Raw genomic sequence first — 72,089 nt, forward strand, 5'->3', positions numbered from 1 at the left:
TGGGGAATATCTAAAGTGTGTAGAGTGGGATGTGCTAGGAGATGTGGCTCTATAAGGACAACTGTGGGGGAACCATCATCCATAAGGGTAGAACTTTCAATGTAATTGCATTGTGGTAACTCACACCTTAGCATATAATGTCTAATTTTTGCTTCATAATCTTGAGGGGTGAACTGTACTGTAATGAAACATTAGTTTGTTACTAAAACCATAGGATTTAGAAGAAAGTGCTATGAAGAAGAAAATTCTTGAGTCAGAATGAAAAACTAGACCTAGCAACATTACAATAAGATTCTTGTTGACCTCCCAAACTTAAAAGGAAATGTTGAAAGTGATGACAGAAAAGGAGTGTTGGTGTGATCCTGCTTATTTCTCTCCACTACATTCCAGTGTTGGGTACCATGTTAAAGAGGCTGAATAAGAGAGATGAATGGAGCTGCCTTCTGCACACTTAGAAGCAGAGAAATATTTTATTTATTGTTTATGAATTTCCAGGTTATTCCACAGGAAAAGACAGACATTCATCACATTATTTTAATTACTAAAGCAAAAGAATTATTATTTACAGTGACAGTTAAAATAGCTGTCTCTGAGGATGTGTAGTCATAGATCAAAATTAATTAAGCTAGATGTTAAAACCACAGTGCTCAAATGAATATTAAGCTCTGCTATTTCATGCCTGCTTTTAACCTACAGGAACAAAATTGAAAGTAAATTTATTAACAAAACCACAAATATACAAAGCAAAAATTTATGAAAATATAAGGAAACATAGTCATAGAAAATTGGAGGGAATTTTTAAACAACATAATTATAAAACAAATATATATATGGGCAGACACGTTTGTGTTTTTCACAATATATACAACTTAAATAAAAGTGTCCTAGGAGGACTAACATGGCCTCTGGAATAAGAACCCAATGTGAACTAAACATATGGTGCAATACACCCACATATTATATGTGTTGCCATAAAGAAGGGATGCTTTCTAACCACTGAGTATATACAGACCATAAAGTTAAATTCCAAAAATACTCTCGGTGTGGAAATAATAAAAATTATTTCATTGCAAGTTTAGTTTATCAAAATAATAAATTGTTATATTTTAAAACTACAATTAAACAATTGTACAAAATAATAAAAATTATTCAATCTAATCAAGTAATGAAAACCTTATATATCAAAACATAAGAAATTGCTGGAGAGATGGCCCAGCAGTTAAGAGCACTGACTGCTCCTCCAGAGGTCTTGAGTTCAATTCCCAGTAACCACATGGTGGCGCACAAACATCTGTAATGGGAACTGATGCCCTCTTCTGGTGTGTCTGAAGCAACAGCAGTGTACTCATACATAAAAAGATAAATAAATCTCTGCCAGGCATTGGTGGGACACGCTTTTAATCCCAGCACTTGTGAGGCAGAGGCAGGCAGATTTCTGAGTTCGAGGCTAGTCTACAGAGTACATTCCAGGACAAACCCTGTCTAAAAAAAGATTATTCATATATATATATATATCAAATATATGGCATGGCATCTGAACACCACTCTAGAGAAAATGCAATGCAATGGATTTCTATAGCTGACCACAGTAAATGCCTTAGCTATACTCATTCATAAATCAGCACTCAGTGGCCATAGGATTGTATATCAAGCATTCCCTACCTAAAAACAGAATATTAATTAGGGAATTAAGTGACAATGTCAGGAGGGATACTTGTACTAACATTTTCCATTCACAATCCTTAAATTCAGTTAAAGGATTTACTTTTAGCTTTTGGTTTGACAAAAGACTGTGGAGTGCTCCCCGTGGTCATGCTAAATCAACATCCTTACTAATATTTTATTTTAAACAGAATTACCATTTCATAATTCAAAGAAACGGGCCAAAGGGGAAAAAAAAACGCTTAATTCCAAAATTAAGTAGAAAAAAAAAAGATTCCCATAACTTAAATAAAATTCTATAATTTATTTAACTGTTTTATAAATAGAGCTCTATTTAAGCTTCTTCCCATTTCATCTGACATATATCTTTTTTTATTAGACGTTTTCTTCATTTACATTTCAAATTCTATCCCCTTTCCTAGATTCCTCTCCAAAAGTCCCCTATACCCTCCCCACACTCCCCTGCTCCCCAACCCACCCACTCCCACTCTCTGGCCCTGGTATTCCACTGTACTAGGGCATAGAATCTTCACAAGACCAAGGGCCTCTCCTCACATTGACAGCCAACTGGGCCATCTTCTGCTACATATGTAGCTAGAGACATGAGCTCTTGGAGTAAAGTTTAGTTCATATTGTTGTTCCTCCTATAGGACTGCAGATCTCTTCAGCTCCTTGAGTACTTTCTCTAGCTCCTTCATTGGGGATCCTGCGTTCCATCCAATAGATGAGTGTGAACATCCACCTCTGTATTTGCTAGGCACTGTCATAGCCTCACAAGAGACAGCTATATCAGGGTCCTGTCAGCAAAATCTTGTTGGTATATGCAATAGTGTCTGGGTTGGTACTAGTACAGCAACAGACAGGTAGATTAATGGAATAGAACTAAAGACCCAGAAATAAAACCACATACCTATGGTCACTTGATCTTTGACAAAGGAGCTAAAACCACCCAGTGGAAAAAAACAGCATTTTCAACAAATGCTGCTGGGTCAACTGGCAGCTATCATGTAGAAGAATGTGAATTGATTCATTATTATCTCCTTGTACAAAGCTCAAGTCTAAGTGCATCGAGGAACTCCACAGAAAACCAGAGACTCTGAAATTTATAGAGGAGAAAGTAGGGAAGAGCCTCAAAGATATGGGCACAGGGGAAATATTCCTGAACAGAACAGCAATGGCTTGTGCTGCAAGATCAAGAATTGACAAATGGGACTTAATAAAACTGCAAAGCTTCTGTAAGGCAAAGGACACTATCAATAAGACAAAAAAAGCCACCAACGGATTGGAAAAAGATATTTACCAATCCTAAATCCAATAGGGGACAATATCCAATATATATAAAGAACTCAAGAAATTGGATTCCAGAAAAAAAAAAGATTAAAAAATAGGGTACAGAGCTAAGCAAAGAATTCTCAACTGAGAATACCAAATGGCTGAGCAGCACCTGAAAAAATGTTCAACATCCTAATCATCAGAAAATCAAAACAACCCAAAGATTCCACCTCACACCAGTCAGAATGGCTGAGATCAAACACACAGGTGACAGCAGATGCTGGCAAGGATGTGGAGAAATAGGAACACTACTCAATTGCTGGTGGAATTGCAAGCTGGTACAACCACTCTGGAAATAAGTATGGCAGTCCTCAGAAAATTGGACATAGTATTACCGTAAGATCAAGCAATACCACTCCTGGGCATATACCCAGAAGATGTTCCAACTTGTAATAAGGACACATGCTCCACTATGTTCATAGCAGCCTTGTTTATAATAGCCAGAAGATGAAAAGAACCCAGATGTCCCTCGACAGATGAATGGATACAGAAAATGTGGTAAATTTACACAATGGAGTACTACTCAGCTATTAAAAACAATGAATTTATGAAATTCTTAGGCAAATGGATGGACCTGGAGGATATCATCCTCAGTGAGGTAACCCAATCACAAAAGAACACACATGGTATGTACTCACTGATAAGTGGATTTTAGCCCAGAATCTTAGAATACCCAAGATACAATTTTCAAAACTCATGAAACTCAAGAAGAAGGCTGACATGTATCTTAAATTTAAAAAAAAAAGTAGATGTATTTTACTGGATGTAAAAGGAACATTTTTTAAAAACTTTTGTTATCAACTGAATCACTCCTCAATCAGTAAGAAGTGTGTCTGAAGTGTCATTTTTTTTTAAATAAAGAATTTCTACTTTTGTTTAGGATCTCATGAAACCTTGCTTTGGCGATGTTTTAAATTTTCTTTCTATGTTTTATTTTATTTTAAATTTATTTTTTACACTCCCTATTCCATTCCCCAGCACACACCCCCATCTACCCTCTGACTACCTTACATCCCACATCTCCTCCCTACCCCACCCTGTATTTGCGCTGATGCCCCCATCCCCCAACCCACCTAACTTCTAAACTCCCTGGGGCCACAAGTCTATTGAGAGTTAGGTGTATCATCTCTAAATGAACACAGACCAGGAAGACCTCTACTGTATGTGTGATGGGGGTTCATATCAGTTGGGGCATATTCTGTATGTTTGGTGGTCCAGTGTTTGAGAGATCTCAGGGGTCCAGATTAATTGAGACTTCTAGTCCTCCTACAGGATCACCCTTCTCCTCAGCTTCTTTCAGCTTTCTCTAATTCAACAACAGGGGTCAGCTGTTCCTGTCCATTGGTTGGGTGTAAATATCTCCATCTGACTCTTTCACCTGCTTGTTGGACCTTTCAGAGGGCAGTCATGATAGATCCCTTTTTGTGAGGGCTCCATAGCCTCAGTAATAGTGTCAGGCCTTGGGACCTCCCCTTGAGCTGGATCCCATTTTGGGCCCTTTGCTGGACCTTCTTTTCCTCAGGCTCCTCTCCATTTCTATCACAGGAACAATTATGGGACAGAGATGTGACTGTGGAATGGCAACCCCATCCCTCACTTGATGTCTTGTTTTCCTGCTGGAGATGGGCACTATATAAATTCCCTCTCTCTACTGTTCTGCATTTCATCTAAGGTCCCTCCCTTTCAGACCTGGGAGTCTCTCACCTCCTAGGTCTATGGTGCATTCTGATAAACTATATAAACAGGCCCATATCACACAAGGAAATAGAAGAAGTCATTAAAAACCTCATAAACCAAAAAAAAAAAAAAAAAAAAAAAGCCCAGGGCCAGATGGATTTAGTGCAGAATTCTACCAGAACCTCAAAGAAGACCTGATACCAATTTCCCTCAAAATATTACATAAAATAGAAACAGAAAGAACACTACCTAACTCGTTCTATGAAGCCATAAATATTCTGATACCTAAGGACCCAATCAAAAAGAGAGAACTTCAGACCAATCTCACTTATGAATATCATGCAAAAATTCTAAATAAAATTCTTGCAAATCCAAGAACACATCAAAACCGTCATTCATGACAGTGAGGTAGGCTTCATCCCAAGGATGCAAGGTTGGTTTAATATGTGAAAATCCATTAATGTAATCCACTATATAAACAAACTCAGAGGAAAAAAATCTGAGCATTTCCTTAGATGCAGAAAAAGCATTTGACAAAATACAACAACCCTTCATGTTAAAGAAGCAAGAATTCAAGACCCATGTCTAAACATAACAAAAGCAATTTACTACAAACCAACAACCAATATCAAATTAAATGGAGACATACTTGAAGCAATCCCACTGAAATTGGGGACAAGACATGGATGTTCAACCTCCCGATATCTATTTAATATACTACTCAAAATGTTAGCTAGAACAGTAAGACAACAAAAAGACATCAAAGGGATACAATCGGTAAAGAAGAAATAAAGTTATCACTATTTGCTGATGATATGTTAATATATGTAAGTGAGCCAAAAAGCTACCAGAGAACTTCTCCAGCTGATAAACAACTTCAGCAAAGTGGCTGGATATAAAATGAACTCAAATAAATCAGTAGCCTTCTTTTATACAAAGGATATCAAGCTGAGAAAGAAATTAGGGAAACAATTTACTTCGCAATAGCCATAAATAGCATAAAATATCTTGGGGGTAACTCTAACCAAACAAGTGAAAACCTGCATGACAATAACGTCAAGTCTTCAAGAAAGAAAGCAAAGATGATCTCAGAAAAAGGAGAAAAGCACCCACCTATGCTCATGGATTTGAAGAATTAACATAGAAAACATGGCCATCCTACAAAAGGCAATCTATAGATTCAATGAAATCCCCATCAAAATACCAACACAATTCTTCAAAACATGGAAAGAACAATTCCCAAATTCATCTGGAAAGGCAAAAAGCCCAGAATAGCAAAAACAATCCTTAACAATGAAAGAATAGTTGGTGAAATCACCATCCCTGACCTCAAGCTTTACTACAGAATAATAGTGATTAAAAAACAAAACAAAACTGCATGTTATTGGTACAGAGACAATGTTGATTAATAGAATAGAACTGAAGGACCAGAGATAAAACCACACACTTGAGGTCACTTGCTCTTTGACAAATACACCAAATACATACAATGGAAAAAAGAAAGCACCATCAATAAATGGTGCTGATCTAACTGGTTGTCTGCATGTAGAAGAATGAAAATAGACCCATATTTGTCATGTTGCACAAAGCTCAAATCCAAGTGGATCAAGGACATTAACATAAAAACAGATATACTCAATATAATAGAAGACAAAGTGGGAAAGAGCCTTGTTGGCACAGGGGTAAATTTCCTAAACAGAACTCTAATGGCTCATGCCCTAAGATCAAAAATGGTTAAATGGGACCTCATGAAACTGGAAATCTTCTGTAACACAAGGGACATAGTTGATAAGACAAATTGGCAACCTACAGATTGGGAAAAAAAATTCACTAACCCCACATCTGATAGACAACTAATATCTAAAATATATAAAGAACTCAAGAAATTAATCACTTAGTAACAACAAAAACAAAAACAAAAACAAAAAACAAAAAAAAAAAAAAAACAACCCAATCAAAAAATGAGGTACCCAATCAAAAAATGAGGTATAGAACTAAACCAAGTTCACATATGAGGAATTCGAATGGCTGAGAAGCACCTAAAGAAATGTTCAAAGTACTTAGTGATCAGAGAAATGCAGAACAAAATGACCCTGAGATTCCTCCTTACACCAACCAGAATGACTAACATCAAAACATCAGGTGGAAAGACATGTTGGAGAGGATGTGGAGAAAGGGGAACACTCCTCCATTAGTGGTGGGATTGCAAACTGGTACAACTACTCTGGAAATCAATCTGGAGGTTCCTCAGAAAATTGGAAATAGATCTACCGGAAGACCCAGAAATACCACTCTTGGCAATATACCCAAAAGATGTCCCACCATGCCACAGCAGCATGTGTTCCACTATTTTCATATTGGCCTTATTTGTGATAGCCAGAACCTGGAAACAACCCAGATGTCTAAGGGCAGAAGAATGGATACTGAAAATTTGGTTCATTTACACAGTGGAATACTACTTAGCTATTAAGAATGAGGACATCCTGAGTTTTGCAGGCAAATGGATGGAACTAGAAAATATCATCCTGAGTGAGGTAACTCAGACCCAAAAGTACAGGCATGGTATGCACTCACTAATATGGGAGAGGGTAGAAAGCAAACACAAGTGGGAGGAAGTGAGGGACCTGGAGCAAAAGTGGAATGGGGAAATGAAAGGACAATTACCTGAAATTCTAAGCTATAGAAACTCCTTAACATAAGATACTTTCACTCTTTGTCTGGGTATTTCTTTATCACAACATTACAAAATAAACTAGAATGGTAGACTAATTTTTTAAAAAGAATGCTAAATTGTATACAGTGTTATGAAAACTAATTAATCAGGAGGTAGGAAAACTGTTTAGGGTATAGTGATAGAAGGATGAAAGAAAATACTTTGGGGATCAGGGAGGGAAAGTAGACAGGGAGAGGGAAAGTTGGGGCGGGGGATGAGGGGAACCTGATCTGGTATTGGGTGAGGTAAAAGGACTGAAGCCCTGAAGGTCATCAGAAAAAAATGGAAACAAACAACCTCAGGAAATAGGAGGTTAGGGGGACCCTCAAGAATGAAATCTTATTTTAAATAATTTTTAGATTAAATCATTATTGCCTAGTAGCCATTCTGTTTTCTAAATTTTATACTTAATCTTTTAAGAATGTAACACAGGGATGCTTTGAATTCCAAACTTTTACTACATCTCTTAGACATTTTTCCTAATAAAAGAAACTGCAAATGTGAAATTTCAATTTTTAGAAATTATTGCTGTTGATACTTGACATGTACCTCCAAAATATGAATGTGTGTGAATGTGTTTGCTTATGCATAAAACATCAGGGTATGTATGTAGCATATGTACATATGAATACGAACATTAGGTTGATTACCTTTAAATTACTAATTGATGTAATTACACTCATTTAATATAATTCAAAATAACAGGTACTCATTTTTTACAAATAAAATAGTATTTATAATAAATTCATAAAAATTATACTAAAAATGTTTTTATCCCTAGAAGTTTTATGAGCTTTGATGTTTAAATGAGGCTATTATATCTTTTTAAATGGCTTTCAGCGTTTTTTCATGTGGACTATGATCCTTTAAATAGAAATTCTGTGCCCAAAGTAGGCATTGATGTTAGTAGAGAGGAAGTGTAAAATAACAGTCATCAATGAAACACACTTACCTTTCAGAAGAAAAATATGATTTGCTTTTTGCTATATTCATAAAAAGTGGTTTTTGTTATCAGAGGTCACCTTAATTTAATTTAATGTAATACACTTATAGTGTTTATATTTATCTGGACTATGGCATACTTAAAAAAAATAATGCTCTTATTTCTTTGAACATTTTCTACAATGCATTTTGGTCATATTCAGGCTTTTAATTCTTCCAGATTCTTTCTCACCCCCCATAGAACAATTTTTACAACTGATGTAGTCCTAAAAGGTGAGAGCTTTTGATTGAGTCACATAATATTAATTTGTCCTTCATGTCTCTTGCTATTACTAATTTTACCTGGTGATTTCTAAGTGGGAACAATCTAAAGGAGAAATAATTTGCAGTTTAAAATGTTGTTTTAAACGAGTCCAGTGATTCCTAAGTCCATTAGGTTTAATTGTCCTTTATCTCTAGATCATGTGTCATTATGTTGCCCTGAGTAGACTGGAATTGAATATGTAGACCAGAATGATCTGCAAGGCAGACATCCTACTGCCCCTGCTATCTGAATGGTCATTGTAGTTATTGCTACCTTTTATATTAATCATGAATTCAGCTTCTACTTTTACCTTCTTCTAATTTATTCAGATAACCTAACTATCTATGCCCCACTTCCCTATTGAGATAATTTAGAGAGGAATCATACCTTCTAAATTCCTATCACTGTACACTTGATCTTAGCCAAAAGGCCGAGAAGCGATCCTACCACTGTAAAAACAGTGATTCCTCTAATATTCTGATGAAGGAAAATGATAAAAAGGCTGAGCCATACATTAAACTAGGAAAGATATGAAACACAATAGTAATGTATAAAACTCAAAAAAAGTATGACCAAAATATGTAAAATATACAGTAAAAAAAATCAAATACATAAATAGAAGGCAAGGCTAAATTTAATTATTTGATGACATGTAACACATATATTCTCACTGAAAATAAGGTCTAGATAGTCAATACTAAAGAGACTTTTAAAAAAGTAGGCTTTAAGATGAAGTGAGAAGCAAAAAAGTGCTTTGAGCAAATTTAGGCACACAAACTTGAAAAATTAAGAGAATAGATTCTTAAAAAAATATTTCCCAAATTCCTCAAATATATGAGATAAATAAGAAATGTATGATGTAAATAAACCCACAAGCATGAATAAAAATTATAAAGTTCTATATCCATATATAAAAACATAATGGCCATATAATTTTATACATGAGTCTTAACTTAATAATAATAATAAATTGTTTCAATAATAATAAATTGTTTCAATTTATATGCTTCTAGAAAGCATACATATAGACAATGCCCAACTTATATGATATACATTATTGATTTGAAAAGTATACAATCCAATTACTATTATAAATATATGTGCAAATATATTAATATCTAACAATACAATTCAAGAAAAATATAATCCATCATCAGGCTCATTTTATCATGGAAACTAAATTGGGTAAATTTGATATATATATATATATATATATATATATATATATATATATATGTATGTATATGTATGTATATATATGTATATATATGTATATGTATGTATATATGTATATATATGTATATATATATACTTATATATATACATGTATATATATATATATAGTTTTTCAAATAACACAAGAAAATTAACAGATATACAACAAAAATTAAAACTATCTCAGAAGGACAGGCAAAATATTCAATAAATATTATCTTTCTCTCATGTGAAAAAGTCAAATGTCAAATAGAATATCACATCCTAGTAAAGAACAGCTGTGGAGTACTCTGAAACTGCACTATAATCAATTGTGAAATGCAAGAAGTCTTTTATTATCTATTGTCACAAAATCCACTTAGTGTTTTACAAGAAGTCATAAAGAGTATTCAAGAACCAGCTACACCACTTCTGGGCATATACCCAAAATATGCTCCAAAATCTCACCAACACACTTGCTCAACTATGTTCCTAGCAGCCTTATTAGTAATAACCAGAAACTGGAAACAACCTAGATGTCCATCAACTGAAGAATGGATTCAGAAAATGTGGTATATCTGCACAATGACATTCAGCTATTAAAAACCAAGGTATCATGAATTTTGCAGGCAAATGATAGAACTTGAAAATGTCATCCTGAGTAAGGTAACCCAGTCCCAAAAGGACATGCATGGTATATACTCACTAATAAGTGGATATTAGCCATAATGTACAGGATACCCATATCTAATCCACAGATCCAAATAAGCTAAACAAGAAGGAAGATCCAGGTAAGGAAGCTTGAGTCTCACTTAGAAGCAGGAATAGAATAGTCATAAGAGGCAGATGGAGAGGGGAAACTGGGGTGGAGGGGATGGAGAGGGGAATGGTGGATTCAGAATCAGGTGTGGGGAAGGACAGGAGAGATGGCTAGATGGCCATGAAGATGAATGGAAATATACAAATGACAGGGGTGAGGAGATGGGGGGCATATCTAGGATACGGCACATCTAGGATATAGGAAGCACCCAAAAGTCAATGGCCACCCTGCTCATATGTAGCTGATGTGCAATTGGGCCTTCATGCGGGTCCTGAACAACTGGAACAGGGCTATCCCAAAAGCTGTTGCCTGTTCCTGAGATATGCTCAACTACCTCGGCTTCCTTGTCTGGCCTCAGTGGGAGAGACTTGAAGTGCTGAGGTCAGGTACATACCCAGGCCCTGCCCCCGACCTGCTCAGAGGAGACGGGAATGGGGGAGTTGGTACGGCAACAGACTGGTAGAATGATGTAAAGTGAATACGTAAAAAATAAATTAATTAAAAAGAAATGAAGAGTATTCAAGTGTTGTAAAACTCAACAAAATGTAATTCTCATTAAGTATAGTATGCAAACGATTCTTGTTTCAAAAGAACCTAGGATTATCTAATTACTAAGAATATTTCATAATATCCCTGACACAATATAAACAAAACAATCAATAATTTTGTAAATATACACTGTACTTGAATTCAGAAAGTTATGCAGTTGATATATCACAAAAATAAATAGAAAATGTCATGGAAAATCTTAGAAGTCAAATGACAGATATTGAAGAGAAAGTTTGAACAAGCTATAACTTGACATATGAGTATATAAAACATGCGTAAAAGGCAATATATCAAAATAAACATATTAACCATGCAATTGTGATTTTGTATGTTCTTGCACATCTATAATATATTAAATATAATCTGAAAATCTTTAAGTATTTTATCAATAGAAAAAGTTATTATATATATTATATGGGTATATTATATATATATATGGGTTTGGCTTTTTGAACATAGCATCAGTTATAAACAGGACTTTCCTTTCTTTAGAGATTGTTGGTGATTACAAAGAGGATATATTTTTCTATTAACTTTCACACTTTCAATTATATTCCCATTGATTTTAAGGAACTTAAGAGCTGGAAAACTTTGACCAGATTACTTGTTTAAGTAAATTGTGTGAATGATGTTTAATGAAAATTTCCTTCTTCAAATTAAAAAGGACAAAATAAATAATAAAACAAGGCTAGTGAAAATTTACTCTGCCAGTAATCTAGAAAAAAATCTTACACCTCTAATTTAATGAAGTTTGGTGAAGTTTGTAATCTGTACACAAACATATTTGTTTCTATGGTGTTCAACAGTGAGACATTTTAAATTGCCATACATCTGTTTTGAATAGCAAAAGAAAGAACTGCAAATGTGTGCACATTTCAAAGTGATTTGGTAATGCACTTACGCAAATATCTGTTGCACTCTAGATACCAATAAATTTGGCAGGATACTCAAGTTCATGACTAAAATTTAACAGCAAAAATAACTTTCTTATGTGAAACTTTATTATCTATACATTTTATATATTTTAATGAAAATATTATAAATGCAATTTCACAGTTTTTGGCTGAATTCATTTTTTCTTATATATAAATAAATCATCCATGCAAGTTTTGTGATGTAGTATGTCAAAGAATCAAATCAAAATAGTTCAACTAAGTCAATAACAGCAGTACTTTATAAAATTCCACAAAACTTCAAAAGTTTTACAACAAAATCTATCTCTTGAATCAAAATGGAGTAATGAGAGAATATATAATTAAGAAAAAACATAAAAAATATCACAGTAATCTTTCAATATAGTGAAATAAGGATTAAAGGATTCTTTGTACTATGTCATGCTTAGTGCAGCATCTCTTACATAGGGATTACAGACTTTAATACAAATAATAGAATGTGTATGGGTCTTTTGATAGAGTAGAAAGTCACAGTTTTGTAAGCTGAACTGGCTTTCCACTGTGGGAAAAGTATTAAGGCATATCAAGTGTGCATGAGTATTTTTTTCTCCTCAAAAAATGAAATAAAAGGTATAAAGCCTAAGTATTAAAAAGGGAGAAATAAAACATTTACATTTACTGCATATCTAGAAAATATAAAATCTTGAGACAATAGTCGAAATTTAACATCACAATTAACATTCTTGAATTAAGACACACATCAGAATAGTCAGAAATACAGTAATAGTTTAAGCATTAAATAGGAAAGGAACTACAATGTAACAGCAAGTACTATGATTATAGCTTTTGTTTTTAATCAAATTTTATCTACTCTAATATTCCAGGATCTTTCAAAATACTTTAGACAATACTATGAGCATGGTAAGAATAAATGCTGCCATACTCCTCCCTGCCATTTTCCTTCCCTGTCACTTCACAAATTCCTTCCTCCCATCATTCTCGCATTGTGCACAAAGAATACAAAATTTAAGACTTTTTTTCCATATTAGAAATTATTTGTATGTATTCAACTGTTAGTCACAACACAGAAAGGACAATATACTTCAATATAGTATAGGGTTTTTGGTGTTTTGTTTTTGTTGTTGTTGTTTTTTAAGGTAGGAACTTTGAAAATTTTGATCAGATGGTCAGTTCCATGGATGCAAGGTATATGGCAGAGTTTCTATATTACATTCTCTAGATTGAGCGTTACAGTGGGCGTTGTCGTTATCTGGACACACTTGTGGTTTTAAGTATATTATGGAAAGGATAGGAAAATGAATTAAGATATCCTTTGCACTGTTATCTCCCCCAATTCCCACATCTCTCGGTATTTTTCCTAAGAATTCCCTCGATATGAAATGTTTGAACCAATTTCATTGTTACATGTAATATTAGTTAGGTAGCAGTGTTAAATAATTACCAACAGTTTCACTCATTTGAGGGAATGAAATCTAAATTATAGCACTGAATATCCTGCCTGTGTCAGTATTTGAACAAAACACTTATTAGCAGGTTTAATTTAGGCAAACCATTTGATATGGATATCAAGGTTATGCATAATATATAACTGCCATATATAATAGAGATATATATACATATAATATATGAAACCCATTTCTTATATTTATATGACAAGACATAATTCTTAAGTTACAATGTTTGCATCATGACAGTTCTTTGATGGATTAATTAGACTCATGTAAGTTGCAAGGTTTCTTCTTAGTTATTATTCCTAAATGAAATCTTACTGTGGTGGTTGGTGGTAGGACATTGAGCACACATGAGCATTACAGATCTATCTTTTACTATTTAAGGTCACAGAGCCAGATCTTAGAACAAAGTTTCCAGTGCAGAAGGAGGATTGCCCTTCGCTGAAGTTGGAGGATCTTCTCTTAGATGAACTTGTAGAAATGAGCACTAATATTAAATATAACTGCATTCTCCAACTTGGATTTATTTAGTAGCACACAAATTGACAGTGCTATAACCCAAAGACCTAAAGAGGTGCTTGACAAAATTATTCCAACCATAGCCAAACTGACTTTATTAAGCAGGGAATCTTCTGTTTATGATCATTGTTTTCTTTCCTAAGCACACCAAGAAGGGGCAGGGGGCAGATTTACAGACCTCAATGAGTGTGCTTTGATAATGAAATAAATTAAACACATAACATTACTTATGTTAAAAACATTAACCCACATAATTGATTTTATAGCACAAACATCAAGATTTATAATGTTAAGAATCTACAAAATTACCTGTCATCTCTGTTCAACCTTTAAGTCATTTAGATCTTGCCAATTATTTCAATGTTTTTCTTTGCTAAAATGAAGTAAAATTCATGGGAACGAGAAAATTTAGCCAACCCATATCAGCAAGAAATGGCTCAATATTCAATGTTTTAATGTATTTTAGAATGTTAAGTATCCTTAGATCTGGGTGTTATTTTCTTCTACATCTTTCTTAATCATTGAAAACACTCTGTTATGATCATAGACTAAAAAATTGTAGTATTTGATTGCTCAAAATTAAGTGATAGGCTACATACGAAAAGAATGGCTAAAATTTGTCATAATGAACAAAATCTTCTGATCAATGATACCAAATCAAAGTCCAGTCAGTAAGATTGTAAAATGACATGATGTGAGATATTCAAGGTATGCTGTATGTGAGAAGGCAGATGGTTTTTGAAGATATTTGCGATGGATAACTTGACAGGTCCTCACATCTCTTAAAACTTGAAAAAGACAACTTTAACTCATAGGAGACAGTTAATTATTCTGCTTTTCTAACGAAACCAAATGTGTTGCTTTCTGGAATCTAAGCTTAATGTGTACATGTCATTGTATCATCCAATAAAAATCATAAATTACATTTAAGCATAAACATAAATTTAATATCCAGGCTTTTCAAAAAACAAAACTCTAAGGGAATTTTAGCTTTAGGATGGGTTGTTTTCTAATCATCTAGAATAAATCTGTACTGGTTGTGAATTTTTAAAAACTTCATTACCAATATTTCTCTCCTTTCCACCTAATAGCATAATTTTCCAAAATTCCTATGTTATTTTAAATGAGTATTTGTGCCAATTAGTCTTAAGTATGAAGATACTGATAAAGAAATGGCTTTTACAGATACAATATTTTAAATTCTCCATAAGCAATAAAAAATAATCTTATTTGTATTTTGGTAATAAGTTTAGACACTATTCAGAATTAAGATGTGCCAAAAGTGTCACTCACCTTAAGTAGTCAAATTGTAAGGCAGCAGGGCTCAGGCATATGCAGGCAAATTAATTTGATCCCTTTCCGCATACAATACCTCTCGAGGGGATTTGCAGTCTTCTTCAGATGTTCATTATGGAAAAAACTAAGAAAAGGGCTCATGTCTCACTTTTACTTTAGAGTAGGAAAGTTTAGATCTGTATTGCTCTGTGAAGCTGAAAGCTAGGATTTCCTGTTATTTTTCAGTAAAAGATTTCCATATTCGATCTCAAAAATTACACTTTATTTTCTAAATCTCTTCTTTCCTTTTTCCTCCATATAACCCATTAACCACCTATAACTCATAGATACATTTCTGTACAATTTTCAAAGAAAGACAGAAGCAGCTTTCACTGTCCCCCCTGTACCTATACCCGTTTCTAATTAGTACCTTAGTATGAAGTACTACTCTTTCACCCCATCACTTTTCTGTTTGATCTGACTTAAGATCATAATTCTGGGAAGTGAAAACAAACAGTGAGACTCCAACTAATAATGGAAATAGCGTTATCATCCAAGTAGCAATTGTAAATGTTTGTTTCCAAACCTTTTATAGAGTAATCTTGAAACTAAAAATGTAGATTTGTGTTTTCACTCTATATTAATTTCTATTTATTTTAACATGAAGGCAAATTTCTGAATCCTGTGTGATAAGCACAAATATAGGGGACATGGAGTGGTCTTTATTTATGCCATTATAGAAGAAAAGAAATGACAGCTAAGTTAAGATTCTGCTGGAATGTAACAATCCTCAGCTTTATCACTCTGGAGGCATATTTAGACAAAATAACAAACTACAGAGACAAAACCTCTTTTATCCAGGTCAGTGTGACAGACTCCAAATGTTAGAGATTGAGGAAACTATAGTTCGAAGCATCAGGAAGAAGACTGCAATCTGCATAGATTACCATGAAATCTTGATGCTGCCTGATAATATTACACAAACACATTGTAATTACTACATTGGCTCATAATAGCAGAGCATTTCTGATTTCAGAAACTACCAAGTAAAATGAACCACATTTTATGTTGACTAATTTATAATGAGATGCAGATGTTAAAGAGAACAGATGCTTCTGACATCATCTCTCAATTGCCTTTAACTTTTGCAGACACTAGCAGCCTGTAAATTCACTCACTGGGCTACAGGATAAAGCAGGAAAGCTTTTTAATTCTGTTTCCAGTCACTACCACCACCCACCTTAACTCAACCCTCCCCCACCCCACAACACACACTTAAAAACACTACAACAGACAGAAGTCTGCTTTTGCTTTGAGTCATATTGTGGTAATGCCACACAACTAAATGTGATTATAAATCTGTGTAAGTCTTTAACACAAAGTAAATCATCCAGAGAAGGGCTTGTTGGATAGTTTTGTAGCTAGTAATTACTGACTTTTTTTTTTTGGTGACAATGACAGAATGGATAGACAGGGTAAGGGTAGTGTGATGATGAACAGCTGTAGCTTCAGAAAGACAAATGAGAGAATCACTTCCAAAATAATTCACCAAATTTCAGTATCCACTGTTCAATCTTATTTCTTAGTACAAAAAAAAAAAAAAAAAAGGAAGAAAGAAACAAAAAAACCTTAATTCTATGTTTTCATCTTTATTTTCTAGTTTCTTAAGGGAACTTTATCATAAGCTCCTCCCCCCAGCCTCACCAAGTGATTTCAATAAACACTATACAACGTAAAATAATTTTTGTTTTTTTATTTCTCGTTTTTGTGTGCAAGGTAAATGTTAGACGTTTTCAAAACATAAAGTTTTGTAGTCCATATTAAGAGCGAGAGATGACTAGATACAGCAGCAATTGCAAGGCCGTTTGTAGTGTTTGAGGTCCTAAGATAGATAAATAGTTTCCAAAGAAGTTGAGTTAAAGTCCATTAAAACCCCATATTTCAGAACCCCAGAATATATACCTCTGTAGCAGAAACATTTTAGCAGAAAAAAATTCAGAAACAAAGGCAAGAAAAGTGGTAACATAAAAATAAATCCTGCTAGGCCAAATATGGTGCCTATTTTGAAAATATCTCTGTGCAAATAACATACTGGACACACGCACTCACTCTACACACATACATACATGTACAAGAATAAACAAAGTTTTCTAGTTCATATCCACAAAGTAGGTTGGGACACATTAGTGCAAATTTTGCCGACCTGCAGCATTTAGTCCATAAACTTTGGATATCCTAGATGATCCATCAGTGTCCAGCAAATGTTTTCAATTAGTTTAATTTCATCTCTAGGCAAGTTTGTTTTCCAAATATTAGTATTAGATGGTGATATTTCCCCCTCATATGGAAGATAAAAAAGGTTTGTGGAAGTGGCAAATAGCATTTGGTTTAAACTAGCAGGAGACAAAGGAATGCCAAGGAAAGCAAAAATCCTTTCAGTAGTCTTCTGAGGAAAATGAACAATATCTTCAAACTTGACCAGATGGTAATTGGTAGGCAGCAAATCTGTATTTATTCTCAAGGCTGCTGCAGTGTTTGCTACCCACAAATGAGATAATAAGGAGATAGCATTTGATTGGGATATTTCTAATTCTTTCTTCAGTGATTCATACTCAAAAGCATAGCCAGAATTCGAATTACATTTGCTTTTACCTTCCTCTATTTTAAACAATTTTGCTAAGTGCTCTGGTACATTCTTCAAAGAATAAAGACTTGGTTTACTACCATATAGCACTGAATAGATCCAAGCTCGAGGGTCTCTTACTATGTACAATGCCCGCATTGAAGTTCCTAAAACTTCCTGAAAAAAATGAAGCTTCAATGTCCAGCTACCACTACTTAAGCTGAGCACAGGACGTGCACTTGGGTAATAAACAAGGTGTCTTCTTAAAGCCCTAATATATTCAGCATCTCTATCAAATGGTCCTTTTATTCTACTTCTTTGATCTTGCAAAGACTCCCTTCTTTTTAATTTTCGCTTTTTGTCCTTATTAGTTGTAAAATATTGGGCCAGTTTACTCCTACTGGTTTCATGTAGATGGATGTTTTGCAAGTGAAGTTTTGTATCCTGGACCAAAGACTGCAGCCACCCTCGAAGAAGATGAAAGTGCCCACTGCGGATATCTGATACTTTCCACTCACAAGCATCTACAAATGAGTCAATTTCAAATTCAGTTTCAGGGATATCCATGTAGGCTGTAGGAATTCTGATGTAGAGAAAATCACTGCTGTTGAAAAAAAGCTGTTTGAGAATTTCAGCTCCTGAACCAGGGAGTGAGGTAATAATAACATTAGGAAGATCCACATGATGCCCTTCAGAAATCATGACCTTCTCATTTGCCTTAGCTTCAGTCCTTGTCCATTTTGCACAGATGGGCTGAGTGCATGTACTCCATACATCCAGAAGCTCAATAAACCACAAGGCAATAACAAGTATTAATACACAGCGCATTAGCTTTCTAAAGGAAAGGTAAAACCGCCATTGAAAAGTTAAAATAACCAAACTAATACACAAAATGAATCCAACTGCTATATTAAATTTAAACCCAAAGGGGAAATTAACTTTATCATGTCTTACAGGGTTTACTATTTCTTGAGTACCCAAACCAAATCTGGTTATCTGTCCTTGATTAGCCACACTGGCAAAACCACCAAATCCCAGGTAACTGAATCTGCTTTTAAGGTTTTGATAGTCAGTTACAACAGACACACTATGTTCAGTACTGTTGACATGTAAAGAAATCTGAAGTCCAGAACTGGAACTATCAATAAATCTGCAGCTGGAAACATTGACATATGGCCCATAAAATACATAAGCAATTCTTGTGATTGTGGATTCCATATGAAATGTAACATTAACAAACTGTGTCCACCGTTTCTTAAATTCAGCAGCCTGTTCTGCTTCCTGTATATTAGCCACAGGACTGTTGCCATGGTGATCAAACCAAAACATTTTATAGTGTGCATCCCACACATCCATCATGGCACCATTATATCTATTCATAAACTTGTATGGGATGTATTTAAAATCAATATCCAAATTATGAAAGAAGGCACTGACAGAATTTATTGGGGAAGTTTCTTGCCTTTCAATATGATCGACAACAAGCAGAGTTTGTGAATTTAAAAGAAGTAAAGCACGATAGACACTTTTCAGTCTCATGGCAGAAGAATAAGCAGACACTGCTTCCCCACTCACAAACATCCTATCACCATGTTGAGCAGCAGTAATAACTTCCCCAGCTGCATCACCAACCTCTTCCCCAGTCCACTTGAGCCACTGTGCACATTCTCCCAGTTGACCTTCCCAGGGCTGATTACATTGACTTGATGGTGATGGGGCAAACACCAATACGTTGTTAAGGTGGCTCAATTTTGGTCCATAAAGAGCCTCAGAAACGAATACCTGCCCATTAGGAGCGAAAGTAAATGAATTTTGATCTGGATGTTCATGTCCTGGGTTAAAGCTTCTCCATCCATCAATCCAGGAATATGGCTGAAAGTGAACTATGTCATACACAGCTCGTCCTCCCAGTTTCCCAGATTTAAAAGACACAAAGGTATTGGTCTGGGTGTTTGGCAGCCCACCCCCATAAGTCACGACACCCCAGTTAGGAAATGTGTGCATTTTTGCAGTGCCAAAATCAACAGGAGGCTGTGGGGTGAGTGTTGGATCATACCAGATGTATTCAGTATGAAGAGTACTCCACCGCTGAGCAGTGGAAGGAACCATTGGTCCATCCTTAGGTCGATGCTTTCTAATTTGCTGAGCTAACCAATTTCCAGCTCCATTCTGTAAAATGAACTTATCCAAGAAAACTAGCTGGCTCTCTGGACCATAAAACCAATTATAATTGGAATCTGCTATGCCTACAGTTCTTTGATAGCCTGGCAAAAGTGTAGCATAATAAAACCAAAAATGCATTTTTAGCCAGTTATTATCAAAGTTGTTGATGTTAAAATGGCGTTGTGCCAAAAAAACATACTGTGTAACTGATTTTGAGGTATAGCTTCCATAGGCCACACCTTCATCCAATGAGCCATCTACAATATGCTTCAAGAGAAACATAGTCTTTTCCATCACATCAACAACAACTTGTTTCCATATGTTTGCTTTAGATCCTTTATCTACTCCAGTAACCAAGGCCCCTATGAGTAAAGCTATCATATTTGTAGCTTGATGGTTATGAAGAAGTTGTTTGCCCCATGATCGAATCTTGGAATATTCATACATTTCCTCAGTAACAATCCAAATTTTTTCTAGGTATTTTTGTTTACGCTGATTACCTAATAGATTATATAAAAAGTCAAAGGCAGTGGCAAAACCTGTTAAAGAATGGCCAACTGGAACCTCATCCCCTGGTGCATTCTCAACTAGCCAGTCTTTGTAGCTAACCATCCGATCCATGTATTCCATAACAAATTCAAAGGCAACCTTGTCTTCTGGGCATAATAAACAATACAATGCTAAAGGAGGAAGATTATTACCATAAATTTCATTCCACTTGGCAGCAAACTCAGCATGCTTGGGTGGAGGTAGGTAGTATGATGGATTGGACAGCATAATTGTCACTGCACTTTTGATAGCTCTAAAAATATGCAAATGGCTTGTACGAGACTTTTGTTTCAATGTTTGTATATCTCCAGCATCAAAATATAAATTTGGATGAAGTCTTCGGTTGAGTTTGAAATCTTGTATTTTCTGTGACTTAAGCCATTGTATATCGTCTGTGAAAACTGCCCATTCAGAATAATTGCTCACAGATTCTTCACAAGTAGAAAAACTACACATCATCAATGTTAAAAATAGTAAATGTTCTGTAAACATAAACGCCATGATCCATGGGGAAGATCTTTTCCTTAGGCATATGTGTTAAGCACAGTGTTTCCTATCTGGTTATTGTAAATTATATATTAAAGATGTAGCAAAAAAACAAAAACAAAAAACAGACTATACCTCATAGGCTGTGAAATCCAGGTGACATTCAGCTTATTCAAAGCAAGAAAAGTTAGGAAATTATATAGCATGTCTGTGTCCCTGGCACAGGTTTGCTTCCAATAAAATAAAATTTCAAGGAATATTAATGCCTCCAATGTCTCCAATGCACAGAAAACAGTGGTCTAGTCAGAAAATACAACAAATCCAACATTTACTCCCTGTGTGTAAATCTAATTAACATGTGAAAAAGAAAAAATTTTTTAAAATTCCAAAATTCAAATGAAGCCATTTGACCACGTAGCACAAGAAACCATCTGTAGTGATTAACTTACCACACATAAATGGTATGTTTCTGTATGTTCCCCAAAAGAAGATGATAAAGTACTGTCATTCTCAGAGTGTGCAGACTTCATTATTTTTTTCTCAGAGTCTGAAGCATAATGATTTCTCAATTGTTTTTTCTTCCATTTTGGGGAGGAAAATATTCTGAACAAATGTTCAAAGTCCTACATGGTTGATAAGGGACACTGAAATTTCTGCCTTCATTTCAAACGTCTTTTTAAAGCGTTTCCAAATATCCTTTTATCAAGTTTATCTGTACCTGTAAAAGAATGTAATTTCTTCAATGTCTAGATGCTCTTCTTCCAATCATGCCCACATCCACCAAGTGGGTAAGAAAATTCCACTTTCACAACACTGAAGTCTGTTTTTTGTTCATTTTCGTGTCACTCCTCTCTGGGAGAAAAACAAAACAAAGCAAATTTCTAAGACTGAAAGTGGAGATAAAGGGATGATTTATGTAGTTTTGTCATTTGACAGAAATGTGAGAATCAAAGTAACATATTTCCAGTCTAACTTTTTTCTAATGTTTTTTCCTTATATTTGCAAACATATTTAGATTCTAGTTAATATTGGCAGAGAAGAAACAACACAAGTTATATTTCAGTGTTTTGTTTTAGCTATTTAAACATGTTTCTATCCACAAGTAATCACCATAAAGATGAATACAATATTCTTGCTACTTTGGTTATAAAGGTAAAAGTCAAAATGACCCTTTTAAATTATGGCCCAAAGTTTAGCTTTTAAGGAATGAAAAAGTAGCTTCACAAGACAAGTCACTTTTTTTTTGGACAAATCACAAATGGCAGTTGGAAGGCAGAAAAAAGGCACTGTTGACTCAGATGCTCACCTGTGGCTGTCGTCAACATCCTCCCCACGAGCCGCCAGAGGGCGTTCACACCCAGGTTTAAGGAGCAGGCCTATCCTTTGCCCATCTTGGATTTGGAAGAAACTCACCAAGTTTCGATCTTAGACAAGTCTCCTCCTCTGTAGGAAACAAACACTTCTAGTAGTTCCTGACTTGACCCGCCTGTTGCATATTTTAATTCCTTTCTTCAGAACGCATCGTCCTTCTGCTCCAGTCCCCACTGTCTGACCTGTGGCTGCAACGTGGGGACTAGAGAGACCTCTAAATGGCCAAGTCGGCTTACCTCAGGCCGCCTGCAACAGGATCTTCAAGCGGAGCTGGGCCCCAACACAGGCGAAGGCTGCCAGTTCAAGCAATTGAGGATTTTTTGGAGGCGGGCCTACGGAAGCCAAGAGCTCCGCACGCCTCCGCCCGTGTGCTGCCAGGGACTGCACAGGCAGCGGCCGGGCTGGGTCTCCTCAGCTCGGGCGTCGTCTCCTCAGCGCCCCGACTCTTGGGGGGTGGCGGGGTGGGGGGCTTCCCTAGAGCGCGTGCTTTCCTCAGCGCCACAGTCTCCGCTGCTCCTCTGGGTGCGGAGTCTCCTCAGGGCCGGATCTCGGGGATGGAGACTCAGACACACCCGCCCTGGAGGAACGCCAGGCGCTGGCCGGCGCGGCTCTCTTGGCGGGAGGCCACCCGCGGGCGGCGGGTGATCTCCAGGCGCTGTCTTCAGCGCAGCGACGGTGACCTAAGGCCTGATGCTGCCTAGACCGGCGCTCCGCCGAGCTAGCTGGAGCCGCCTAGCCCACGGAGGGCGGAAAAAAGGCGACACGTACTGGAGGGCGGGGCGGGGTCTGATCCAGGGAGGCGTGTCCAGAGGCGGGGTCTTAGGAGCAAAACGCCCGCCTAGCGGCCGGCGGGCCTGGGCGGGGCGCCCCGCAGAAAGGCTGAGGCCAGGGAAAGGCCTGAGCCGCCCGCGCACTGCCAGTGGGCGGGGCCAGGCTTTAACTCTATGCAGCAGTGTTTCAGTCAGCTTGGCAACTGCTACTAAGACAACCCAGTTGGATTTCAGGGAAGTTTGGAAGTCCCTTTGTCTTTGCATCTGTCTAGGCTGGTGTTCTAACTTTTTGGATATTGAGAGAAAACATATGTTAAACATCTAAACGTGACAAGGAGTTGTGATTACAAATGATGAGAGAAACTCTTGGGGGATGGGATGAGTAATGACTGTGGCAGGAGAATATTCAGTTACCCTTAAGAGCTGAAAAAGGACTCTATAAGCACTTCTTTGAAATTCTGAGGCACACTTGCTGACATTGCTATCATAGACAAACAAACCCAAAATATCCAGATTAATATAGTAGGAACAACTTCAATAGCCAAATGTACTAGTCATCTCTACGGATTGAAAGTTTCTGCTAGATTGAAGCAAATATGGGACAAGCAATCAGTAGAAAACTGTTTACTGTGTTTACTTTCAAACCTGCACCACATAGGCATGTGAAATTTGAAGCTTGGAAATTCAGTCGCAGAATAGACTGAGATTTTGTTCACATTGTACTCACTCAGAGCACTTTCCACAGTCTTAGGTTACACTTGGACATAGGCCAACCTATAGTCTGCTCAATAACTTGGAGGTAGTAATACAAGGAGCTGTCATGGTTCACTGGTTTAAACTTCATCCCTAGATGTGGATTAGTTAAACTTCAGTTTTCTTCTAACCCCTATTATTTGCTAAAATGCACAGCTGTATTCTTAGGTGGGAAAAGCAGTTGTTTGAATGACAAGAATAATAAGAAAAGATAACTGATAAAGTTAACTTGAGAGCATGTAATTATAGACAAACTACTCTTATATTTGCCCTGGTTGGAACTGTGTCCCGGTCTAATAGCTAAAGTAAGTTTTCCTTTGGCCCCTCAATAATTGAAATATTCTATACCTTCCTCCCAGTGTCTGTCCAGTCATCCTACCGCCAAAACCCTTCCCAAGTAGCAACTGCAGTTTTCTCTGAATGGAATTTTCTTATCTTAGTCTCCATTCGTATCATTAAATTCCTCATCACTTTCCCAAAACAGTTTCAACAAAAGGATGTTTTTCTCTGCATGAGTCTCTAAGGTTTTCTATGGATTACTGTCTCACCTGGTTCACTACTTAACTCAACATGAAATCTATCTGCCTGTGGATAGTAAGTACCTTTGCATGAGCTGTGGCTGGGTTTGAAACTAGTTGATCTTTTGACAGTTTGGCTTTAGGGAACTTAATCACCTTTACTTAAAAGTCATTGGAAAGAAAATGTTTTCTTTGCAAACTTCTCATAAACATCTGAAGTGTTTTTCTCCCTGGCCCCAGATTGGAGAACACTCAGGACACCATTTCTCTTCTGGGTGAGTAAGGAATCCTGACCTCACTGAGATTAGGCTCCATTTTATACAGAGAAGACCCAAGAAATCAGTGTTCATAAAACAGGTGGTAGAAACATAGACTGTTTCTTAAAAGAAAATATGTGGAGAAGATAAATTCATCTTGTGTTTGCATGGTGCCCAGTAATGTGAGGAACACCAGTGTCAGGAATAATTAGCGCAAGAAGAACAGGTGTCAGAAAAGTTTTATAAATTTCATCCAATTATTGTACTTTCTAATTTATTGTTATTAGTATGACCATTTTTACTTGACTGTTAACAGAATCCTCAGGAGAGGGACTGAGGTCTTTTTATTTCTCACCAATATACATACCTGAAAATAAGCTGTGGGGATGCAAATAAGTCCTCCTCATGGTAGGATGAGGTATCTGGATAACTCATTTTGAACAGGAATCTTCTCAATGTTCTTACATATGAGTGTTTTGAAATAAAACAGATGAATGATCCAAATCACTGGCATAAAAGATGATAGGTAAATGGCACTATTAAAAATTAAGAGTCTTGTTTCCTGTGAATTAAAAATGGATAACTCCAATTATTCCTTCCACACATGAAGATGCTATAAAGTTAGTTAATTATAAATAATGCATTCAACCATAGAAGAGATGAGCTTTAGTCTATTTTATTGTATTTAAAAGCCTTTATGAGTGTGGCAAGAGACACATATACCAACAGCTGTTCAATTCAGAATGCTAGAACAGTATCTTATTTTAATGAAAATAAAGAACAGTATATATTTTTGCTCTGTGGATTCCTTTCTATATAAAAGGATCTTAAATCTGCATGAGATTTTATGCTGTGATAAGGAAATACTTATGAAAATCCATTTTCTTTATTTGTGTATCTTTCAACCAACTGTCACGTACTCTACTTAAAATAATAGAGACAGTATTTTCTAGACTGATGCCCTGCCATCATCCTGTTCTGAATTTGTTCTTTTTCATTTTGTTCTCCCTATGACTCTTCTTCTATTTGTTCCTTCATTCTTCCCTTCTTTTCATTGGTTTCCCTGTCTCCATCCCTCTTTCTAACCTTCCATTTTGTCTTTCCTCCTTCACTCTGTCCCTTCCTCCTTTCTTTCATCCATATCCTTATCTCTGTTCCTCTTTTCTATTTTCTTTCTTCCCTTCCTTGATGTATTTCCCAGAACCACTTTGGAATGAACAAGGTGACAATTGAGCACATATCACTACACCATTTCATGGTAGAAGAGAGAACAGTGTAAAAGTCTACTGTGAGTAGCTAAATTCAGAAACTCTTTTTTCATAGGTGTTGTGACATTTGTTTCTGCATAACCTATCGTTGGGTATTTATCTTGAAGGTAACTCAATGTGGTGATATGTAAGATTGACTAAGTGAGAGAGCACTCAGACAGCACAAGCTCTCTCAAAGGATCTGAATTCAGTCTCCAATGCCCACGTGAATGTGCTCACAACCATTCATCTTCAGGGAATGCAACACATTCTTCTACTCTTCCTCCCTGAACTAAGACACACATACACACTCACACACAAGCAGAACTTGTTTTAAAAGTGTAAGGTATACCTGTAGTCAAGACTGTCAATAAACAAATACCTACCAAATAACAGTGAGAGTGGTGTGACATTTCGGGTTTTAGAAATACTCTTCAACTCTTTTTTTTTTTTTAAATAGATTTACTTTATTCCTAATATTCTTTAAATTTTATTTATTTATTTATTTATTTATTTATTTATCACTCCCTATTTTATCACCCCCACTTCCACCCTCTGACAGTTTCACATCCCATACCTCTTCCCCATCCTCCTGTCTCCATGTGGATGTGTCCACCACCCACACCACCTGACCTCTAAACTCCCTGAGGCCTTCAGTTTCTTGAGGACTAGCTGCATTATCTCTGCATGAACACAAACCCAGCAGTCCTCTGCTGTATGTGTGTTGGTGGCCTCATATCAGATGGCGTATGCTGCCTGTTTGGTGGTCCAGTATTGGAGAGATCTCAGGAGTCCTGGTTAATTAAGACTTCTGGTCCTCCTACAGTGTCACCCTCCTCCTCAGCTTCTTTCAGTCTTTCCCTATTTCAACAACAGGGGTCAGCTGCTTCTATCCATTGGTTGGGTGCAACTATCTGCATCTGACTCTTTTAGCTGCTTGTTGGGTTTTCCGGAGTGCAGTCATGCTAGGTGCCTTTTTGTGAGTGCTCCATAGCTTCAGTAATACTGTCAGGTCTTGGGTCCTCCCCTTAAGCTGAATCCCTCTTTGGGCCTATCTCTAGACCTTCTTTTCCTCAGGCTCCTCTCCATTTCCATCCCTGTAATTCTTTCAGACAGAAAAGTCAGAGTTGTGACTGTGGGGTGGCAACCCCGCCCCTCACTTCATATCCTGTCTTCCTGCTGAAGGTGGGCTCTATAAGTTTCTTCTCCCTACTGCCAGACATTTCATCTAAGGTCCCTTCCTTTGAGTTCTGAGAGTCTCTTACCTCCCAGGTCTCTGGTGCATTCTGTAGGGTTCCCCAACCTCTTAGTTTCTGAAGTTGCCTGTTTCCATTCTTTCTGCTGGCCCTCGGGGTTTCAGTCTTTTCCCTCACCCAATACCAGATCAGGTTCCCCTCTTCCCCCCAATGCCCCTCTCCCTGTCCACTTCCCCTCCCAGGTCCCCAAAGTATTTTCTTTCATCCTTCTATCACTATACCCTAAACAGTTTTCCTACCTCCTGATTAATTAGTTTTCATAACACTGTATACAATTCAGCATTCTTTTTAAAAATTAGTCTACCATTCTAGTTTATTTTGTAATGTTGTGATAAAGAAATACCCAGACAAAGAGTGAAAGTATCTTATGTTAAAGAGTTTCTATAGCTTAGAATTTCAGGTTATTGTTCTTTCATTTCAGGCAGGTTGCAGGGCAAGGGTTTGTCGCAGCTAGTCATATCAGATCCACAGACAGAAACAAAAATTATGAATGTGTTGTATGTATGTTTTCTTGCTTATACTCAGATCAATTTCTCTATCTTATTCAGTTCAGGATTTTTTACCCGGTGAATGGTTCTGTCTAAAGTAGATTGAGTCCTCCCACACTAATTAAAATATTCCCCTAGAGAAAAATTCGTAGGTCAAGCCAGTGTAGACAATTTCTCATCAAGACACTGTTCTCAGACAATTATTAATTATATTAGGTTGAAAATGAAAGTTAATCACCACAATTAGAATAAAAATTTTCTATATAAGGTTTCAGTCACACTTTACTTTAGCTCCCCTCTTTATTCCCAGCTTCCCCGAACCACACTGAACATACATTCCCTCTTAGTTTCTTCCCATGTGTTCCGTTCAAGCTTGCCCTCTTTTAGCCTTGAGTGCTCGACTTCCCCCTTAGGGAAATTACCTGCTTCATAAATTCCATGATATTTTTCAAAATATCAGTTATACAAACTAATCTTATAGTATGAATGAGGAATTTGATCTTTTAAATGCTCCTAAAATTTAATGTATTAGTTACTTTTTTTTTCTGTGATACAATACTATAACCCAAAGCAATTTACAGTTGAAAATGTTTATTTTGGCTTGTGATTCAAGATTGCTGAATCTATCATTGCAGGAAAGCAGGACATCAAGCTATATGTATGGCAGCAGAAGCAAAAAGCAATGAGATCACATCTCAACCTAGCAAAGCAAGCAGAGAAGTTACTGGAAGTAAAATGGGGCTATAAACTATTATAACTTTCTCCCAGTGTGATATTTTCCTTCATTTTTTCAGCGATGCTGCACTTCTGAAAGGTTTCAAAACTTTCCCAAGCAGTACCACCAAGTTAGGACCAAGTATTCAAGAACCAGAATCTGGGGAGGACCTTTTCATGCAAATCATCATAATTAATAAACCTGAGTCACTGAGTTATGATAATTTGCATTCATTTCTCTTTCCATATGCATATGGGTACTATTTGTCTATGGATACATTTGGCCTGGTAACATCAACATCCTCATCACCAGAAGAGTAATTAGTTCTGACAAATTATTCAGGACACTTAAGAAGTTGGGTTGCAACTAGTTTATCTTACATGTAAATTGTTCATGTAAAGAAATCTGTTGGTGAGTAGCAAAATATAAATGGTACCTGATATTTTGAAAATAATAAAATTAAGACAATATAGGAATAATGAAACTTTACTGACATATATTCTGGTAAAATTGATTAACTGGCAATTAGCAGAGAAGTCTATTCCCAAAACTTTTAGATACTAGATAGGGAGCAAGTCTGATAGGCTTTCATGGTATACAAGCAGAATCTTCATATCAACACCTACATCTCCTGAGCTATCTCTCACAGTGCCTTCTACAAGGCTTATATTGTAGGAAACTATATTCATTTGTCCAACCCAACCAGAGATTAAACATCATTTTGCTTAAAAACCTTTGTTCTTTTTAGCTCATTTTCTAAAGACTGGTTTTCTATTCCATAGTAAGTCACCGTTTTATTATGACTGTCATTCAACATGAGATTATATTAACTTGATTCTGCAATCAAGGAGAAATAAATTATAGTTTTAGAACACCATATCTAAGTACTTACAAAAAGGTGGTTGCTTTTCAGTGTCTGGATTCCATTATGGCTCAAACAGCAATAGAAAGTAATTCAGTATCATACAATCAACCTTCACATTTACAGAAGACATGCATGGGTTGTAGAATATCAATTATCTTAGGAGAAAAATATAGCATGTACCTTTAAACTATTTATTAAAAACAATACAAAGTGCACATAAGAAGAAAAGGACTTGAATCTGCATACGATGTAGAAGTTGCAGTAGAATAGGGTGAGAGTTAAAGTGCTCACAAGCCAAATAAGGAAATTCTGACTTGTCTGACTCCTTGAAAGGTATACATTTTATAAAGTTTAGTAAACATATGTAATTATATGAAGATGCTAGCGCTGCAGGAAAATAATCATTAATTAGTATTGATCTAAAGAGAAATTCTGCTGCAGAATGTAGCAAAAAAAATGCATGTTAAAAATAGAAAAATTGAAATCTTTTATATAATTATGCGATAGGCAAGGAAATAAAAGATGAAATCCATATTTTAAAATATTACAATTATGTGAAATTAAATTACCCTGAAATGGCCTAAAAAAGAACTTGGCTTCTCTAGGTAGCTCAGGGTGGCCCACACCTCCTTGTTCTCCTGTCTTAGCATCGAAAGAACTATAATTTCAGGTCTGAACCATCATGCCTGGTCATGATAATTTATTATAACATTTTCTGTGACAAATAACTTCAAAAGAATTTGTCCTTAAGCAACTCCAGTCTTTAGGATCCATTCTCTTTTCTATAAATCTACTTTTTAAAGATCATACATACAAATTTGCTTGTCTGTACAATGTCACCCATTTCCATCCATATTGCTGCATATGATAGTCTTATTAATATCAGCTGAATAATGTCCTTTTGTCTAATTATGCCACATACTTATATACATTTATCTACTGATAGAAACATAGATTGTCACATATTTTGAACATTATATGTGGCGAAATGAGCATGGAAGTTTAGGCACAGTCATTTCAGTAAAAAATGATTCCACTGGGAGGTAATGTACTTGATAATTAGCTTAGTTTAGTTGATCCATTATGTACATATACACCTTATATTTTACCTGACAAAATAAAAATTTGTCACAAAAAATTATTGCAAGTTACAATAGGACATGAAGTTTTTCATATCCCGAGGGGAGAATTTGTTAACAGTTCTCAGAAAGAAAATTCATGAACAAATGCAGCTATAGTGATATGCTATCCATAAGTGAAATAAAATTAAATTTTTCTTTTGATTTGGTATTTACATTCACAGTATTCAGTGATCCCTTATGGTTAGTAGCTATAGTATTAAAAATCACATTATAAGGTATGTTTTCATGGAAAATATTGGCACAGAGGAAAACAAACAAGAAATGAGAAGCATTATTTCAGAGGTCCTCAGTTACAGGCCTCTGCAGATTTGTAAAACATTTATAGCAGGGATAAAGATGCTGGTGTTCTAAACTAATGGCTGACACTGAGTTTTCATGCACAACATAAGGCCATGTTTGGCATGATAATCTGATTTTGCAAGGAAAGACAAAACTCTGGGCAGTTTTTTTTCTTTAAGTATTTCATTTTAAAAAAATTGTTGAAATTTTATGAAAACCCTCTGAAGGACACACAATATATACCTGTGAGATAGATTCAAATGCCAAGCTACTGGGTTTTGATTCTTCCTGAGAAGTTGCAGGCACAAAATTAGGTGTCCTGTTTCTTATTTGACAAAGTCACCAGAAATTATTCTATTTAATGCCAAGGAGCAAACTATCATCTTATTTTTGAAGATATTACTCCAAGAAATTCTTCTGTGTTTGGAAAAGTTAATGGCTGGTGATGTATTCAAATTATCACATCAGCAAAGAAAGCTTTGCATGTATTTTCCTAAATTTAGTCAATAAATAGGCTGAACTATCATAAATTACTATTTTTTATATTTATTTATCAATAACTGAACTGAGAGTTTAGATATTGAGTGGAGAGCTTAGTTATTCATTGTACCAGATATTGGGAATGTTATGGGGAAAAAAGTTGTAGCCCAATGAATAACACTTCACTGAGAGGCATGAATTATTACTTTAATTTTTCTGTATTTTAATCATTGGCTCATCAAATTTAAATGACTTTGAATGATCATTATGAATCTTGTTTCTCATTATTTTTCAAACATATAAACTGGTGAAAATTGAAAATTTGTAGTGATTTAGGAACTACATAAATAGACATAGATAGAAACATCAATGGAATCTCTAAGATATCTTCTAAGCTGCATCCATTCTGTTCTAACACCTGGAGTGAAGCCAGACAGCATGCAAGCTGGCTGAGGCTTGCAGAAAGGAATCCTGGAAATGTGGCTGAACTGCTTCCAGAATTTCCAAAATATCTACTTAGAATCTTCATTTATACAGGAGAGAACTAATAAATAATAACATATAGGTAGATAGGTAGAAAAATAGATAGATGATTGATAGATAGATGATAGATAGATAGATAGAAAATAGATAAGCAGAAAGACAAACAAATACATAGAAAATAACTCATGATAGATCAGCTTTTTATTTAGCAACAATTGGTGATGAGACAAAGCATTCTCCCTTGAACCTGGCTTCTAAACTGATCACTGAGAAGACTTAAAAGGACAGAGCATAATGTTGTTCCACCTATAGGGTTGCAGATCCCTTTAGCTCCTTGGGTACTTTCTCTAGCTCCTCCATTGGAAATGTAAATGAGCTAAATACCTAATAAAAAATGGAAAAGGAAAAAAAAAAAGGACAGAGCACTTTATTGGCATGAATCCAATGCACATGGTAGACATTTTCATTGATGAATCCAGTCAAATCTGCAATGCAAACTCAAAACTCATCTCTTGTGCCTGTTTTAATCATAACGAATACAAAAAGAAATAGTGTATTCAATCACATTTTACAAAACCCTTTAATGATGAGAATTATCAAAGACACCTAATAATTTTCTGTTTCAAATATTATTTCTAGAATCTGGCCTGAGTTCTAGAATGTTTTGCTCCTACAGGATGCTGCAAATGGTAATTATCAGCAGAGAAGCATAGCAAGTACTGAGGGAGGAGAACACATCCTCTTCCTCTTACTGTTAAGGCCGCACTTCCAGTTACTTGTCATCCGTCAGTTTGGGGTGTTGCTGTGTCCACTCATAGAAAGATGGTTGTACACTGGATTTGAATAAAGTCTTGAATTTAAATGAAAATTATGAAACTTGACGTATGTCACTTTAAAAGTTGTACCAGTTATATACCATGTCTGTCTAGAGAAGTCCACTTATGAAACGATGAGGAGCTAATCTCTCTAATGTACATAAGAAAGTTTATTTCTATAGTTTGAACGCTCCATAGATGAACAGCTATGTATATATTTTGTCTCATTTATCCTTTTAATAATGGGTAAAGGATATATGATTAAATCAACACTCTATGCTGAAATATCAATTAAGAAAAACTAGGAAATGTCACATTTTTGATAGTATGACAAATGTTGTCTATTGACTATCTTTGTAAATTCATAAATTCTACAAATGAGGATTGTGCTAAAGAAAGATCTACACCTTTTCCTTCATGTTATCCATGACAGGGCTCAGGTCCAGTGAAGCAAAGTAATCTCTCCACTCTGGGAGACCTCAGATGGCAGCATTCACACTGACCACCCACAGCCCTGGTGACATTATTATTATTATTCTTTACGTAATACTGTGATTCAAGTTTTTGATTTGTATGTTAGCTGCATATTTTAGTTTTGATTCTTCTGACAATTAAAACCCCAACTTTTAAAAAGCTATTCTCTATGCTGATTAAAATAGAGAAGTTTTCTAAAACTTTATTTCAGGACTAGATATGTCAAACTTATTTGATGATATTTTTAGCAATTTACAAGTATGTGTTTGTCACACAATTTAATTGAATAAAATTCTGACTAGGTGTGAAAATGTATATCTTTAGCAAATTTACAGATGAAAGTTTTTGAGTAAAGTAACTAATATGATTTTCCTTAATGTCATTTTATTGAAACCACTACTTTTAAAAAACAATGTTAAACATTATTAACTTTGTACAGTGTCGAGTTTATTTATATCTTTACATGATTACTTATAGTAGACGTCTGTAACATGTCAAGTTTTATAATGAGGGCGTTCAGAAATAGAAACATGTAAATGAAGATATTTCTCAGTAAATTTAAGTTTTATTGCAAAAAAGTTCTATTAACATATTAATGTTGATACTGATAGAAACAAACACTGATTGCATGATATTATAAAAAGTAATAGAGAATGTAGAATATTCATCAAAATCTTCTTGGAAAATTGGAAATTTATTCCTAAACTATGGCTTATATAAAGAAATCTGACCTTCCCTAATTAATTAAGCTTTAGATCATGTATTCTAAAATTCAAAGTACTTTACCCTTAATATTGACAACCTGAATTAATCTTCTTTTATATATATTTAAATTTTTAGTCCTCTGATTAATTTCATTAATTAATATGAATGAATTTAACATTTATTAAATAACAATTTAAGCCATTAGCTCATAACAATAAGGTACATGTTCTCTGTGTTCTGAGTGTTTTAGTACCTTACTTTTGTTTGACAATGCTCAGTAGAATGCTATGTTCCCTATTGGCCAAAATATAGGAAAATATAGGGGAGAGCATTGCTTAAATTAACATGTAAATAAAATCTATTGTTTGAAATAGTCTAAGCCTTGATTATCTTTACTTCAGTGCAGCTATTATATGTGAGAAAGGTCATCAGGATTTTTATCTATCTCCCTTGACTCATGAGTCCCTGTGTTCTTCAATGGAAGAATTCAAATGAGGCACATAGAGAGCAATATAAAAGACAAACAGACTTTATTGCAGACTATAACAGAGCTCAAGGGCTGACAGTGGTTATTAGCCAATGGGACTTTTATGGTAGTCTCTGAATAGAACAACCAGGTTTACCTGGGGGGGGGGGGAGTCCTGTACAGTTGATAGATTGGGCTTTTTGTTTGACTTTTAGAGTACAGGATTATGATATAACTCTTCTTCATGTGGAAGCCTGATGTTATACAGTCATCTTGTCAGGTTTATCAGTGCTTGAATGAGGTTTATAAAGTTAGATATTAATGACTTTTCTGTATGCCACATCTCTTTCCAGGACTAGAGATATAACAGTTTCCATCCTACTGACCAATGAATGATTGGAGGAATACTGTAGTCTGTTCTAGAGGCCATTAATAATGAAAGAGTAAGCCAGCTCATGTTCTCAACTCAGCTAATGTCTAATTGATTATCAAAGAACTGCCCCTTAAGTGTTTAGACTTTAAAAAATCAGTCAAATCAATCTGAATATTCTTTGCTAAAATAAGTCATGAAGATATTTAGTGTCTATTGAAATAGATATTATGGAATCCTGACAGCAAGCAACAGGCTCACTACCTGTCTTTATCTCCCCAAAGAAAGATACACACAGCATTTATATTTTAAAATGCCTTAAACAGCACAATAGTTGGGCCACTGCCTAACCTCCATGCCATTTATCCTGAGTTATCACTTACTCCTATGTTCTACCTTGGCACTCTGGACTTAGAGGGCTGTCCAGCTGGGCCACATTCTAGGCCGCACTCTATGAGCTCCTTCACATGGCGACCAGGCCTCTCTGTCCTGCACTATTCTCAGGCATGGTGTCTCTCCGCTCTCCCTGCATGGCAGATCTCTTCTGCCTTCCCTCTCTCTGCCCAGTCCCAAGCCCTGAAATCCTCCAATTCCTCTTCTGTATGCCCTGCTGGCTATATGCTGTTGACATCTTTATTTACTAATAAGAACCAGTTGAGGGCAGGTTCCCAGAAGCTACATGCAGACACTCTCATACAGTTTTTTTTTTTTGGGGGGGGGACATAATTAGCATTAGAATACATGCAACTACAGGTGCTTAAGTTTTTGGCTGAATTTCAGTCCTCAGCAAGTGATCCAAAGTTGCTATATAGAAGGAGGTTGACTTTTACAATACCATCTGAGGGTGAATTGATTGTAAATTAGAGGGGAAAAATGAAGGCTGTTGTTAAGCATTCAAGTTCTAAAGACTAATGGAATCATGGAATAACTACTAAGATTTTAATGGATATGATCAATATACACAGATCCAATTTCAAAGCTGTTTATCAGAAGGATGACAGTGTCTGTCATGGCTTAAATCTAATTTTGCAGATCCTGTGGAAGAGACAAGACATTAACACATGTATAAGGAACATACTTGCAGCCTTACCTTAACAGTAGTATGTGAATTCCTCTGCATATCTATAAAGATATATAAAGACATAGCATTTTGTGTATTTTTTTTAAAGTTTCTTGGGTGAAGTGAACGTAGAAGCTTTATACCAATCCTTAATAGTGTAACTGTTAAGACACTAACAGATAGACACTCAAAAGTTTATATAATTGTTGTCCATGACAACCTAGAGTACATCTCTGCCAATCCATCCTGGGATATCCAGAATGACAATTTAGTGCTGCAGAGCCACTTGGTAACATTGGAAGCTGCCCATAATCTTCCTGTCTTCATGACCCACTTGGTAGCAAAGCACTCTAATGGACTACCACAAATAATAACCTGAGATAACAAAGGAGAGGCTCATCATAGATTTTGGACATTTATTCAAAATGAATGAGTATAATTTTTATTCTTCACAGCATAAGGGGATTACCTGGCTTCAATACACATTTTCTGGAATTACTGCATATTCATCCAATATTTGAAAGAACCTACTATCAAATTTTATATTTTCATTATATTTTATAGTTCTTGAGAGAGGGGTTGAAGAATAAAAAGGTATAGCATCTCCATTACTGTTTCCTATTCAAAAATCCCATGGAAGTCAAGCACACTGGAAGTGGGTAGGACACCAAAGATCACAAGTTGTCCTATGTATTAACTCATGCATCATCTTGGATATGCATGATTGTTTCCATCTTATATATAGGTAAGTGGAAAGAAAGTGCTTGTCAGTTTGTTTAGAGTTAATAAAACACTGACAGGTAGTCAAATAAGATATTTGCTAGTTAGTAAAGAGGAAGAGATTTTTTTTTGCAGCATTAGTGGTAGAGAGAGTGGTAGAGAGAGAGAATTTTAAAGATGAATTTGGGTTACCAAATCTGCAGAGTGCCTGATATCTTTTAAATTGGCTGAACAAGATAATGAGACTAGAATTTTGACTTTTCATGTCTGCTAAGGATGACAGAGGTGCATCTAGAAAATGGTATAACAAGTTCCAGTAAGAAAAGGGTTGGGAGTCCAGAAAGAAGACTAAGATACACAATCATAAGTTAAATGCAGAGGACCTAATCCAGACCTATGTAAGCTCTTTCTATGGGGCTTTGTGGCTCTTGACACAGGTCACTAACCCAGTTCCTCGACAATGCCTCACTTTAAATGAAATGAACTACTGGGTTAAACAGAGGTGTCTAGACAGCAACCACTCAGGCAGAACCACAATCATTGTGGGACTGAAAATAGTAGCTAGCCAAATATAGCCAAGCTGAATTTCTGTGATGAAAACATTGTAACTTTGGGAAAGATAGTTTAAGTCCTTGCAGGACTTTTACTGTTTTGGTCCTAAAATTTCAGAATTATAAACCTTATGAGTAAATAAGCTTATTCTTTATTTTATCCTAGGAAAATTACTGTTCTTCTACTTGATAATCTTAGCCTTGTCCTGGGATGAAAAAAACCACTATTATCATTGCAAAAAGAAGTTATCAACCTTGAGAAAATTAGAATTGATAGCAGTAGACTTTTAGATAGTCAGTTACTAGGGACTTGGGAGAGACAGCATATGTTGAACGGCAAAAGCACAACACAAATTAAGAAGTAAAACAATGTTCGTGCTGCATAAACCAAAAAATATTACAGAAGGTATACAGTCAGGGAAAAAATAAAAGTTCAGTCAGTGACACTATATAAAAAAATCATCATTTATAGGAACATAATAGGATAAATTAAAATCTTATAATTTAGAAATATGTATAGCCTAGTTAGAACTTTTTATCTATCTATCTATCTATCTATCTATCTATCTATCTATCTATGGAAATAGATGACTCATACTATGACAGTGTCTTGGGTTCATTTGTTTTATTTTATTTTTTAACTAAAGCTATATAGAGCTTGTGGATTAAACTGAATACATTACTAAATTTGAAAAAAAAAGAAAAAATAGCAGTTAGCATTTTGAATATATTTATATGCATTAGATCATTAAATCAAAGCAAATAAAATCTTGAAGCTAAATGTACATTATGAACTGAGTATTCCATGAGGTTGCCTAGAAGACAAAACATTGAAAGAAAAGAGGTATACTTAGTGTATATTATGTATCTATATCCTGACAATTATTCAATAGTATGTCTAAGCGGAATGAAAATAGGGAAAGAGGGATATTGCCAAAGTCTTTTTCATCTGTTTGACTGTGTCAGCACACTGCACGTATGTCATGATTTGCCTACTAAATAAATATATAGGTTTGGGGAAAATTTCAGGGTGTTGGTCCTGTTTGGACAGTATTAAAAAGAAAAAAATCAATAGAGCCAGCTTGGAAGTGGAACTTATTAACAAAACACATATTTAGCATGCACATATGTATTGACTTAACTATAATATAATTTATGTATTTTAATGCTCTTGAATGGATATTTCTAGATGTTTCCAACACTTTCTCCTTCTTATTTTAATGGACTCAATAAACACAAAATCTGTGCATTAATGGGTACTATGAGATGTTCAATGCTTGTAATGATTACATAACATTTCGATTGGCTTGAAATTATCTCCTAAACATTAATCAACTTCCATAGTCCTTTTTTCAATATTGTTTCAAGTTTTTCATTATTTACAAATGTTAAGCAATACATTTAATTATATTATTTCTCCTCCCCCAAGTCCTCCAATATTTTCCCCATTTACGTACTCATATAAATTCATGTTCTTTCTGTATTGTAAAGATATACCTACCTTAAACACAGGAAACCAAACATAATTAGAGCAGAAAAATATACTTTCTGGGCTCAGCCAAAGCTATGTAATCATACATTTTAGGTATGGCTCTCATATCATCTCTTCATTTCAGGAAATAAAGCCAGCATTACACATTATAATTAATTAATTAATAATTAAGGATAATTTGTAAAATATGGACTGGAGAAATATACATTTTCTAAAAATTATCAGAATTCGATTAATACGAGTTCAAAGATAGTGGGAAACAATACTGTGAATTCAGAATAAGAAATGGGTAACAATTACAAAATAAGAAGAGCTTTAAAAAGTTGGAAGAAAACAATGTCAGAGCAGGACCTAAAATTCTATGAAGGGATGGAGTATGCAGAGGTATTTCAGCAATCAGGGGTTGAGGCATAATATTAGCTAAGTGTATTGAAATCACATAAAAACATAAGTTTTCATTTAATATGTCAATGTGTATATATATTTATATAGATACACACATATATATACATATGTACATATATATATATTACATTTCCTATTATAAAAACATAAGCAAATTAAAATTTAATTTTTTTCAATATATAAGTCTTTTATTCTTCCAAAAGATCCCAAATTTTTCTTGTGATCAGGATCTCATTTCTGGAGCCAGGAACTGAGACCTCCTCACTCGTCAGCCTGCTGCACAGTTCCCTTCTCAGACACATAGATGCCGTCCAAAAACTTCCTGATAACCTTGTTTTTAACTGTTGTGGCTTGCTGAATCAGGGCAGCTGAATTTGAAACGAGTTCAATATCATTTTTTTCAAGGACTAACTCATCCTTCTGGGCTTAAGAGACAGAACAAGCAACACCTGTCCTCATCCGAACCCTGGGAATGTATTTTTCACCCAAGAAAATTCGGATTTCAACCAAAAAGCCATTCTCCTGGATGAGGATGTTGATGGGGAAGTGAGCGTCCACAGACCGCATCTTGTATCGGAAGCCCAGTGTGACACCCTTGATCATGTTCTGAACATTACTGCAGATGGTCCTGACGGTGGCCAGTTCCTTTCTGTTACCCCACCATTTGTCAACCCGGAGCCTTTTCTTCTTCTTCCCAAGAAGACAGCTCCACGTTGATGTGATTGAAGTCCCTCCGCAGAGTCCCCCTGGGGCCCTTCACAATGACTGTGCGCCCTTTCAGAGTGATTTCGACATTCTCGGGAATGCCCACAGTCTGATTGCTGAGAATGGTCTTCATCCTCGCAGTAGATGGGGCAAAGAGAGGTATAATTTAATTTTTAATTTCCATTCATTGGTGTTGTTTTTTAGCCTAAGATCCTAATATTAATTCATTGTTTGTTGTTATCTTAGATTAGTAGTTTTTGATCAAGCAGCATTTATAAGAATATTATCGTATTTCATTTAGTGTCTTGGAAATTGATAAGCAACTGACCAACTATGTATAAATTCAGAATTGGAATTTTACACAATACCCTAGGAAATTAAATGCTTGAAGTTTATTCATTGTAATATAAATATATGTGCATAGTCTTTACAAAAAGAATTTGAAGTTAGCGTTTTCTGATCTAAACAATGTAGTATTTTTAAAAAATATTTTTAGCTGTATATAATACATAATGGAAGTAAAATTCCATCTTTAATGAGCACTAATTACATTTAATTTTTAAAAGAAAATTATATATATCTTCATATGTCTTTAAATATTTTTATAACATTTAAAATATTTATTTTCATCCTAGTAAATATATGTAGGTCAATAAATGACCCACAGTGGGGAGAGGAAACTGGTAGAGTCTACCTCTAGTAAAAAGGGCATCAAGTACAGGGATGGTTTTGCTATCCCATAGTCAAAAACTCTGACACAGAATTATTCCTGTCTGAAAGAAGTGCAGGAATAAAAATGGAAAAAAGCCTGAGGAAAGAAGGCCCAAGTTGAGATCCAGCTCATGGGGAGGACCCATGGCCTGACACTATTATTACTGATGTCCTTACAAGCAGAGGCCAATCAGGACTGCCCTCAGAAAGGCCCAACAAGTAGCTGAAAGAATCAGATGTAGATATTTACATCCAACCAATGGACAGAAGGTGTTGACCCCTGATGTTGAATTAGGTTAAAGCTGGAAGACACTAAGGAGGAAGGTTACTCTATAGGAAGACCAGTAGTCTCAACTAACCTGGAACCCTGGGATCTTTCAGACACTGAGCCACCAACCAGGCAGCAAATACCAGCTGATATGAGGCCCACAACACATATACAGAAGAGGACTGCCAGGTCTGAACTCAGTCAGAGAAGATGGACCTAACCCTAAAGAGATTTGCTACACCAGGGAGTGGGGAACCCTGGTGGGGTGGGGGTGGGGTGGGGATGATTTTATATATTATCTTGTAACTAAACTGTCAGTTATAACTACTATCCAATGTGATTGCATTGCTGTTCAGTTTTGGATGTTTCAACACTGAAAATATTTGAAATACATATTTTAGGTTAAAATGGAGTCCCATGTCCGGCCAGCCACAGGGCTCTTGAACATGGCGGGGAGAGATGTGGGATGTAGAACAGTGGAAGGGTGAGTCTGGAGGGGGATAAAGTCTGTACTGTAAAAAAAGATTAAAGAATAAAAAATAATAAGCAATAAATTTTTAAATGAATAAATAAATATATGGTCAAATGTTATTGGATTTTCTGTGGCATTTCTTTTAATCTTCAAATAGCAAAGGTATGGAGAACCTTACCTCATTCAGTATGTACTAGGCATCTGTTAAATATGTTTAGTGTTAAACTGAAGTATAACATAACTCTTATTTGAACACATCAGGTATTGAGACCTGGACAGCTTTATAAAATCACATAGAAGTTTTCACGAACATTGCATATCCGTCTTGGTTTTAGATGGGGTTCATTGACTTTTTCTAAATTGACTCATTGATTTAAAGGACCAATGTGATTGATTTTTTTTTTCTTTTTCTCTGATGAGTGGAACAGATCGCTGTATTGCAGCTCTGATCATTTAGTCATGCAAGGAACCCATGGAAGTTAGATTTTATATATTATCTTGTAACTAAACTATCAGTTATAACTACTACCCAATGTGATTGTATTGGTGTTCAATTTTGGATGTTTCAATACTGAGAATATTTGAAATATATATTTGTGGGTTAAAATGGGGCCCCACGTCCAGCCCATCACAGACTTGGGGCAGCTCATGGAGGTGGACTCAGGAAGTTTGACTTCGTGCACCCTATGCTCCTGCTGCAGGCAGGCATTGGGCTGTGAGAATCAGGACTCTGAGAGTAGGGAGAGGGAGTCTGAGATCCCCACAGGCCTGCTGGAATTGGCTCGGGGTTCCAGGGCCTGCATGGAGGCCAAGGACAACAGGTTATCTGGCTCAGACACCACAGATGCCACTGGATGTATCAGAAGAGTTGAGAACTGAGTAGGCGCCCAGGGCCGAAGGGAAAAGAGCAGGAGGAGAGAGCTGGCTGGGTCCCTTAGGGAAGAGAGTCTGACTTGCTCAGGCAGGTGGCTTGGCTTGGTGGAAGCCTTGGCTGGAAAAGTTGAGAGGCCTTCTGTGGGAGATTGGGTACACAAGTCTTTAGAGGAAGACTTGCTCCATTGCTCCAGCACAGCAAGTCCCAGAAAGGCAGAGAGAGGGAGAGAGCAGAGAAGTAGAAGCCAGACATGGCCACATGAAGAGAGGAGAAAAGAGAATGCTGCAAGGGAGTGAACAAGAGGGCTAGAGAGAGGCAAAAGTAAGAGAGTAAGAGTAGGGGGCAGGGCAAATAGCTCCTTTTATAGTGGGTCGGACCTACTTGGCAACATCCAGGTAACTGTGGGGGTAGAGTCTGGACAGCATATTATGACTGTGACTGATGGCCACAGAATTATGGAGAGCTAGGGCATCGTGTCAGGAACCTAGTGTTTGGTCGCATGACAAACTTCCTTCAATTCTCCAGGGTTTGAACCTAGTTCAACCAGAAAACAGGCTAGCTTTCATGGTTCCATACATATTGACTGACGACCTTAAGTAAGAACCAAATGAAATATATGGACAATTTTAACTATATAACATTCTTATTTGAAAATTTCATTAGAAGATATTAGCATTCTTTACAGGTAAATTCACAAGTCAGACAAAAAAGACACTGTCAAACTTCTGGTAGCAAAGATTCTTTAGCATGGCCATGACTGTGAGTATATATACACCAAAATTAGGGAATATATGTGTAATTTAAACAGGACATACATTTTATGCAATTTGAATACATGATAACATAACAAAATACCAATCTTACTATCCCATCAAAATTACTGTATGCAGTGATTGCATAAAAATATTCTTTCACAATTGTACTGGCTAGTTTGGAGTGTCAACTTGACACAGGCTGGAGTTATCACAGAGAAAGGAGCTTCAGTTGGGGAGATGCCTCCACAAGATCCAGCTGTAAGGCATTTTCTCAATTAGTGATCAAGGAGGAAAGGCCCCTTGTGGGTGGGACCATCTCTGGGCTGGTAGTATTGGGTTCTATACAGGCTAAGCAAGCCAGGGGAAGAAAGCCAGGGGAAGCAAGCCAGTAAAGAACATTCCTCCTTGGCCTCTGCACCAGCTCCTGCTTCCTGACCTGTTTGAGTTCCAGTCCTGACTTCCTTTGGTGATGAACCATGTGGAAGATTAAGCTGAATAAACCCTTTCCTCCACAACTTGCATTTTGGTCATGATGCTTGTGCAGGAATAGAAACCCTGACTAAGAAAAATTGGTACCAGCATAGTGGGGTATTCCTGCGACAACCTGACCATGTTTTGGGGAGGACTGTGGAAGGACTTTGGGACTTTGGGCCAAAAGATCCATTTGGTGTTAAGAGCTCTGTGAGATGTTGTGTAGGAGCTTGGAAGATAATGTTGAAAACAGTGCACAAAATGGAGGCCTGGCTTGTGAAATTTCAGAGGGAAAATTAAAGACTGTTCAGGGCCATTGCTATTTTGGATTGTGAAGATTCTGTGGTTCTGGTTAGCTGGTGCTGAAGAATCAGCTGTGATTAACAAGATACCAGAACTACTAAAGTAAAACCTTTGCATTACTGGGACTATTGATGCTGGCTAGCTGGAGCAAAGAAATTGGCAGTGGCCCGAGAGGTTTGTCCCTCTGGCCCCGGCGGGAGCCTCCTTGGCTCCAGGACTCCACGGAGGGCAGGCTGCACGGGTGAGGGTGTGGAATACAGAGGCCAGCTCTTTCTGGGACAGGCAAGAGCCACAGAGCTTCTGAGGCAGCGCCATCTTCGGCTCTAGACAACCAGCCACCTTCCTGGTGAGAGCACAGGGGCCTGCCCGGCCCGAGAGGTTTGTGCCTCAGGCCCCGGCGGCGGAAGCCTCCTTGGCTCCGGGAATCCGAGGAGGGCAGGCTGCACGGGTGACAGTGTGGAATACAGAGGCCAGCCATTTCTGGGACAGGAGAGAGCCACAGAGCTCCTGAGGTGGCGCCATCTTCAACTCCAGACAACCGGCCACCTTCCTGGCCAAAGCAACACAGCTTCTGGGAAAGATCCTGTTTTGGGCCTTTATCTTCAGCCAGGAGGAGGTTCAAACACCAGATAACTGTGCACCTTCCCTGAAAGAGGAGAGCTTGCCTGCAGAGACTGCTCTGACCACTGAAACTCAGAGGAGAGACCTAGTCTCCCACGTCTGCTGATAGAGGGTAACAAAATCAACAGAGGAACAATCTCTAAACAAAGACAACTATAACAACTAACTCCAGAAATTGCCAGATGGCGAAAGGTAAACATAAGAATCCTACTAACAGAAACCAGGACCAATCACCATCATCAGAACCTAGAATGCCGACTTCGCCCAGGCCAGGGCACCCTAACACACCTGAAAAGGTAGACCTGGATTTAAAAGTATATCTCATGATGATGGTAGAGGACATAAAGAAGGAATTTAATAACTCACTTAAAGAAATACAGGAGAACACTGTTAAAGAGTTACAAGTCCTTAAAGAAAAACAGGAAAACACAACCAAACAGGTAGAAGTCCTTATAGAAAAACAGGAAAACACATCCAAACAGGTGATGGAAATGAACAAAACCATACTAGACCTAAAAAGGGAAGTAGACACAATAAAGAAAACCCAAAGTGAGGCAACCCTGGAGATAGAAACCCTAGGAAAGAAATCTGGAACCATAGATGCCAGCATCAGCAACAGAATACAAGAGATGGAAGAGAGAATCTCAGGTGCAGAAGATTCCATAGAGAACATCGGCACAACAATCAAAGAAAATGGAAAATGCAAAACAATCCCAACTCAAAACATCCAGGAAATCCAGGACACAATGAGAAGACCAAACCTACAGATAATAGGAGTGGATGAGAATGAAGATTTTCAACTCAAAGGACCAGCAAACATCTTCAACAAAATTATTGAAGAAAACTTCCCAAATCTAAAGAAAGAGATGCCCATGAACATACAAAAAGCCTACAGAACTCCAAATAGACTGGACCAGAAAAGAAATTCCTCCCAAAACATAATAATCAGAACACCAAATGCACTAAATAAAGATAGAATACTAAAAGCAGTAAGGGAAAAAGGTCAAGTAACATATAAAGGCAAGCCTATCAGAATTACACCAGATTATTCACCAGAGACTATGAAAGCTATAAGAGCCTGGATATGTTATACAGACACTAAGAGAACACAAATTCCAGCCCAGGCTACTATACCCAGCCAAACTCTCAATTACCATAGATGGAGAAACCAAAGTATTCCATGACAAAACTAAATTCACCCATTATCTCTCCACGAATCCAGCCCTTCAAAGGATAATAACAGAAAAAAAACCAATACAAGGACGGGAACCATGCCCTAGAAAAAACAAGAAGATAATCCCTCAACAAAACTAAAAGAAGACAGCCACAAGAACAGAATGCCAACTTTAACAACAAAAATAATAGGAAGCAACAATTACTTTTCCTTAATATCTCTTAATATCAATGGTCTCAACTCCCCAATAAAAAGACATAGACTAACAAACTGGCTACACAAACAAGACCCAACATTTTGATGCTTACAGGAAACTCATCTCAGAGAAAAAGATGGACACTACCTCAGAATGAAAGGCTGGAAAACAATTTTCCAAGCAAATGGTATGAAGAAACAAGCTGGAGTAGCCATCCTAATATCTGATAAGATTGACTTCCAACCCAAAGTCATCAAAAAAGACAAGAAGGGGCACTTCATACTCATCAAAGGTAAAATCCTCCAAGAGCAACTCTCAATTCTGAATATCTATGCTCCAAATACAAGGGCAGCCACATTCATTAAAGACACTTTAGTAAAGCTCAAAGCACACATTGCACCTCACACAATAATAGTGGGAGACTTCAACACACCACTTTCACCAATGGACAGATCATGGAAACAGAAACTAAACAGGGACACAGTGAAACTAACAGAAGTGATGAAACAAATGGACTTAACAGATATCTACAGAACATTTTATCCTAAAACAAAAGGATATACCTTCTTCTCAGCACCTCATGGTACCTTCTCTAAAATTGACCACATAATTGGTCACAAAACAAGCCTCAACATATACAAAAATATTGAAATTGTCCCATGCATCCTATCAGATCACCATGGACTAAGGCTGATCTTCAATAACAAAATAAATAATAGAAAGCCAACATTCACGTGGAAACTGAACAACACTCTTCTCAATGATACCTTGGTCAAGGAAGGAATAAAGAAAGAAATTAAGGACTTTTTGGAGTTTAATGAAAATGAAGCCACAACATACTCAAACTTATGGGACACAATGAAAGCATTCCTAAGAGGAAAACTCATAGCTCTGAGTGCCTCCAAAAAGAAACTAGAGAGAGCACACATTAGCAGCTTGACAACACACCTAAGAGGTCTAGAAAAAAAGGAAGCAAATTCACCCAAAAGGAGTAGAAGGCAGGAAATAATCAAACTCAGGGGTGAAATCAACCAAGTGGAAACAAGAAGAACTATTCAAAGAATTAACCAACCAGGAGTTGGTTCTTTGAGAAAATCAACAAGATAGATCAACCCTTAGCTAGACTCACTAGAGGGCACAGGGACAGCATCCTAATTAACAAAATCAGAAATGAAAAGGGAGACATAACAACAGATCCTGAAGAAATCCAAAACACCATCAGATTCTTCTACAAAAGGCTATACTCAACAAAACTGGAAAACCTGGACGAAATGGACAAATTTCTGGACAGATACCGGGTACCAAAGTTGAATCAAGATCAAGTTGACCATCTAAACAGTCCCATATCCCCTAAAGAAATAGAAGCAGTTATTAATAGTCTCCCAGCCAAAAAAAGCCCAGGACCAGATGGGTTTAGTGCAGAGTTCTATCAGACCTTCAAAGAAGACCTAATTCCAGTTCTTCACAAACTATTCCACAAAATAGAAACGGAAGGTACTCTACCCAACTCATTCTATGAAGTCACAATTACTCTGATACCTAAACCACAAAAAGACCCAACAAAGATAGAGAACTTCAGACCAATTTCCCTTATGAACATCGATGCAAAAATCCTCAATAAAGTTCTTGCTAACCGAATCCAAGAACACATCAAAACAATCATCCATCCTGACCAAGTAGGTTTCATCCCAGGGATGCAGGGATGGTTTAATATATGGAAATCCATCAATGTAATCCAGTATATAAACAAACTCAAAGACAAAAACCACATGATCATCTCGTTAGATGCTGAGAAAGCATTTGAGAAATCCAACACCCATTCATGATAAAAGTCTTGGAAAGATCAGGAATTCAAGGCCCATACATAACATGATAAAAGCAATCTACAGCAAACCAATAGCCAACATCAAAGTAAATGGTGAGAAGCTGGAAGCAATCCCACTAAAATCAGGGACTAGACAAGGCTGTCCACTCTCGCCCTACCTATTCAACATCGTACTTGAAGTCCTAGCCAGAGCAATTAGACAACAAAAGGAGATCAAGGGGATACAAATTGGAAAGGAAGAAGTCAAAATATCACTTTTTGCAGATGATATGATAGTATTTATAAGTGACCCTAAAATTCCACCAGAGAACTCCTAAGCCCGATAAACAGCTTCAATGAAGTAGCTGGATATAAAATTAAATCACACAAGTCAATGGCTTTTCTGTATACAAAGGATAAACTGGCTGAGATAGAAATTAGGGAAACAACACCCTTCTCAATGGTCACAAATAATATAAAATATCTTGGCGTGACTCTAACTAATGAAGTGAAAGATCTGTATGATAAGAACTTCAAATCTCTAAAGAAAGAAATTAAAGAAGATCTCAGAAGATGGAAAGATCTCCCATGCTCATGGATTGGCAGGATCAACATTGTAAAAATGGCTATCTTGCCAAAAGCAATCTACAGATTCAATGCAATCCCCATCAAAATCCCAACTCAATTCTTCAACGAATTAGAAAGGGCAATCGGCAGATTCATCTGGAATAACAAAAAACCGAGGATAGCGAAAACTCTTCTCAAGGATAAAAGAACCTCTGGTGGAATCACCATGCCAGACCTAAAACTGTACTACAGAGCAATTGTGATCAAAACTGCATGGTACTGGTATAGTGACAGACAAGTAGAACAATGGAACAGAATTGAAAACCCAGAGATGAACCCACACACCTATGGTCACTTGATCTTTGACAAGGGAGCTAAAACCATCCAGTGGAAAAAAGACAGCATTTTCAACAAATGGTGTTGGCACAACTGGTGGTTATCATGTAGAAGAATGCGAATTGATCCATTTCTATCTCCCTGTACTAAGGTCAAATCTAAGTGGATTAAGGAACTCCACATAAAACCAGAGACACTGAAACTTATAGAGGAGAAAGTAGGGAAAAGCCTTGAAGATATGGGTACAGGGGAAAAATTCCTGAATAGACCAGCAATGGCTTGTGCTGTAAGATCAAGAATCGATAAATGGGACCTCATAAAATTGCAAAGCTTCTGCAAAGCAAAAGACACCGTCAATAAGACAAAAAGGCCACCAACAGATTGGGAAAGGATCTTTACCTATCCCAAATCGGATAGGGGACTAATATACAATATATATAAAGAACTCAAGACGGTGGACTCCAGAAAATCAAATAACCCCATTAAAAAATGGGGCTCAGATCTGAACAAAGCATTCTCACCTGAGGAATACCGAATGGCAGAGAAACACCTGAAAAAATGTTCAACATCCTTAATCATCAGGGAAATGCAAATCAAAACAACACTGAGATTCCACTTCACTCCAGTCAGAATGGCTAAGATCAAAAACTCAGGTGACAGCAGATGTTGGCGAGGATGTGGAGAAAGGGGAACACTCCTCCATTGTTGGTGGGATTGCAAGCTTGTACAACCACTCTGGAAATCAGTCTGGCGGTTCCTCAGAAAATTGGACATAGTACTACCAGAGGATCCCACAATACCTCTCCTGGGCATATATCCAGAAGATGTCCCAACCAGTAAGAAGAACACATGCTCCACTATGTTCATAGCAGCCTTGTTTATAATAGACAGAAGATGGAAAGAACCCAGATGCCCCTCAACAGAGGAAAGAATATAGAAAATGTGGTACATTTACACAATGGAATACTACTCAGCTATTAAAATAATGAATTTATGAAATTCCTAGGCAAATGGATGGACCTGGAGGGTATCATCCTGAGTGTGGTAACCCAATCACAAAGGAACTCACACAATATGTACTCACTGAGAAGTGGATAATAGCCCAGAAACTTAGGATACCCAAGATATAAGATACAACTTGCCAAACGCATGAAATTCAAGAAGACCGAAGACCAAAGTGTGGACACTTTACCCTTTCTCAGAAATGGGAACAAAACACCCATAGAAGGAGTTACAGAGACAAAATTTGGAGCTGTGACGAAAGGATAGACCATCTAGTGACTGCCATATGCAGGGATCCATCCCATAATCAGCTTCCAAATGCTAACACCATTGCATACACTAGCAAGATTTCGCTGAAAGGACCCAGTTATAGCTCTCTCTTGTGAGACTATGCCGGGGCCTAGCAAACACAGAAGTGGATGATCACAGTCAGCTATTGGATGGGTCACATGGCCCCTAATGGAGGAGCTAGAGAAATTACCCAAGGAGCTATAGGGAACTGCAACCCTATAGGTGGAACAGCAATATGAACTAACCAGTACCCGGGAGCTCTTGTCTTTAGCTGCATATGTATCAAAAGTTGGCCTAGTCGGCCATCACTGCAAAGAGAGGCCCATTGGACTTGCAAACTTTATATGCCCCAGTACAGGAGAACACCAGGGCCAAAAAGGGGGAGTGGGTGGGTAGGGGATTGGGAGGGTGGGTATGGTGGACCTTTGGGATAGCATTGAAAATGTAAATGAGGAAAATACCTAATAAAAAAAATAAAAATTAAAAAAAAAAAAAAAGAAATTGGCAGTGATTAAGAAGAGACCAGCATCATTGAGTTGATATTTTCTGGGAAGTGTTTTCTGAGAGTACAGAGGTGGTGTTCCAGAGATATCCAAGATTTTACCTTGTGCTGTGGCTGGACTTAGTAATGTGTAAGAGTTACCCAGGTGGTACTGGTTTTGAAGGCATGAAGTGTCACTTAGGCTGGTGAGGCTTGGCACTGTGTGAGGCCATGGAAGGCCATTGGTGAAGGTGCAGCCTCAGTTGGAATTGATAGCCCAGGACTGAAGGGGTCATGCAAAGGAGTTGAGGCTTGGCACTATGAAGAGAGCCTATGAGAAGCTATTGTTGAAGCTAAGTTGCAGTGGAAGACAGCAGCGTTTGGAGATGCCAGTACCATAAGATGACCACCAAGAACAGCAGCAGCAGTGGAGTACAGGCAGCCGGAACCTAGAAGACAATGTGTGTGCTACAAAGGGTATGGCTGGAGAAGTGATCTAAGCCTTTGGAGGGGCCCAGAAGATCATGAGTTGGATCCCAGACATTGGACAGTTGGAGTTTAATTTTTGCTTTTGATTGTGACTGTGCCCTGATGCTTTTCCCTCTTGAAGCAATTATTTTAGTGGAACCCACAGTTAAGAACCTAATTGTAAAGACCTTGGATTTTAAGAGAGATTGAAATTTTAAGAATTTGCAAAGACTGTGGGACTTTTAAGGTTGTTTAGATCTTGGGAATGAATAAGAAACTAAGGTTTGAGGCTTACTAGTGATGTGTTTGTATGTCAAGTTGACAAGGGGTAAATTTTACTGGCTAGTTTTGTGTCAACTTGACACAAGCTGGAGTTATCACAGAAAAAGGAGCTTCAGTTGGGGAGATGACTCTATGCGATCCAGCTATAAGGCATTTTCCCAATTACTGATCAAGGAGGAAAGGTCCCCTGTGGGTGGGATCATCTCTAGGCTGGTAGTATTGGGTTCTATAAGAGAACAGGTTGAGCAAGCCAGGGGAAGCAAGCCAGTAAAGAACATCTCTCTATGGCCTCTGCATCAGCTCCTGCTTCCCTGACCTGCTTGAGTTCCAGTCCTGACTTCCTTTGGTGATGAACAACAATGTGGAAGAGTAAGCTGAATAAACCCTTTCCTCCCCAACTTGCTTCTTGGTCATGATGTTTGTGCAGGAATAGACACCCTGACTAAGACAATTATGTTGAAATATCATACTCTGATTAAAAAAAAACTCAATTTTGAAAATATAATGTATGGTAAAAATGGTCACATTCAATTTACTTACAAATCTACTAACTGAAACTGAAATGCTACTTATGCCTGTCTATATATTGTTTCTAATGAAAATGGTAGTGTCTCTTTGGCTATTGATTAGCGAGTCATCTGGGACTTGTTTTTATCATCTAGTAGGAGTCTATTCTGATCTACCACAGATACTCATCTTGACCTGCATTACATAAAATATACTATTTTGGACACTTTTAATAATTTGTCTTCTAAAGTTAGTGGTCAGATACAAATACTTAAAACATTTACCACTTATCATGAGGTATAAGGATTGGTGGTTCATGAGTCAAGAAGAAATGACACCATTTTGGTACATTACTTCAAACCATCTGCTATCAACACTCACCTATGATTTAGAATCAGACAGTTTTTCAGCTGGAAAAAATATTAGACACATGGCCCAAGGAATGCTTGTGGTATGTATTACTTGTGGATGTTTGTTCTGATATATGAGATATGGTACATTAAGAATATATCTGCTACAATTTGGGAAAAGAAAGAATGCTTCTCAGTAACCTGCTAACAGTTAATATAAAACTGTAGCAACCATGTATAAGAGGAAAGCATGTACTATAAATTTTAAACATAAGAAGCAAGAACAAGGAATACTTCTGAAAGAATTAAATTGTAAATAACATTCATGACATGTATTCAATATTCTGACTTATTGAAGGAAAAAGAACCATGTGTTGTCTATTCAAATCTTCTAAATATTTTGCTGTATGATATACTATGTATGCTATCTAGAACCCCCTCTTTATTTCCCTAAAGTTTTCACAGAGAAAAGTCTATGTAGAAACATAAACTACCATTTATTTTCCTGTTACAAAATATAGAATTGCTAATATGTCTGAACTAGACAAGTAAAGAATATCATGGGCAAGTCTTTTAACTGGGGTTCCTAGTGTTGTGATAAAATACCCTGGACAAAAGCAACTTTGGGGGGAAGTGATTATTTTAGTCTACAACTTTCTACCACCAAGAAGTGGGGGCAAAAATTCCAACAGAGCAGAAATTTGGAGGCAAACACTGAAGTAGCAGCCGTGGAGGGAGATTTTGGAATGAAAAGGGCATTTTTCTTACTAGCTTACTCTTCTTGGCTTGCTTACTTTAATCTTACATTTTCCAGGAAAAAATGCAATAGGGTATCTGGGTCCACACAAATCAATGATCAATTAAGAAAGCTTACAATAGGCTTGACTACAGACAATTCTTGTGAGCATTTTCTCAGATGGGTTTCTTCCTCCCAAAATGATTCTAGCCTGTGTCAAGTTGATGTGAAAACAGAAAGCATAGCTATAGTGGGTGATCATACTTGAAACTTAATTGTTTCCATATTTAGAACTGAAATTATATTTTTGTAATGGAAAACTAGAGATGACAGTTTCATATCTTGAAAGTTTACAGATAATTGAAGGTTTTTTTAACTATTTGAGAAAACATGAGAACATTGTAGCAAATGCTTTTTTTTTTCTTTTAAGCTTTGAAAACCTAATATATACTAATGGTTTTCTAGACAATTTTGATTTCTACACATATCCTGTTGTGTATCAAATCAACTCATTTTCACCAGAGTTGGCACATGTGACTTGGGCTAAGGACAAAATATCATTCTCTCAGGAAACTCAGACTTCCTGAAAAGTTATGAGGGAGTAAGGTTTGAGTCATCTTTCTGCTATGATGAGACACATCAAGGACAGCAGCTTCCATGGCATTGGTGGTAATATCAACTCCACAATAACAAAGTTGAACTTTTGGAAAGGAACAGAAAATTGTTTTGTGATGTCCTATGGCATTTATGTAGAGTTTAGTGGTTTATGTGTTGTTTTTTTGATGTCTATTATAAAAGTCTATTCTTGAGATTATTCTGTTGTCATTGTGGGGAAATAACTGATTCCCATTTGTAAAATTTTTTTTTATCAAATACTTCAGTCTATAACTATGCATTATATTCTACCAGGCACTGGTTACTAGTGATACAATATGGGGAAAGCTTGGTAAATAATTTCCTATGAATCTTGGGTTTTCAAGAGATGCTTCTTGAAATTCTAGATTTTCTTCTTATATAGAATTAAAATGTTTGATAGAGTTTCATCTTTATCATACAAATGTAGGTTTGGGCATTCTATGAAATAACTTGCAAGAATAAACTTTAAGATAGCAAACACATAAGTGGATGCTCACAGGGCCCCCAATGGAGGAGCTAGAGAAAGTAACCAAGGAGCTAAAGAGATCTGCAACCCTGTAGGTGCAACAACAGTATGAACTAACCAGTACCCGGGAGCTCTTGACTCTAGCTGCATATGTATCAAAAGATGGCCTAGTAAGCCATCACTGGAAAGAGAGGCCCATTGGACTTGCAAAGTTTATATGCCCCAGTACAGGGGAACGCCAGGGCCAAAAAGTGGGAATGGGTGGGTAGGGGAGTGGGGGGGGGTATGGGGGACTTTTGGGATAGCATTGGAAATGTAATTGAGGAAAATACGTAATAAAAAATATATAAAATAAACAGAATAATGATTTTCCACAAAAAAAAGATAGCACTTGGAAAGAATAAGAATAAAATAATTCAGGGAGATATGATGGCTACATCAAGAGAAAAATTAAGATCCAAAAAAGTTATAAAAGTGGTTGGTGATCATATTAAGAAAACAATAATGTTGTCCCAAGTTTTTCTTTTTATTCTTACAGGATGTTGATTGAATCATTATATCCCACCACAAACTTACTTCTTACAGATTTTTCCTTCATTTGACACTTCCTGAAAAATAACAGCTGAACATGATTTCCTTTCATTTCAATATCTGCTGTGCACATGATCTAGAATCCTACTAAAATAATTTAGGTCATATATATGTAAAATCTTACAGTAAAGTAACAAAAAACATAGGTGCTTGAACAATGCAAGCATAAAGCTTGATGAAAAAAAAAATGACCATCATGACATTTTGTGGTCTTAACTTCTGTCAGCTATATTTTTCTCAACCGTGAAATAAATGGAGCCATTAATGAATTCTCAAGGTAGTTATGTTTAGAGCAATCCAAAGAGAGATGCTTAGTTTTATTTTTGGTAATGAATGACCAGTCTGCAAATATTAACTCTCTTTATCACACCTGCAGGACCAATTACTATTTTTATACAAGTGTTATAGGAAATAGTAATCTAAATAATAAAAACATTTCAAAGAAAATATAAAACATAATCATAAATAAATACCTTCTCTCTTATGTTTTCCAAGCACTATACAATAGTTAAAATATGTACTCAAATTATTTACTATTAGATTAGTGTATGTGTGGGCCTATAAGGGATTAACAGTTCAGGAGCAACTTAACAAAAGAACTTATACTTTAAAAAAATATAAAATTGTTTTTCTATATTTTTCCTAATTTTAGTGCACTAATAATAAACTGCTACTCACCAATAATGCGTTAATGTTGCATTAAGGAAAGAAATTAAAGGGCGTATATTTGGTGGCATTTAACCAGGAGAATGTATGAATATTTATTCTCTACATCTCTCTCCTTGTGTCCATGATCCTCTTGTCTGCCTGGTGCATGCGTCTGAATCTGTGCCTCCTTAAGTGTTTTGAATCTAACCTTGTCCCTATGTGTTATAGGGCTTTGCTCTAGTCATTGAACATGATGGAAAACATCACATGATGAAGCATAAAGAATACTTTACAGTACTCTATAACAGAACTTTATATAAGGGGTTATGTCTGACTCCACCTTATTGCAACTGACCTAAACATCAACCCATACTACAAACATCATTGCTTATCAAGTAATATCTTCATGTTGTCTTCAACATGTGTGGTGAATATATATGTTATAAAACTGCTTTCTAGTAAATTATTATCATAACACAGATGAATTATCCCAGTACAGGGGTGCGGAACAATATATAATTTAAGATTATAGCTACTCATTGGGTAGGTGTTAGAAATTAAAGATAGGGGGCTGGTGAGATGGCTCAGGGGGTAAGAGCACCCGACTGCTCTTCCAAAGGTCCGAAGTTCAAATCCCAGCAACCACATGGTGGCTCACAACCACCTGTAACAGAGATCTGATGCCCTCTTCTGGTGCGTCTGAAGACAGCTACAGTGTACTTACATATAATAAATAAATAAATCTTATAAAAAAAAAAAAAAAAGAAATTAAAGATATTTCAAATCCAAGTGAAGTAAAATTGTTAGATTGTTCTCTTAAATGTGGATTAAATGATCTCAAGGTATATTACTAACTGTGAGTTACAACAGAAGTTCTAACTTTTTAGAATGGACGAGAAATCTTATCATAATTCATTATGACAGAATTATTTATATATCTGTGAATTAGTATGCACATACAAAGAGTTATTTAAATATATCTCTAACTACAAGCATATGATTATCTACCTATTCATCTACATTTATATGATATAGAATATGCTGCATGAAATAAAACAGATACATGATAGTATTTATTTGGTGAATTTATAAGAGTTAAACTTGGAGTAAAAAAAAAATGTTAGTTTCCAAAAATTGGAGAAAACAAAATGGGAAAATATAATCACAGTTTACAAAATTTCCATTATACAGAAAAATTAATACCTGGAAATCTAATTTTCTGTAGAGCATTTATAATAGATTATATAGAATTTCCCCAGTGGACATGTCTTATATTAAGCGTTTTTCACACAAAATGCTAGAATTAACAGTACTAATTGAGATGTGAAGAAACTCGGGGAAGTATTGGAAATTAATATAGTTTTGATGTTGATAATATTAATAGCTTATGAGTGTGTGACACTGTCAATAGGATAAAACAGCAGCCAACAGATTGGGAAAAGATGCGCGCCAATCCTACATCCAATAAAGGGCTAATATTCAATATACAAACAACTTGAGAAGTTAGACTACAGAGAATCAAATAACCCTATTAAAATGGGGTACCGGACTAAACAAAGAATTTTCAACTGAAGAATTTCTAATGCCCAAGAAGCACCTAAAGAAAAGTTCAACATCCTTAGTCATCAGGGAAATGCAAATCAAAACCTCCCTGAGATTCCACCCCACACAAGTTAAAATGGCTAAGATCAAAAGCTCAGGAAATGGCAAATGCTGGTGAGGATGTGGAGAAAGAGGAAGACTCCTCCACTGTTGGTAGGATTGCAAGCTAGTACAGCCACTTTGGAAGTCAATCTGGTGGATCCTCAGAGAATTGGACAAAGTACTACATGAATATCTACCTATACAACTCCTGGGAATGTAACCAAAAGATTCTCCAACATGTAACAAGGACACATGCTCCACTATGTCCATAGCAACCATATTTATAATAGCCAGAAGCTGGAAAGAACACAGGTGTCCTTTAACAGAGGAATGGATATAGAAAATGTGGAACATGTACACAATGGAGTACTACACAGCTACTAAAAACAATAACTTCATGAAATTCTTAGGCAAATGGATGGAACTAGAAAATATCATCCTTAGTGAGGTAACCCAATAACAGAAGAATGCACATGGTATGCTCTCACTGATAAGTGGATATTAACCCAAAAGCTCAGAATACTCAAGATACAATTCAAAGACCACATGAAGCTCAAGAAGAAGAAAGACCAAAATGTGGATGCTTCAGTCCTTCTTGAAATGGAGAACAAAATACGGAAAAAAAAAATATGGAGAAAATGTGTAGAGCAGACGCTGAAGCAAAGGCCATCCACAGACTGCCCTATCCATTCCATATACATTCACCAAAGGCAGACACTATTGTGGATGCCAAGAAATACTTGCTGACAGGAGCCTGATATAGCTGACTTCTGAGAGTCTCTGCCAGTGCCTGACAAATACAGAGGCAGATGCTCACAGCCAACCATTGGATTAAGCATGAGATTCCCAATGGAGGAGTTAGAGAAAGGACTGAAGGAGCTAAATGGGTTACAGCCCATAGGAAGAACAATAATATCAACCAATCAGGCCCCCAGAGCTCCCAGATACTAAACCATCAGCCAAGTAGTACACATGGAGCAACTCATGGCTCCAGCTGCATATATAGCAGAGGATGGCCTTGTCAGACATCAATGTGAGGAGTGGCCCTTATTCCTGGGAAGGCTTAATGCCCCAGTGTAGGGGAATACCAGGGCACAGGTAGGAGTGGGTGCGTGGGTGAGTGAATACCCTCATAGTAGCAGGGGGATAGGGGGTAGATAGAGGATTTCTGAAGAAAAAAAAAAACAGGAAAGGGTATATCGTTTGAAATTTAAATAAATAAAATATCCAAAAAAAGGAAAAAAAAAAACCAGAAAAAAATGAAGAAATAAACCAGTCACAATTACAAAACTTAAACTGAAGAAAAAAGAGAAGAAAATTATACACTGCTATTTATTCATTAACTGCTTCCTCTCTTCTAGGTAATCTTCCTGAATAGATCTACATAGTATCTTTCCCACCTTAAAAATAAAAATCTCACATTGTTTTGTTGGTATTTTCCTATTGGACACTGCCCCCTGTTTTTTCTTTTCTATGTGAGTTGAATACAAGTTAGTACACATTGATTGAATGCACAACACAACACACGGTCCTATTGATTTTACCACTCACTGATTCTAAAACTTGCCTTCTTATCTCTAACTATCCAAATTCATATGTTCATTTTCTCACGCAACATTGTTATTTTTTTGTTTCTGTGAGAGAACACTGTGACCAAGAGTCTCTAATGTTAGAAGTTTATTTTGTCTTGTAGTTGAGGAGGTATAAATGTACAGCATGTTTGAGAAACATGGAATCAAGGGACAAGGATGGCTGTAGGTGAACGAAACTGAGAACTCTCCCATTTAAAATTCAAACATTAACTAGATAGAGATCTATTAGGTTAGATGGATGATAGATAGGTAGATAGATGGATAGATAGATAGATAGATAGATAGATAGATAGATAGATACATAAATACATAGATAGATGCATAGATACATAGATAGATGCATAGATACATAGATACATAGATACATAGAGAAATAGATACTTGATTGATATGATATGATAGAACTGAAAATGGACTTAAGCTGAGGTTTTAAACTCTTAAAGCATACCTACAGTGAAGTACAGTGATGACCAACAAGGACATTTCTCTTAAACCTGCTCGAAGAGCACCACCAGCTTAGAACCAACTATTTAAGTGTGAATACAATTTCTTAAAACACTAGATACCATACCCTGGCTCACATAGGCTCACTGACATATCACAAAGCAAACTGCATTCAGTCCACCTTCAAGTATCCCTATATTCTTTCATAGTCTCAACGTTGTTTAAAAGGCCAAAGTCTCTGTTAAGACTCAATTTAATCTTTTAATTATAACCTCTTAGGAAATCAAAAGGCTAATTACATATAATTACCAAGAATTGCAGGGAGGGACAGATGAACCTGGAATGCGACTGCCTGTGGGGTAGTTTTCAGGCAGACACAATGAACTGATCTGAGCATCTTTGCATGAGAGTCTTTCTGTGTTTGTTTCCCTGTATCCTCCATCCCTCACCTCCCCACCCCATATCTAGGACAGCCAGACTGGATATTTGTGCTGCTTGCTTGTGCTGTGGGTTGCATGAGATCAGCACACAAACATATGCTTCCAGCTGCAACTCAAAGAGGGACAGATAAGTTGTGGCTCTGTCTATACTGAACCCCTCCTTGTGAATAAAAGAGTCAGGAGAAAAAGGTACAAAGGGCTCCGAAACAGGTAATACAAGAGAGCTATATAATATTTTCATACTTAAAGATGAGAAACACAATAATATCTTTGGGCTTTAAGTGATATTTTGAATAGTTTGACAGCGATGGATTTAGAGGAAATAGACACCTTACCATGTACTGGTATTGCAATATTTATTATCTTGATTTACTATGTCTTCTCAAAAGACAGAACCCTCAGCGGGGATAGGGGGGATGTTTGCCTTAGAAAAGAGATGACAAGTAACACAAGAACTAAATGTTCAGGATTTTATTGGTTAAGATAAGCAACAGAAAGAGAATGAAGTTTGGAGACAGAAGCTGGAAACGATGCAAGAACAGAAAATTCTGAATTTCATAGACGAGTCTGAGCAAAAGAGAGATAAGCTTAAGACTTGGCAACATGACCTAGAGGAAGCAATAAAACTAAAGGTTCAGGATTTCATAGGTCAAAATAAGCAACAGAAAGAATAGAATGAAGGTTGGAGACAGGAGCTTGAAGAAATGCTAGAAAAAAGAATTCAACAATTCACAGATCAGACTGAACATCAAGGAGATAGAGTTAAAACTCGGAAGCAAAGTCTAGAGGATAATTTACTAAAGCTAGTAAATCAAAATAAGGCAGAGGCTGCAGTATTAGAATTTCAACACAAAGAGAAACTATGGAAGCAGGGCTTAGAACAGGAGATACAGGAAATTATAGAGTAGCAAGAACAACAGAAAGAGAAATCTAAGACTTGGCAATGTGGCTTAGAGGAAACACTAGAATTGAAGACACAGGAAATTATAGATCAGAATAAGAGATAATAAGATGAAAACGAAGGTGGGAGACAGGAACTGGAAAAGATGCTAAAACAAAACATGTAGCAACCCACAGATCAGACTGAGCAGCAGAGAGAAAAAAAATGAGGATTGAAAGGAAGACTTTGAGAATAACCTTTTAAAATTAATCAATCAAAATGAGATGGACAACAGACAATCAGAATTGCAATATAAAGAAAAAAATCAAAACGAGGAGGCAGAACCTTGAACAGAGAATTCAGGAAATCAAGGAATAGGAAGAGTGACAAAATGAGAGATATGAAGTATGGTCATAGATATTAAGGGAAGAATTTAAGTTTTCAATTAAGGAAAATACTCAGGTTGCAACAGAAGATAAAATTAGAGAAAGCCAACCAAATAATAACCAGGTTATTAGAAAACAACTTTATTCTATCCAGTTCATATAAAACAAGGACCTCCAGACAATGATTTCCACAGGGTTATCAGAAATTTGAATGGTAACCTGTGGATGTGTTAGAACTGAGAAAACTTAAGCAAAGTTTAACTAATTTTGAAATGTATGCACCATTTATAAAACAAATCCTGACTTCTTGGCCTATTAAAAATAGAAAAACTCCCCAAGACTGGAAAGATATGGCAAGATCAATACTAGAACATGCTGCTAATTTACAATGGTTGGCATGGTAGAGAGATGAGGCAAGGGAGATAGCACAACAAAATAGAGCCAGAGGGAGAGATTTCCACAGATCAACAACTTAGTGAAGGTTGCTTTGCTGAGATAGAGGTACAGGCTGTATATGATAAAGAAACTCTGGCATTGTGTCAATTGTCAGTCTTAAAGGCCTGGGACAAAGTCGCAGAATCAAGATATCTATCTATCTATCTATCTATCTATCTATCTATCTATCTATCTATCTATCTTCAACCATTTATTTAAGTCATACAAGGTCTGAAAGAAACATTCCTTGACTTTTTACATAGGCTATCCTCAGCTGTGGAAAGGAATATATCAGATTCAGCAGTAAGAAAGGCAATAAAAAAGGCCATAAAGGGAACCAAAAATTACTATTTTGGCAAACTTCTATAGAGAATCAAAGGGCAATACTAAGAATACTAGTAAACAATATTGAGATTGAAGCAATGGTTGACACTGGAGCAGATGTTACCATTATCTCTCTAAAATCTTGGCCTGAAAGTTGGCCACTTCAAGAAGTAGACATAAATTTTCAAGGATTTGGAACCTTATCCCTCATAAAACAACATAGCAGTTGGCTTAAATGGGAAGAAACAGAAGGCCATGTAGGGAAATTGAGACCATACATGGTTAATATAGCCATTAACTTATGGGAAAGAGATCTATTACAGCAGAAGAAAACCCAAATTAATATCATCTCAGTTTCAGTGTCTAGCCATGAAACCATTAGGCTCCTAATAAAAATTTCAAGTTAGTTAGAGAATGCTATCAAAGGCAGTTACAGACTGTCCAAGCTGACCACAAACAAGATATAACAGAGGCTGAGAATTTAGCCCTACCCCAAGGAACCACTGCTGCCAAGAAACCAACAGCCTTTCCACAAAGGTCCAACCCATTTATATAGATCAATGGTCTATGACAACAGAAAAACTACAGGCATTAGTACAGCTAGTCCAGGAACAGCTGGAAGCTCATCATATAGAAGAGCCCTTGGAATTCTTCAGTATTTGTCATTTAAAAATCTGGCAAATGGAGGATGTTGACAGATCTCAGAGCAATTAATAAGATTATTCAACCAATGGGTTCCTTGAAGCCTGGGAGCCTATTCCCTTCCTTGGTCCCTAAGGAATGACCTATCATAGTGATTGATCTGAAAGATTGTTTTTTTTTTTTTTCATGATTCCTGTACATGAATTCGATAAGGAAAGTTTTGCTTTCTCAGTATCTACCTTCAATAGAGGTTGCCCAATAAAAAGATATCATTGGAAAATCCTCCCTCAAAGAGTGTTAAATAGCCCTACATTGTGTCAATATTTTATACAACAGCCAGTGGAGATGATTCACAAACAATTTCCCAAGTCCATTATTTATCATTATATGGATAACATCTTATTAACTGATCCAAATATAACTACTATGGAAAGACTGTTCGATGAAATGAAAAAAAAAAAATGCTTACTTTGCTGGAGATTTCAAATCGCCCCTGAAAAAATATAAAGAGGGTAGTCTATTAATTGTGTAGGGTATAAAATATGTCTGCAAATGGTTAGGCCACAAAAGGTGAAAATCAGAAGAAACCAATTAAAGACCCTTAATGATTTTAAGAAGCTACTGGGTGATATCAACTGACAGTGGTATGTGATTGGTTTGGCCACTCAAGAGCAAAGAAATTTATTTCAAATCTTGAAACGTGATAAAGATTTAAATAGCCCAAGGAAACTATCAACTGAGGCTCGGAAGGATTTAGCTTTGATAGAAAGGAAACTGGAGGATATACATGTAGATCGAATTGATCCAAGGATTGTCTGTATTTTAGTTATCTTACCTTCTACCCATTACCCTACAGGAATTATTATGCAGAGGGAAGATTATATCTTCAAATGGAAATTTATAGCACATAAACTGAGTAGAAAATTTAAAACCTACATTGAGAAGGTATCTGAATTGATACTAAAAGGAAAAATGGCACTGCAATGATTAGTCGGAATGGATCCAGCTGAAATTATGGTAACTTTTACTAACACAGAGATTGCCTCATTATGGGCACAAGATGAACACTGGGAAAGAGCAGGGGAGAGATTAACAACAGATATCCTAAAAGCAAGTGGCTTCAGCTCATAAAAAAGAACTAATTGGATTCTCCCTCTAATAATAAAGGGAACTCCAATATCTGGGGCCCCTATAATTTACACTGATGCCAGTAAATCAGGAAAGGCAGGATATAAATTAGAAGATGTAAATAAGGTGGCTGAGAGTCCCTATAAGTTAGTTCAAAAATCTTAGCTATATGCAATAATCATGGTGGTGTCAGATTTTCAAGAGTCTTAATATAGTGACTGACTTAGTGACTGACTCTCAAGATGCAGAGAGTTGTTTTACACATAGAGACTGCAGAACGTATTCAGAATTTTTCTGAATTGACTTCACTATTCAGCTACAACAAATGATCAGAAATAGGAGTTATATACTATATGTAACACCCATAATGTCCCATACAGGTCTGCCAGATCCTCTGGTACAAGGTTATAATGAATTTGACCAGCTATTTATAGGAAGTGTACAAGAGGCTTCAGAATTCCATAAAAAACAGCATGTTAACAGCAAAAGTTTAAAGAAAGATTTCTCTATATCTTGTCAACAAGCCAAGGAAATTGTGAGGCAATGTCCTACTTGCTCATTATATAAACAAACTGATTGCATACAGGAACTAATCCTAAGAGTACCGAAAGAAATTACATTTGGCAAATGGATATCTTCCATTTTACAGGGTTAGGTAAACTGAAATATGTGTACCATACTATAGACACATATTCAGGATTTAAATGGACAACTACCTTAGCATCAGAAAAGGCTGATTTTGTAATTGGACATTTGTTAGAAGTTAAGGCTATGATAGGAATATCCATACAAATTAAAATGGGCAACAGTCTGGCATATATATCTAATAAGATGAAGCAGATTTTTGCATATTATAAAATAAAACATGTTATAGGCATATCATGCAATATTATATGTCAAGTGATTTTGGAGAATTCTAATCAAACTCTAAAGAAGATGCTTAATAGGCAAAAGGGATCAATAAGAACTATCCAAAAGATAGATTACCTAGTGATTTGTTAATTTTCTAAATGCTAGTGAACAAAATACCACAGCTGCTGAAGGACACTGGATTGTGGAAAAACCTATTGAACTAAACCAGCCTGTATTTATTAATCTGACTGTGGAATGGAAAATGGGAAATGTGGTATGCTGGGGAAGGGATTATGCCTATGTTTCCACAGGAAAATAAAAGCTGTGGATTTCTTCCAAGTTGATCAAAATAAGACATAACAAAGGGAAACCTCCTGAAGATCTTGGCAACAGAGAAGAAAACAGAGACTAACACAATCAACAAAATAGGTGACACATATGTGGTGATGTTTATGTCTCTGTATATGGAGACAGCTCTGGAACCTGCTGAGAGTAAAATGTCTATATACAGCCAATTACACTTGTTGGGTACAAATTTCTCATGATTTGTTCTTACACACTATCCTTTATTAGGGCATGTGTACAAAGTTATATTGCAATTTGATTATGTGATCAAACTAGCCTGAAGAAAGACAGTCTTATCTTTCTTTATTGATCTTCAATAACCAATCTGTGTACCCTGAACACTCCATGTGAATGTCTTCACAGAACTATATGTTGTTGTTAAGGTTTGTATATGACAGGATGAAAGAAGAGAAAGACAGCCCTGAAAATTTCACACTGCAGGATGCTGAGATTCTGGGACCTTCCATTCCAGCTTCGTCCTTGACTCTACCTCAATTACAACAAAGCTGCTTCTTTTAAAGACTTCTTTTCAGAACTTTCCCAGAGCAGCTATCTTGTCTATCCAGCCTTTCAGACTGTAATAGTCAAGATGTCAGCTAGGCAATGAACTTTCTCAGCACATAGTGACTGGAAGGCAAATGATGCCAGTTAGCTCTCCTTTGACAAATCCAACTTCCCTATTTCCCAATTCAGCTGGAAGCAGACAGAAGATCATCATCCCAGTTCCTTATATTGGGATGGGTGGTTCAAATTATTTTATAAATTATAAATATGTTGTCATTTAAGGTATACTTTACAAATGTAGCTTTGGACAAGGAGGGAACTAGAGAGCCTAAAGTCAGGAATCTCTATCTTCCCTTTCCTCCTCTCTGTCCTTCCTTCTTAAGTAAAAAGGAAGGGGTGGAAAGGAAAGGAGGGTTATAGTGATATCTAGAAATTACAGAGATAGATAAATAGAGGTAGATTAGCAAATTTACTCTTTTTTAAATATTTTTGCATATTTACTCTTAAGCAAAATATTGCATAGCTATATTATACATTGGTATAAATGTTTATAATCAATACAAAGTTATAATCTCTTACATTGGTACAGAATTTATTTGATACAAATATAAAATTTTCATAGGTATTCATTTCTTATTGACATAAAATTGGGATTAATACTGTTAATCTCATATAGGTATTGCACTTATATAACACATTTAAGAATAAAAGGCTTAGACCCAGTTCTGCTATTATAAACTGTTTTTAGATGATTAAGCAATACAAGTTAAAAGCCAGATAGCAAACTCATGATCCTGAATTAATTAAAAGGATGTTTCTGAGATATTTCCACTAGTAATTGCCAAGAGTAGTCAAGGTTTTACAGTTCAGAAATGCCTTGGGTAGATAGTCTTCAAAGGCATCAGAAGTCCACAGAATATGATGTTTATGGATATTTCTTTATTAAAGATCATTTCATTAGAGACATTTCTGCTCTTGAAGCACACCTTTCTTGGATTCAAAGAAGAAACTGAGCATCAATTGAGCTGCTCCAGTTGTGGAGAGACAGCCACTAGGCAAGAATTGCCTCATTTTATCTACAGACAAAATACTGTCAAGAAAAAGGACACACTATGTGGAATAATCTCTGCCAAGACAGAGTAATCAGTCCTTCAAAATTTTGCATTACAAAAGTCTATCAGATGATTCTGGGCCAGAAGGCTGAAGATGTTTTGAAGTATAAGGGACTGCCCAGATGATCAGCAGTGTCTATAAATTGGCTAAGTTTTGGAAGCTATATCTTGTGATTTTCATATTTTCAGGTAACATTAGTTGTTCTTGAATTTCTGATGGGGTTGAAGACTGGTAGTCTCATAGCCAACCCAGGCTGTTTAACATTCAGAGAGATGATATATATTTGAGAGGTTGGTTTCACATGGTATACAATCTAAAGCCTGGACATGAGTCAATTGTACACTTATAAGTCTTTTAAGTTAGAATAGTTGCAGAGACAAAGTTTGGAGCTGAGTCAAAAGGATGGACCATCTAGAGACTGCGATATTCGGGGATCCATCCCATGATCAGCTTCCAAGCGCTGACACCATTGCATACACTAGCAAGATTTTGCTGAAAGGACCCAAATATAGCTGTCTCTTGTGAGTCTATGCCGGGGTCTAGCAAACACAGAAGTGGATGCTCACAGTCAGCTATTGGATGGATCACAGGGCCCCCAATGGAGGAGCTAGAGAAAGTACCCAAGGAGCTAAAGGAGTCTGCAACCCTCTAGGTGGAATCACAATATGAACTAACCATTTCCCCCTGGAGATCCTGTCTCTAGCTGCATATGAATCAGAAGATGGCCTAGTCGGCCATCAGTGGAAAGAGAGGCCCATTGGTTGTGCAAACTTTATATGCCTCAGTACAGGGGAACACCAGGGCCAAGAAGTGGGAGTGGGTGGGTGGGGGAGTGAGTGGGGGAGCGTGTGGGGTACCTTTGGGATAGCATTGGAAATGTAAATGAAATAAATACCCAATAAAAAAATAAAAATTAAAAAAAAAAGTTAGCATAGTTGACAGAGGTTCTATTTAATTGACAAAAATGATGGACTGGGTGTTGTCCATATTGTACTTTATAAATTATCCAATGGTAATAGTTGTGCTCAATTTATATCTAAGATAAAAGAGTCTTTTAATTGGATAGATTCAGGGTACCACACAACAGATGTGAAGGAAGAAATATTGGAATCAGAGATATTAAGAACTCCCTGAGAACACAGTTCACAGAATCAATGATGCAGGAATCAGAGGCTCATAGAGATTGAAGTGACAAGCAAGAACCGTCTATGGGTGTGAATTAGGCCCTCTGCATCTACTTTATTGTTGTGTATCTTGGTGTTCTTATGGGACTCTTAACAGTGGGAGCTGGACTTGTCTTGGACTCTTTTTGTCTGCTCTTGAGACCTTTTCCTCCTATGGTGTTGGCTAGTCCAGTGTTGACATGAGGGTTTCTGCCTAGCCTTATTTAACTTGTTATTTGGTAGATTTCCCTAAGATGGTTGTGGGGTTTTTGTTTTGTTTTGTTTTTTGTTGTTGTTTTGTTTTGTTTTTGGGTTTTTTTTTGTTTGTTTTTTTAAATGGACCTGGGTACATGGGCAGAAGGATTGGGAAGAGTGAAGGGAATGAAAACAGCAGTTGGGATGTAATGTATGAGAGAATTCTTTTTAATTAAACAAAAAATAAATGAGTAAATACAGGGGATGAATCCACGGCCCCTTTATTAGTTCATTCTTGGGACTGGAACCTTTATAACTTGAATGACATTGCCAAGTTCTGCTCCTATCTTGACAGGGGGCCATTCCCCCTGAACCCACATCGATAGCAGTTTTTGTGCAGTTGCTTTCTTTATTTAAAAATTTTTTTATTAGGTATTTTCTTCATTTACATTTCCAGTGCTATCCCAAAAGTCCCCCATACCCTCCCCCCCACTTCCCTACCCACCCACTCCCACTTCTTGGCCCTGGTGTTCCCCTATACTGAGGCATATAAAGTTGTTCAGTTGCTTTCTAGAGCAAAAAACTTCTTAGGTTTAGTTGGAAGCTTAGCTATATATTAGGTCTTGTTTTCCCTTTGATGCAAATGCAAAACAGACCTCTTCATACTGATACAAATCTCCATAAGAATTAAACTTTCTCTTTCATGCCTTGGTTTTATCATTAAGATTCTTAATAATTTTTTCTCTCCAAACTTGATATTTTATATTTCATTTTGCACAATTTTTCTCCTTTAAGTGTAGACATGGATAAGAATTTTCATTTATAGCTACATAATACTTTTAGTAGTACATTGTCTTATCATTTTCTTCTACCAAAAGTTTAGATAATCTAAGTTAGCATGTTCTTAGGACAAATTCTAAGGAAACGGATAGAAAAAACTATATCACAGGATTGTCCTCTATTCCTCTTGCTAATATTGTTCAGTTCGGAACCATTTTAGCCAGGCTTCCAACATTCCCATTGCCTTTAATAGTACTGTCTTCTAGGATTCTACTGCAACAGCCCTCTAGTCTCTACTTAAAGAATTAAAATATTTTTCTAGTTCAAAGTTTTAAAGTCTACCACATTCAACAAAAGAAGTCACATCAACAGTCCACCCTCTGGTACGAATTTCTGCATTAGTCACATTCCTGTTACTTTGGATGTAATTAAAAACACCATGAGCAAAGAAAAATTATGGAAGATGGAACTTATTTAGGTTTATAATTGCAGAGGGATAAAAGTCCATTATGGTGTGGAAGCGTGGCAGCACAAATGCAGGCATGGCAGCTGGAAGCGTGGCAGCACAAATGCAGGCATCGCAGCAGCAAAGGAAAACTGAGATGTCATATTTTCAAGTGCAAGAACAAAGTAGAGAGAATGAACTGGAAATGGTATGAGGTTTTAAACTATTAAAGTCTGTCATCATGAAAATAGTTTATTTAGCAAGTCCCTCATTTCCTATACCTCCCTAGACAGACTCATTGACTGGTAACCAAGTGTTTAAATGACTTAGCCTATGGTGATATTTCTCATTTAAAGTATAACAAATACTAATTGCATCATATCATCTTGGGATAATGAAAGAGTGAATTTCACCTAAGGAAATACAACAGTAAATAAAGACATCTTAATAAATTTAATATATGGCAAAACATAGCTTTTAGGTCACTATTTTCTTAATCAACTATAGGGTTTTATTTCCTTTTATAGCTAGAATATTGGAAAAAAGGAAACATATTGAGTAATTAAAAGGCCAAGAACCTTTTTATCTTTGTGTACTTGCTGACCCATGAAGCAAGCCTGGATGGTTTGATAATATACCTCATTAGAGCAACACAGCATTCCCTGAATTTCTAATTTGGTTTGGGTTTGAAATTACTGGAAAATTTATTTTTACTTTTGAATTTCCTCATGCTGTAATATTTACTTATTCCAAATGATTTTGTCCTATTCCTGGTAGCTAAATAATCCAAACAACAGAATTCAATATACATGCCTTATTTGTGACTTTTCTACCAAAACATAATTGGTTTAGGAAAAAAAAGGGGGGTAGGCTTCCCCAAAGAAAGACTAAAGAACTTCATAAATTATGATCTTGTTAATAGCCATCTTGTATAGGATAATTTTAAATCAGTTTAATGAGGGATTTATTAGTGTTTTACCACATTATTCCTGGGCTGCTTCAATGTCTGATACATATTTAGATTTGGTGGTCTTAGATCTTATTTAAATGTATTATTAGCATCATTGAAGTTCACTTACTGAATAATGAAAACATTGTTCATATTTATATTTTATCTATCATGCATATACTTTCACAATCAAGGATTTGAATATTTGAAATATAAAAAAATCATCAAACAATAATAGCATTGTTCAGTTATAGAATTTACTGAAGCACTCATGTGTTTGAACACTTGGTCTTAGTATGGGCACTCCTTTGATATACTAAAGAATGAGCAAAGTCTGTGATACTTTTCCAATTATAATATTTCAATAAACTATAAACAAATGTAAATCTTCCTGATTATCAGGTTTTTAGTGACATTGAAGAGAAAGGCAATTTGTACAAATACTTTAGTATAATTGTCTTGCTTAATATTTTGATACAAGGATAACTCTTCTAGATAGTGCTCTGTTTGTAATCCAATTAAATTTTTTTAAAAATGTTCTTAACTAAAATTAAATTTTAATCACCTCACTTTTCCCTCCAACCTCTCACAGGAACCCTTTCCAATATGTTATAAGCTGTTATTGATATATGCATGCAAATATGCACATGTGTGTGTAATTATATGGGCATGCACATAAATAAATATATATATGTAAATAAAATTTTATTCCTGGTGTGTATACAGTTTCAAGACTGGCCACTCTGAATTGGACAACTAATATAAGTAGACTCATCTAATTTTCCTTTTCTCAGCAGTCACTAGCTGCCTGTAGTTTTTAATTTTAGGGCAGGTAACAATGAAATATTTCTCTTTCTACTCTAACATTTCTAATGGTGTTATCAGTCTTCTGGTCCTGTTTGTACAGCCACTTCTGAGAGAGACTATTTCGCAGAAGACTTCCTGGTATTTTGTGTTTTACAATATTTCCGTTCCTTCTGCTGTGATATTTCTTTAGCCAGAGATACAGGAATCATGTTATAAATGTATTCTTTGGGGGTGACCTCATTGTGATCTGTTCACTAATGCAATACGTCTAGTTGGTTGTGGTTTTCTATGGTGGCCTACATTTGCTGTGAAGAAAACTTCTTTTTCTTTTATTTTTTTAATTGGATTTTAAATGCTTCACTGATTCTTTTTGAGCTTCACATCATGCAACCCAGTCTGATTCAACTCCCTGTCCCCTTACCTCCAACTTCTCCCTTTGTAACCTTCCCCACCAAACAAAACTCACACACATACACACACACACACACACACACACACACACACACACACACACACCAACAAATAAACCAAATGAAAAGCCTCTGTCCTTTTCTCCCCAAAATCTTCAGCTCCGCTTTCCCCTCTTTCTCTGCCCAATCACCTGCTCTAGCCTTTATTTTATACATTAAGGTGGGAAGGTTTACAGGAAATCACCTGAGTGCTGACTCATTTCTTGTTCATAGCCCCTCACAGAAGAATGGAATTAACACCAAATATTATTAGCCCCAGGGATATTCACAACAGTATGGTAGGTAGGACTCTGTATCTATAGCCTACAGGGTATAAGATGTGGGATGGTGGGCCAGTTTTGTGGCTGTCTTTCTTGCTCCTGCTCCAGAGCATGGCTATAGAGAGTTCTGTCTTCATCTTACAGCAATGCTGAAAAACATCCTTAATGATGGGTAGTAGTTACATTTATCTGTGGACATAAGTTTAATATTTAAAATGTAGATAGGAATTATGATGTTCTAGCAAAGTGCTGGTAGTAGATTTTTACATAAGGTTTATGATTTCACTAGTCCAGAGATGCTTGCTGCGTTTCTAATACAAGACATGACTTCTTTTCTTCTGTGTGGATTTTTAAGTACAATTAGACTGTGGTTAGTTGCCACTGAAATGTTAGTTGCCACTCATAGCACCTTTATGAAAATCTTTTTTTTGTTGTTGTTTTGTTTTTGTTTTTGTTTGAGACAGGGTTTCTCTGTGTAGCTCTGGCTGTCCTGGAACTCACTTTGTAGACCAGGCTGTCCTCGAACTCAGAAATCTGCCTGCCTCTGTCTCCCAAGTGCTGGGATTAAAAGCATGTGCCACCACCATCTGGCTCTTTATAAAAATCTTATTATGCTGCTAATTGTCATGATTTATGTATATTTTAACTGGATAGGACTGTTTAATTGATCCCCTCCCTTGACAGCTTACATAGTATTTTCTGGAACCATTGACTCTACACTACAGGAAAGAGGTTTGTCTGATCCATCTTAAATCATTCCAGTCCTGTACGCTACATATGCAGTGTCTTAAGCAAAGGGGAGGTCCACACTCAAAGCTTGAGAGCCAATCAAGGGCTGCATCAGAAAACTGTTTCATTTCAATAGTCTCTTAGACTACCTTAACAACTCTTCTAAAAGAGGTCCCTGGTGGCTGATATTTGGATTTATGTTCTTCTATGGGTTTTTTTTTGTTTGTTTGTTTTTGTTTTTGTTTTGTTTTGTTTTGTTTTGTTTTTGTGGGGTACATTGTAAGCCCATGTATCTTACCTTCATATTAGCTCAATTTTCTTTCACCTGGAAATTAGAGATAGGGCAAATTTTAAAAACAAGTTTTTCTTTCTTTCTTTATTTTTAACATTGAGTATTAGTAGATAAATATCTTTTATTGTTTATTTTATTTATTACATTTCAAATGTGGTCCCCCTTCCCTGTTTCTCCTCCACAAGCCCCTTATCCTATCCTTCCCACCCCTGCCTCTATGAGGGTGGTCCTCAACCACCCATGCACTCCTGCCTTAGCACTGAAGCATCTCCCTATGCTGGAACATCAAGCCTCCACAGGACCAAGGTCTCCCCTTCCACTGATGCCAGATACGATGTAACATATGCAGCTGGAGCCATGGATCGCTCCATGTGTACTCTTCAAGAACAAGGAAGACAAAAGCACAGATTTCATTTCTACTTAGAAGGGGGAATGAAATAATCATGGGAGGGAGGAATCAGGGGTGCAGTATCAGGTGTGGGGGGATATGGGGGAAGTACATAAAATTAAAATTACAGGAAACTAAATGGAGGTGTATAGCAGTGAGGAATGGGAAACTGGGGTAGCCATTAGAATTTCCCCAATGCCAGAGGAGCAAGAAGTATCTGAGACCCAACAGGGATGACATTAGCAAAAATACCCAACAAAGGGGAAATAGAATCTGTAGAGACTATTGATAGGCACAGCTCCTGGTTGAGGA

At 36.5% G+C, this 72,089-nt stretch overlaps 1 protein-coding gene and 1 pseudogene across 3 annotated transcripts; both read right to left on the reverse strand.

Annotated features, from left to right (window-relative positions):
• Window positions 1–17,085: 17,085 nt before the first annotated feature.
• On the reverse strand, window positions 17,086–23,437 carry Dsel (dermatan sulfate epimerase-like). Of its 3 annotated transcripts, none has more exons than XM_030254948.1 (3): window positions 22,480–23,437; window positions 21,892–22,025; window positions 17,086–21,796 (listed from the first exon to the last, which is right to left on the reverse strand). In XM_030254948.1, exon 3 carries the CDS (start codon window positions 21,186–21,188, stop codon window positions 17,565–17,567), a length of 3,624 nt encoding a protein of 1,207 aa, XP_030110808.1. In that variant the 5' UTR covers window positions 21,189–21,796; window positions 21,892–22,025; window positions 22,480–23,437; the 3' UTR covers window positions 17,086–17,564. The 3 variants fall into 3 exon arrangements, with proteins under 3 accessions (XP_030110808.1, XP_017176672.1, NP_001074785.1); XM_017321183.2 differs by having other exon boundaries at window positions 17,086–22,025; window positions 22,480–22,616; window positions 22,781–23,094; NM_001081316.1 differs by having other exon boundaries at window positions 17,087–22,025; window positions 22,480–23,303.
• Window positions 39,022–39,719, reverse strand: Gm6028 (predicted gene 6028; annotated as a pseudogene).

Source organism: Mus musculus, chromosome 1 (assembly GCF_000001635.26).
Source record: "Mus musculus strain C57BL/6J chromosome 1, GRCm38.p6 C57BL/6J".
NCBI classification, from domain to species: Eukaryota; Metazoa; Chordata; class Mammalia; order Rodentia; family Muridae; genus Mus; species Mus musculus.

Excerpts from the sequence above, each read along its gene's own strand:
- Dsel (XM_030254948.1), bottom strand. The coding sequence starts at position 21,188 with ATGGCGTTTATGTTTACAGAACATTTACTATTTTTAACATTGATGATG.